Source organism: Hibiscus syriacus, unplaced genomic scaffold (genome assembly GCF_006381635.1).
Source record: "Hibiscus syriacus cultivar Baekdansim isolate YM2019G1 unplaced genomic scaffold, ASM638163v2 tig00110959_pilon, whole genome shotgun sequence".
NCBI classification, from domain to species: domain Eukaryota; kingdom Viridiplantae; phylum Streptophyta; class Magnoliopsida; order Malvales; family Malvaceae; genus Hibiscus; species Hibiscus syriacus.
In genome coordinates, this window is record NW_024062934.1 from 194,152 (window position 1) to 266,240 (window position 72,089).

The following is a 72,089-nucleotide window of genomic DNA, read 5'->3' on the forward strand; positions in this document are numbered from 1 at the left end:
TTTAAACACTTTAAAAGACATCACATGATTGGAGTCGTTATCAGTTAATTTGTGCTTAATACGTACGTGTGTGTATCGGTCTGCGTCTAAACCAAAAATCAAAATTGAGATTAGAAATTGATTATGCGTAAGAAAAATTAGAACATCCCACTATATTAGTGCCTCCTGATCATTATGTTGTCTTGAACAAAAAATATATTTTTTATGTTGCAAAAAATAAGAGAAAAAAGTGTTAACAACAACAATAATAATAATAATAATGCATGCTTTAAAAAAAACGTCACTACAGAGAAAGAAAAAATAGTTATAATATGACATAATAATAATAAATAAATGGAAAATATAAAATATAGATAAAAATGCTTGCCTCCTAAGAATGAATGATTCTACAAAAGAAATAAAAAACATATATTAATAACAACAATAATAATAATAATCAATGCAAATAATAATATCACATGCATGCTAATGGACCAATCCGCAAGCAAAATGAAAAAAAAAAGATTTAATTATGATAAAAACAGAATGGTAAGGACTATAACATAAATAGCCAAAAACATGGTGAAGGCGTCCGGAAGAATCAGGCTTGGGTCTTCATGGACGGGTCGGGTTGAGGCTGTAGTGCTGATGTTGCTGCAGTGTGAATGGCAGCTTAATTACGGTGCCGCTGGGGCATATCAGTTGGCAGATAGTGCAGTCTGAGTCAGCAGCGTCATTGTATAATGAAATCTGGTGGACACATCTGGGACTTGACCTTTCTTTTCTTGATTCAAAAGCTTGTAGAATTACCTCATTGATGACCACCATACATATGTCTTTTCACGAATTACAAGTGCTAGTCCCTGCTTTCCAGTCTTGTTCTTCCATGCATGGTTTTGTGAGTTATTTGCTCTTCTTATTGATCCCTCCTTAATTTAGATCTTCATCACAGTGAAAATCTTCCATAAAATTTTCTTGGGTGCTATATATGAATTTATACATGATCAAGACAAGCATGATCGTTGAGGCATTTGGATGGAGAACTACTCAAATTGGAAATGAAGGTTACATGTACCTTTTTATCTGCTTAATACTCCCAGGAAAAATATTGTTATCTTGTCTTTAGCACTTGTTTTCACTCTGCCTCAACTGCAGATGGAACTTGGGTTATAATAATTCATTCACATTTGTGAGGGTCCTCATTTATTGTATGTCTGTATCCGGATAGATCCATTTTCTATGTAATTGATGAGTATAAATAGGTCATTGATTCTTGTCGTCATTTGCCAACTTGTTTCTGGATTTCGATTGAAACGCTGTCCATATTGGGTGCGCAGAGTTGCATGTTAGTTCAGGTTTAAATAGGTTCAAATACGTAAACATCAAATCTGTTCTAGCAGATTAAAAACAGTAAAAATATCTTCATTCAGCCTTGATTAAACTGGGTCACCAATGGAATATCAAGCAACATTCTCAGTTTTTTTTCCTCGCAAATTTGTCAATTGAGTCATCTGTTCTCAGGGTTGCTCTTTGAAGGGTTTCCCGATGAGAAGAAAGAGAGAACTAACGGAATAGGACGACACATTGTCTAATTCTTCAAGTTATTTTCAAATAGCACTTTGATTGATTTTCTGGTTATTGTGTCGTGCTGCATGAATTAGAAAGGTAAAATGTAGGCATCAAACAAACATACAAAAGTCTTGCATGTACATATATGATTTAATTTCAGTTCCAACCACATTAGATATTTCTTGCACATTCCCAAGGTTATCAGCCCTTTAAACAGACCCCTCAATCTTATGAATCCAGGGACTCTTTGTTTGTTCCAAGCTTCCCAAAAAGGTTCCGAAATCCCCCGCGTTTTGGACTAGTTGAAGAAGACATCTTGGGAGATGAAAGCAGCCCATGCATCCTAGAGTCATGTAACTTCAGATTAAAACTTGAATTTGGGTTAAACTTTACAATGAGTCTCTACTGTTCCTTCAGAAAGTTTATTGAGGGGACACTCCTTGTGTTACCTGGAGGATGGCGAAGGCCTTCTCTGAAACGTATTTTTGTGAAAGGGTTGCACCTCTTTGTTGCAATTTGTCTGGGTGAAGACATAACCTAGCTTTCTGGTAAGCTTTTTTCACTTGTGAGCTTTCTTTAAGACTTGTTAATGGGATCATGTTCCAACCGCTACTTGGCCATAGTATCTGAATTCATTTTCATCCAATGAACAACATAAAGTTGGAATCTCGCCTGCAAATCAATGGAATCCTTGAAACTTGGGAAAGGTTAGTATCTTACTTGATCAAGTGTTGAAAGGAGCAATTGGATGTTATTTTCTTTCCCGGATGACCAAAGCTTTACATCATCATCCAAAATATCCATTTTAATCTGCAGTTCCGTCAAAGGAATAATGTACATGTTGATCAAATCTTGTTCATACTAATCCACAGAAATATTCTACAATGGCTCTATCTTACATGTTCTTCTGATCTCTCTTTTTCTCCTTTTGCTTCTGATTTCGTTTCTTCGTCTTCCTGAAAATTAAGAAGTTAAAAGGAAAACATATTAGCCAACCTTTTTGTATTTAGTCTGTGACACTGAAACAGAGCAAAAGGCTACTAATTTACCTTTGGAGATTGCATTGTTCCATGGCCATCCATTTGAAGGTCAAATGATTCAGGTGAAGCAGACCTTCCTGCAAATCATATACAGAAATTATGTTATTTTATCCATCTAATTGAAGTTTCATCATAAATATTTCAGATAAACACTAGAATATAATTCACAATCTCACCTTCTGTTTCAATTGACTGGGTTTTCTCAGAAGTAGTTTGAGTATTGTATCTTTCCTTCGCCCAAGCAATCGCTTCATCGATCGAAACTGCTTCACCACTACTCTCTCTAAGATCAGAATTGATCTCAATAACATAAGAACTCGTAACCTCATCATCATCTTCTTCTTCTTCTTCTTCTTCTCCTTCTTGATGAATTGAATCACTAGGCGCTCTGACTGGTTCATGACAAAGTGAAGAAGCGGGGGAGGAAGGGGAATTGAACTCAAAATCATCGGATGATATTTTGACACTTCTAAAAGAATGGGGATCCAAGCTTATGATTTCTGGGGAAGTTGCACGACGACTGAATCCATAATTATTTGATGAGCTTCTCATCAAGTTTTTGTATTCGTTTTCCACGTAAAGATTTTCGTTATAGGAAGAACGGCTGCTTGGAAATGATGGCATCCATTGTTGCCTTGAAGCTTTCTCATCTGCCGCCATTGTTGTTGAGTTCCATCTGCATGGAACATTAATTGGCCTGCACCTCCAAATACACATGTTTTTTTTTCAAATCTATTTCACTATTCTTTAACGTAATTTAACAAATATAATAAAACTTATTAGATTACCTGAGCTTTGAAGCAAAAGAAGAAAAGCCAACATCATCTCCTACCACCGGCCGGAGAGGGCTCAGCTCCTCCGAACTCAACACCGACGATGAGTTTGACTTCGCCTTCGAATTCGACCTTGACCTCTCCCTCCACCGCCAGTGATCATCAACCGTCCCAAAAACGTCATTGTAGAACCCTTCCTCTCTTGCAGGAATCTTAAACGCTGGTAGACTCCGGCCGTCCTTCATTGAACGAGATGAAATGAAATCCTGTTGGAGGAAAACATCTTCGTAAAAGGATGTCGACCGGGTTAAGTCGCCGGACAACTTCCGGCAAAGAACACTCCGTGGTGGGCCGCCGAAGACGTCAGAGAAGCCATCTACATCGAGATTGTGATCAGGCATCTCCATGGTGACATGGTTCATTGAGAATATGGAATTTTCCATAGATTTTCGTCGAGGAAGATGGTGGGTAGTTGACATTCCCATGCAGATTCGCCAAGATTCGTCCATTTAACTTGAGAAAGATTTTGCAAGAAGAGAAAAGAAATGAAGAGATTTTAGTTCTGGGTTTGCAAAAGATGATTACTTGTGTTTATATATATAAGGAGTGAAACTGGTAAGACTAAGAGCATGAGTTGAAGAAAATTAAAGAAAAGTAGCTTTTAAAAAAGCTAATTAATTTAGATGTACATATTTAAAGCTTTTATGAATGATGAAAGTAGAGGCACATACACGCCTTCTTTCCTGGAAAAGTTTGTTCCTTTTAATTGTGGTTTTTTAGTCCCCACCAAGAAATTATTTAACCTTTTCTCTGTCTTTTTGTTGTAAATTTGTTGCATTTGATCCAGAAATAAAGGGGGGAAAGTGAGCTTTAAATTTATAAGATTGTTCTTTGTATTGATGTGTATATAATATATTTAAAAGGGATATGTATATATTTTTTTAAATTTTTTGTTCATTTATACGGTTTTTATTTTGAAATGATGGAAACCAAATCATGATTATTGAAGTTAAAAAAATTAAAGCTGGTAAGTGGAAATGGTTGAAGGATATGGTGTTGCCTGATGTAAGCTTGAAATGAAAAAAGAAATGATGGTGAAGGATGGGCTGATATCAGAATAATCAGACAATGCATGCTCTTAAGTTGATTACTACCGAAAGCTTTTTGCCTGGAATCTTTCTACTTTCCAACACAAGCCATCATCAAAATCTTCAACCCAAAAACATGAGTCACCCCCTCACCCTGTTTGGCGTTGAACCAAAAAAGAGAAAGGTGCCAAGGTAATGAAGATGAAACAGAAAAGAAAAATTAAATGATGGATAGAGCAGAAGCTGTAGAATAATCGAATGGTTCGCTTTCAGTGTTGAGCTGTATGGTCCAAATACAATGAAAGCCAACCCTGCTGCCAAAATGTGGTGAGGGAAGGGAACATCTCTATTCCAACGTGATGAGGTGAAACCGAGATTGTATTATATTTCATGGATAAAAACAACAAATCAATCGGTTTCTTTCATCGCTGAATGATATGAGCAAAGATTAAAGGTTCAAAGCTTGTTGGTTTGAGGACCACTTGCTTCTGCAAATTTGCTAGTTTTCACCATGGTTTTACATCCATCATCATCAGAAGAGGAAATAATCAAATAAAATCCCAATATGAAAATAGTATCGATTGTTGAGATTTGATTAACAAACGACACTTCACATATTTTTCTGAATGAAATGAAAGTTGTCTTAACGTATATAACGTTTTTAAATATTACTCTATCTTTTGAAGTAAGGAAGATATTTATAAGTGAAAAAAATGCAAACTTTATTAAAAAAAACTTACAAAGCACATATAGACATGGAAATGGAGCCTTGTGTAAAGTGACTATACTTGGAACATAGTGATGGGTTTGATCATTTTGTAACCTAAAAGTTGGTGCAAAACTAGGGACGAAGAAGATGAAATGACAAAATGTACAAGCATATAGTTGCCCATTTCGAATAAGAGGGGGAAAATAAAATGATTGCTAATAGGATAAAGAATATAAGTAAAAAATAATGCTGTAAAGGACTACATTTTATGTAAATAACTTGAACATAACACGGGGTCGAATAAACTACACTCGATTCACCATTAAAAGCTTCCGTTTTCAATGTTTTTGGTTTTTGCAATCGAAGAGCCAAAAAAGCACGGCCCGGTCCTGTCACAACTCAGAAGAATGAAATCCACAAGGGATATAAAATTCCATTAAACACATGAAAAGGAGATGAATCTTTGGCAGGTGGATGGGTCGACCATGAAGCAGACATGTTAGAAGGTTTCATATGGTGCCTTTCGACATAAGATACCTCTTTATCTATACATATAAAATCCAATTGAAATTCTACAGAAAAAGTGAATGACAACTGAAAAGCCCCACCTTTCATTTCTGTACTTCTTTTGTTTATTTGGTCTTTACAGATTGTTTGAGTCCCTTACACCAGGGAGGGGACGTGCTTCAAAGTGTAATTTGCAAACAACGAAGCCTTATAGTATTTTAGTGTCATAATATAACTCACAATACATCACTGACATGTCAGAAGTGGAGTAGTGTAGTGTCGGTCTTGTGTAAATCAAATCCTCTGCAAATCTCTGAAAATATGGTTGGCTAGCTGTATATAGATAGTGGATCCCTCGTGACAAACTCGACTACTTTTCATGGTTGTGGCCATAAATATATACTGTACAGTTTGCACGAACCTCTGAAGACCCAGAGACTTCATTTGATACATGCCAAGACTGGAATAAAAATGGTGATTAGAATTTCCTTATATGAGGATCGACAGCTGAAAATATTATACCCTGATATTCTCAATTTGAAAAATTATACTTGCACATGAGCTCGCAGATAAATTATGGTAGGAGGTATCTGTTATGCTGATGATTCCCCTTTCATAATCGTACAAGTATACCAGCAGCAATGCAGAAAAATTTAACATTATAGGCCTGGCCCAAAAGATGGGTAGGCTCTGTAATATTTTTTAAAATGAGATTCTTAAAATATTCTATAATAGAAATTAATTTGTCAATTTTAAAATTACAAGTGATCTACGAAGTATTTTTACCAAAATTCATCATAGAAAATTATAAAAATAATATCAAAATATTCGTTACCAACATTATGTGTCACTTTCCTGAGAACCAAACGGAAAACTTGTTTTTCCTTTGAACGGAAATGTCTTTAGGGCATGAAGATTATACATGTAGAGATGGACGCAAAACTTTATACTACGGGGTTAAACCTCTAAAATTTTAGGAGGATGAAAACGAATTTTTCAATAAAAAATATATAGAAAAACCTAAAATATATGATAATTTTAAAATTCTAGAAGGTCATTATTCCCACCACTCCTTTTAATCTATCCCTATTTACATGACAAACTTGAAGATATTTATATGTGAAACCTCTAAATTTAGGGGTCATACAGAATAAAGATGCAATTAGACTTGCCTAAATCAATATTACTGGATAAAACTGAAAATTATTTCAAGATGGAAAAAGTTGTTTTCCATCATAAGATTATATTATAGCATCCACTTTCAAGCAGTGGCGGATCCAAAAATTTATAAATAGGAGTCCAAAATTTTAATTTTCTTTTCTTAAAAATAATGGGGTGCAAAAAAAATTTATTCCGTTTTTCTTTAACATATTATACTAAATTTCACTTTTTTTCCTAAATAATGGGATGCACTTGACCCCTAGGGGGATTAGTGCATCCACCCCTGCTTTCAAGCATCTCTGTTCGACTCCTGCATATGCTTTGGGTTGAAAACAGTTCATACAGGAACTCCGAATTATGGTATGAACAATTTTTCTTTATATAGTTTCATGTGATAATAAGATATTGATAATATACATTACACACATATTATTCGAACACGAATATTTTAAAAACTAACATTTTTTATAATCTCTCTGTCCTATGGGTTTATACGAACAACTTGAATGAGTAATACATGCATTAAGCATGGGCCACTATGCACGAACATGACAAACGCACCCTCGAGTTGGGGGCTGAAAGAGCAAAAATGGAGTTTGGTATAATTTGTCAAGCCATTGAATTACTGAAAGTCGATGTTAATCACATGGAGAAGTGGAAGGCATTAGAGGGTTAGGCGCACGATAAGATTTCTCTGGGCGTATATTAGTAGGGCTAACAATTTCAGGGTTATCCGTCGTGTCTCCGGCGCTCCTGGGCGTTCTCTATTCTCTTTCTCGGAGTTTCCTCTTCACCCAGTTTGCCTAGACTCCTTCTCCTCCTCACCCTGAGAAATCCATGGACTGGAGAAAGTTGTTTGGTGGTTCTAAAAATCACAATTTGGAATTCCACCCCCTAGGGTTTACGACGGTACCGCAACGGTTCATCCCCCTCGAGAAGTGCTTGACTCTGGAATTGAGGAGTGGAACCTCTCTCTCATTGGCCAACTTCTTGGTCATGTACCGAGCCTCACTTCATTGCAAAGAATTGTAAACTCCTTATGGAGGAAAGCTACGGCGGGAGTGTAAATCCAGGTGAGTATTGCTGGAAACAATTTATATGTTTTCTCCTTCTCATCTGCTACTGCTCATGACTAGGTCCTTGAAAATGGACTCTGGCATGTACTGAACATGCCCCTAATTCTAAGAAAATGGGAACCCAGTCTACAAAAATTAAGTTTCAATCTCTCTAGTTTGCCTATCTGGGTTCATTTCTACAATGTTCCCCTTGAATTATATTCACGTTTAGGACTCAGTTACATAGGTAGTGCAATTCGAATTCCACTTTCTATGGACACTGCCACTGCTTCAAAAACGCACCTAGAATTCGCTAAACTTTGTATCGAAGTAGGAGCAAAAGACATTATTCCTGAACAAATTGAAGTGGAACTAAAGGATAGAGTAAAGGTCACCGTTTCAGTTGAAGTTCCTTGGATGCCAGCTCGGTGTTCTTACTGTCAAATTTTTTGTCACAATGAAAAAGTATGTATGAATCCTAAAGACCATGTTGCTGCAAAAAAAATCTAATTTGGAGGAAAAAAGAGAAATCTACAAGTGTTGTCGAGACAGAGCCTTCAACTGTTGGAATTGAACTGCTACAAGAGACTTTAGTTTCTTCTTCAGAAAAATGTTCAGCTGAGGATAACTCTGCCAAAGGAAGTAATCAACAAAATGAAGATCTCCAAGTTCATACTGCCTCTACTGCAACCGAATCTCAAGTCAAAGATTTATCAAATGAAAGTATAGAGCTAAAAGAGGCTCACCAAGCCTCCTCTTTAGTGGAGCAAACCAGTTCAGACCCAACTGAATAAACTTTCAAGAACAAAAGTGATTTCTCCCCGACTATTCCTAAAAAAGGAATATGAAGGCCTGTCAAAGAGAAAAAGATGGCCATTTCAAGTTCTTTAAACGGATTCTAGATACTTAATGATACAGAGGAAATTCCTCCTGCTTCAATGGAAACTCAAAAGAAACCTCGAGCTGCGTCAAAAGGAGTAGTTGTCTTAGTAAAGGAGCTTAAACTAAAAAAGAAAGAAAAGCAAGATGGCCACAAGTGTTCTGTAGTTGGTGGGGGAGGGGATAAAATTGAAACTCCATCCCAATGAATCTCATTTTTTGGAATGTGAGAGGACTCAATTGTCCTCACAAGCAAACAAAAGTTATTAGTAGAGCTAACAAGAATAAAATTGACGTGTTCTGTCTGATGGAGACAAGAGTGAAGAAAGATAAGTCTGTTAATATCCTAGGTAACAAATTTTCTGGCTGGAACGCCGTTACTAACTATGAACATGCCTTAAATGGTATAATATGGGTTCTTTGGAGGAAGGGTCTGGACTTCTCGTTAATTCATTCTTCTGACCAGTGTTTAACTATCAGATGGAGGTTCCATAACTCTCATTTAGTCATCACAACAGTCTATGGCAGTAACAACGGAATTACAAGAAGACTTCTCTGACAGTATTTACGTGACCTCCATTCTTATGTTGGCCATACTCCCTGGATTATTGGTGGCGATTTTAACATTTTTCTCCACTCTAAAGAAGGTTCGGATTACGATCTCATAGGCCCTATATCTATTTCAAACATGAGAGACTTTCAAGATACACTCACTGATCTTGACCTCTTTGATCACCCTTTTTTTGGCCCAACGTACACATGGAGCAACAAACAGCAAAATGTCTTCCTTGCACGAAAACTCGATAGAGTTCTTATTAACCCTTAATGGGTGTCATCTTTCAAAGATTGCATACTGAATTTCAAGCTCCTGGTCCCTCCGACCACTGTTTTGCTCAGGTTTGGCTCTCTAAAGAAGCCTAAGTTGACCGCCCCAAACTGTTTAAATTCTTCAATTATTGGACTCAGCACCCGAGTTTCATGGAAGTGGTAAAACAGTCCTGGTCTAGAACTGCCAATGAAAATCCTATGCAGGTTCTTTTTTCTAAACTTAAGATATTGAATCTAGCCTTAAGAACCTCAATCACGAATGCTTTAGTAACCTTTCAGGCAGAGTAAAGCAAAAGAGAACCGAACTGAAGCAGCAACAACTCAAAACTTTAAAGGGAGAAGATGACATCGAAAAGGAGCTTACCCTTCAAAACGACTTAAAAAACTTGGAGGAATCTGAAGCTTTGTTCTTCAGACAAAAAGAAAAAATTCAATGGTTGAAGGAGGGTGACAAATGCACCAGACTGTTTCATTCTGCGGTTGCTTTGAAAAATAAAAGAGACACCATTCGCACTCTCATTGATGATCATGGTAACCGGCTAGAAACTTACGACCAAATGGCAGCTGAGGTGGTTAATTTCTTTTCCAAATTGTTAGGCGCTGTTGATCCTACAGTCAAAGAAATTTCCCCTGACCATCTAAAGAACTTAATCCAATTTTCCTTATCTGCTGACAAGGTTGAAGCTCTTGTGAAGGAAATTACTAAAGAGGAAATCAAAGACGCTTTTTTCAGCCAAGGCAATGAAAAAGCTCCTAGGCCCGATGGGTATTCTCCCCTCTTTTTTTAAATCCACATGGCATATTATTGAAAGTGATGTTGTAGCAACCATCTCCTATTTCTTCATTGATTCCTGTCTTCTTCCAGCTTTCAATGCTACAATAATTACGTTGGTCCCTAAAATCAATAACCCAAGCAAGATAAAGGACTTTAGGCCGTTTTCATATTGCTCTGTGGTGTATAAGGCAATCTCTAAGATCATTGTCAGAAGACTTACTTCTCTCATGCCTGACTTGGTTACACTCAACCAAACAACCTTTATTAAGGGTAGGAGCATCATTGAAAACACCCTTCTTTCTCAAGAAATAGTTAGAGGCTATAACAGAAAGAACTTATGTAATATCCCAAATAACGGGTTAGTGACTAAATTGTAAAAATTTAGAATTTGGTGATTAAAGTAGAATAATTAAATAGTTTAAAAATAATTGTTAGTAAATATGAAATGAATTAAAGGACAAAATGGTCATTTATAAGGAAAAATAATTAAAAATTTGGATGGGTTTATATTAACCCACGTGGAAGAGGATAGGAAGGCAAAATTTGTTCAAGAGTTCATTTTCTCTTCTTCTCCTTGTTTTCCTCTTCTTCACGTTGGCTTTGGCTACAAAGGTAAGTTTGATTTTTATGGTTAATTTCTGGAATTTTAAAGAGGGTTTTGATTCTTTGGGTGTTAATTAAGCTTAAGGAAAGCTTAATTTGTTCTAAAACAACAAGATAAATGTTTTAGAGATAGATTTGAAAAATGGGTTTTTAGATGAAATTTTGATATGGATGAGTTTTTGAAGTTTGAATAAGATTTTTTTAACTTGTCAATAAGTTAATTAAGGAATATGGAGTGTTAGAATTGGATTTAAAACATGTTGAAAATTGGGTATGATTTTTAGCTTTGAGAATTTGAATGAAGCATTGGAGATTTTAAAGTATTGGAATTGATAGAAGTTAATTAAAATGGTTGTAGTTAAGTTTGGTGGTATGAAAGGAACCTTGTCTGAGAAATTTAGTGAAGAGTTGATGATCTTCGGGTTTGAACAGTAAAATTTCAGATTATGCAGAGGAAATCGATACCCCTTGGGGGGGAATCGATTCCCCCTAAAAGAAAATGTTGAAGTTTGGTTTATTAAATTAGTTTAAGTTGTTAGTATCAAATTACAAGGGTTAGGCTTCTGATAAATATCTTGAAAATTATGTTTATGTAGATATAAAACGTAATTCTATTCCGGAACAATCGAAGAGTTAGGATTGAAACAACGAAAGCGAGGCCAAGGTGAGTGCCTATTTTAAGGGTAGTACAATGGAATAAGACTTGTGATAAGTCTAATCCTATGTTGATTTTTATAGAACAATAGTTATGAACATGCATACATGATAATTATTATGATACATGCATAAGGTATATATACTCATATGATTTGATAAATGATATATGTGAATAAATTCAAATGTATATGTGATATGATAAGTGACATGAGCACATGAACATATGAAATATAAGAATGATGTCCATAGTATATGATATGAGAGCTATAGGTATAGTTGGCATGCCAAGAGTCGAGGGTTTCATAGGTCCTTCGGGACAACTCATAGGTCTTTCGGGACAACTCATAGGTCCTTCGGGACATATTCAAAGGTCCTTCGGGACAAATTTCATATGCCACTCAGTGGGACTTATACGAGCTGTGGTGACAGCAATAGTGCACAACCTCAATGTACTCGAATACCTTGAGTTCTCAGTAATGTACATGGGCTTATAGAATGTTATCAAAGGTAATTGCATTATTATTGTTATATGTTAGATCATTGAATGGATAGATCACATGTTCATATTTATAAGGAATACATCATCATTATATTTATATGCCTCACTAAGCCTATGACTTAGCGTGTAAGTGATTTACACGTAGGTACAGAAAAGTAAGAAGATCGATCTTAAGAGCAGCAACGCAGCATACCATCATTAGGGGATCAAATCAGAAGTAAACAACAAAATATGTATTTTAGTTGTATAAAGTATGTTGGCATGTAATAAGTTGTTAGTTACGAACACTCTGATCGACTTTTCTAATGTTTTGAATGTAATTATGTAAGGGTATAGTAATGAACGGTTGAATTTTTACGAATTTTATGTACATTTTTACGGAAGTACTGTAGCAGTACTGTAGCAGGGGAACCGGTTCCCTGTAGCAGGGGAATCGATTCCCTATTTGTAAACTGGAAAATTTAACATTTCGGGTACTGTAGCAGGTTACTGTCCACGGTACTATAGCAGATTATTGTTTATACGTATTTTATTGTTCGCAAATACATTTTTTTTACCTCAAAATTTTATACTGAATATAATATAATAATATAATATCTTATTTTCCTAAAATAAGTTCAAATATTTTGTTATTTTATACTGAAAATTATTTTAAAAAGGTAATGTCACATCTCGGACTCGTACTCGGGTCGGGTACGGGTTAGGGGTGTGACATTTAATGGTATCAGAGCAAGGTTTAGTCGATTCTCGGCATAAACCGGAGTCTATAGTGTTTTATAATGTATACATGCCAACAAAATAGTGAAAACTTATGATCTGGTATGGTAATGAGTATGTTGTTTTGCTAATAGAATGATATGTTTATTTTTAATAGATGTCCGGACATGATAGTTCTCGAAGTCAAGCGGGAGATGATCAACCCGCTGAAAGTAATAATTCACCTGCCCTGGCCAGGCAAGGTGAAGAACATACATCTTCTAGAGTGCCTGTAGTTGATCAAGATATGTTCTTTAGAACGTTAGATGCAGTATTGACGCGTTTCCAACCTCCTGTTACTTCAACTCCAAAAATGAATGTTGCAAAGGAGTTGAAGGGTTTAGGAGCTCCAGAGTTTAAAGGTGAAGCCGAGGAAGGTCCTGTTGCTGCGGACCTTTGGCTTAATGATGTGAAAATTATGTTAGAAGGACTCCACTGTTCTGATGTGGAGAAGTTGGACGGGGTGGTCTCTTTGCTTCGTGGGCTAGCGAGAATTTGGTGGAAAAATGTCACTTTGAGGATGACCAGTGATCAAGTGACATGGTCTCTGTTCCTGGAAGAGTTTCGGCATAAGTATATAGGAGACCAATTCATCAAGCAAATGAAGCAAGAATTTTTAAATTTGAAACAAATGAATTACACTGTATATGAGTATGAGTGCGAATTTAATAAGTTAAGTCACTTTGCAGCAGAGTTGGTGCCTACAGAGAATGATTCCTGTGAGTGGTTTGTTGAGGGCTTGCGTCCAAGGCTAAAAGAAACGTTGATTGTATTGAATCTGTCCTCATTCCAAGAAGTAATAAATCGTGCTAAAGCTCTAGAGAGAGCGCAGAATGAACGGTTTGGGGAGCAGAGAGCTCTACCATCCAAAAGAACTAGAGCTTCATCAAGCTCTACACTACCAAAGAGAGGTAGAGATTTTGGTTTTCGATATCAAACAAGATCTGAATCAGTGGCATCCTCTGCTAGAGGATCGAATCAGGAAAGAGCTAGACGAACTCAATCTGTGGGGACTGGTGATGTGCGAGCACAACAGAGTCAAGTTGGGCAGTGTCAGATATGTAGAAGAAACCATAGTGGAATATGCATAGTTAAAACAGGAGCTTGTTTTCGATGTGGGGAAACATGACAATTATGAGAGACTGTCCTTTGAGGGTAGAAGAGTATGTTCCACAGGAGAGGTCTGCTTCAATGTCCCAGAGGGGACGGGGTAGAGGAAGAGGTAGAACTCAACATGAATCCTCTACTCAGCAAGAAGTTTGCTCTACTGCTCGGGTGTATAATCTCAAAACCAATTAAGACCGAGATGATCCAGAGATAATAACAGGTACCTTTTTACTGTTTGATAAACATGTTATGGTATTGATTGATCCGGGGTCTACATACTCATACATTAGTAGCAAGTTAGTTAGAGAACTGAACATTCCGCTAGAAGCCACTAATAATGAAGTAATAGTGACAAATCCATTAGGGCATAGTGCTAGTGTGAATTTGGTATGTCGAGGATGTCCCATACGGATTCAGGAAATTGAATTCCCTGCTAATTTGATGGAATTACCCTTCGATGAATTTGAAGTGATACTGGAATGGATTGGTTGTTTCGTTATTATGGGAATGTGGATTGTAGATTGAAAAGAGTAACGTTGAAAAGTCCGGAAGGGGTAGAAGTCGTGGTGTTTAGTGAAGGGTGGAATCCATTGGCAAATGTAATCTCCGCGATAACGACAAAAAGTTACTGCTACAGGGATGTCAAGGGTTCATTGCTAATGTGTTGGATATTAGAACCAAGGAGAAAATAATTGAAGAAATTCCTATAGTCACAGAGTTTCCCGATATATTTCCTGCAGAATTACCAGGTTTGCCTCCAAACAGAGAGGTAGAATTCCAGATTGAAATAATGCCTGGAACTGCGCCTATTACTATGGCTCCATACAGAATGGCTCCAAAAGAATTGCAAGAGTTAAAGATACAGTTAAAGGAGTTGTTAGATAAAGGATTTATAAGACCAAGTGTCTCACCGTGGGGAGCTCTGGTGTTGTTCGTCAAAAAGAAGGATGGATCAATGCGTCTTTGCATTGATTATAGACAGCTTAATAAGGTGACCATCAAGAACAAATATCCATTTCCCCGAATTGACGATCTGTTTGATCAATTAAAAGGAGCTTCAGTGTTCTCGAATATTGATTTACGTTCTGGTTATCATCAATTAAAGATTCAAGACAAAGATATCCCAAAGACGACATTTAGAACGAGATATGGTCACTATGAGTTTATTGTGATGCCGTTTGGAGTTACTAATGCACCAGCTGCTTTCATGGATCTCATGAACAGAATATTCCAACCCTATTTGGATCAATTTGTGGTGGTATTTATTGACGATATTCTCGTGTATTCAAAGTCCAAAGAAGAACATAGTTCACACTTGAATAAGGTGTTACAGATTTTGAGAGAAAAGAAGCTTTATGCCAAACTCTCCGACTTTCCTTGGACATGTGATTTCTGCAGAAGGAATTCGAGTGGATCCCCAAAAGATTAAAGCTATTTTAGAATGGGAAGTTCCAAAGAATGTGTCAGAAGTCCGGAGTTTTCTGGGGTTAGCTGGTTATTACCGAAGATTCGTTAAAAACTTTTCGATAATAGCATTACCCCTAACCAAGTTATTGAGGAAAGAGGTAAAATTTGCTTGGACTCCAGAATGTCAGGAAAGTTTTGAAAATTTAAAGAAGATTTTGACAGAAGCTCCTGTGTTGGTTTAACCTGAGTCTGGCAAGAATTTTGTGGTTTATAGTGATGCATCCCATAATGGCTTGGGATGTGTGTTGATGCAAGAAGGCAAAGTGGTGGCATATACGTCAAGACAATTGAAGTCACATGAGAAAAACTATCCAACGTATGATTTGGAGATGGCTGCAGTAGTATTTGCTCTTAAGATTTGGCGTCACTACTTGTATGGTGAAAGATGTTATTTATATACATATCACAAGAGTTTAAAGTACTTGATGACTCAGAAAGAGTTGAATTTAAGACAGAGAAGATGGGTAGAATTTCTCAAGGATTATGATGTTGTGATCGATTTCCATCCGGGAAAAGCAAATGTGGTAGCGGATGCCTTAAGTCGAAAGACATTTGCAGTTCTACGAGCTATGGATGCTAGATTATCATTAAGTGAAGATAGTGCTATTTGTGTTGAATTGACTCTCAAGCCATCATGGCTAGATAGAATTAAAGAATTACAAGCTAGGGATGAAAAGTGTTCAAAGAAGCTACAACAAATAAGGAATGGAGAGTGTACAGATTATGAGATGAAAGCTGATGGGAACCTATATTATCAAGGGAGGATAGTAATTCCAAATGATGATGAGTTAAAGAATGATGTATTAACGGAAGCTCACTATAGTCCATTAACGATGCACCCAGGAGGAAACAAAATGTATATGGACCTCAAGAGTCGATATTGGTGGCCAGGAATGAAGAAATACATTATAGAATTTGTGTCAAAATGTTTGACTTGTCAACAAGTCAAAGCTGAGCATCAGGTTCTGTCAGGATTATTACAACCAATGACGATTCCTCAGTGGAAATGGGATAACATAACGATGGATTTTGTAACGGGATTATCTGTAACTCCAAACAAAAGAGATTCAATTTGGGTGATTGTAGATAGGTTGACTAAGTCAGCCCATTTTATTCCGGTACGAACTAATTTCTCCATGGATAAGTATGCTGAGTTGTACATCCAAGAGATTATACGGTTGCATGGTGTACCTGTTTCTATAGTTTCTGATCGAGATCCTCGATTTACTTCAAGATTTTGGAAGGCATTGCATGGAGCATTGGGAACTCGATTAAATTTTAGCACATCGTTTCATCCTCAGACCGATGGACAATCCGAACGGACTATTCAAATTTTAGAGGACATGTTAAGAGCTTGTGTAATTGAATTCAAATGATCATGGGAAAAATATTTGCCACTTGCTGAATTCGCTTACAACAACAGTTATCAGTCGAGTATTAAAATGGTTCCCTACGAAGCTCTTTACGGAAGAAAGTGTCGTACGCCTTTGAACTGGTACGAGCTCAAAGATAAAGAAGTGCTTGGTCCTGAGTTGATTCAGGAAGTAGAAGAAAAGGTCCAAATAATTTAGAGTAATCTCAAAGCTGCAGTAGACAGATAGAAATCATATGCAGATCTAAAAAGGAAAGAAATTGAGTTTCAAGTTGGAGATAAAGTGTTTTTAAAAGTGTCTCCATGGAAAAAGGTGTTGGGATTTGGTCGAAAAGGAAAATTGAGTCCTCGGTTTATTGGACCATATGAGATTGTAAAGAGAGTAGGACATGTAGCATATCAGCTAGCTTTACCACCTGAGATAGAAAAGATACATGATGTCTTTCACATTTCAATGCTTCGAAGATATAGATCTGATCCCTCTCATATCGTGACACCCGGAAGATATTGAGGTTCGACCTGACTTGACTTAGGAGGAAGAACCTGTTCAAATATTAGCTCACGAAGTGAAACAACTAAGGAATAAGACTATTCCTTTGGTCAAAGTGCTATGGAGAAATCATAAAGTAAAAGAAGCAACGTAGGAACGTGAAGAAGATAAGCGACATCAATACCCCTATTTGTTCGTGCAAAGAAAATTCGAGGACGAATTTTCTTAAAGGGGAGAGATTTGTAATATCCCAAATAACGGGTTAGTGACTAAATTGTAAAAATTCAGAATTTGGTGATTAAAGTAGAATAATTAAATAGTTTAAAAATAATTGTTAGTAAATATGAAATGAATTAAAGGACAAAATGGTCATTTATAAGGAAAAATAATTAAAAATTTGGATGGGTTTATATTAACCCACGTGGAAGAGGATAGGAAGGCAAAATTTGTTCAAGAGTTCATTTTCTCTTCTTCTCCTTGTTTTCCTCTTCTTCACGTTGGCTTTGGCTACAAAGGTAAGTTTGATTTTTATGGTTAATTTCTGGAATTTTAAAGAGGGTTTTGATTCTTTGGGTGTTAATTAAGCTTAAGGAAAGCTTAATTTGTTCTAAAACAACAAGATAAATGTTTTAGAGATAGATTTGAAAAATGGGTTTTTATATGAAATTTTGATATGGATGAGTTTTTGAAGTTTGAATAAGATTTTTTAACTTGTCAATAAGTTAATTAAGGAATATGGAGTGTTAGAATTGGATTTAAAACATGTTGAAAATTGGGTATGATTTTTAGCTTTGAGAATTTGAATGAAGCATGGGAGATTTTAAAGTATTGGAATTGATAGAAGTTAATTAAAATGGTTGTAGTTAAGTTTGGTGGTATGAAAGGAACCTTGTCTGAGAAATTTAGTGAAGAGTTGATGAACTTCGGGTTTGAACAGTAAAATTTCAGATTATGCAGAGGGAATCGATACCCCTTGGGGGGAATCGATTCCCCCTAAAAGAAAATGTTGAAGTTTGGTTTATTAAATTAGTTTAAGCTGTTAGTATCAAATTACAAGGGTTAGGCTTATGATAAATATCTTGAAAATTATGTTTATGTAGATATAAAACGTAATTCTATTCCGGAACAATCGAAGAGTTAGGATTGAAACAACGAAAGCGAGGCCAAGGTGAGTGCCTATTTTAAGGGTAGTACAATGGAATAAGACTTGTGATAAGTCTAATCCTATGTTGATTTTTATAGAACAATAGTTATGAACATGCATACATGATAATTATTATGATACATGCATAAGGTATATATGCTCATATGATTTGATAAATGATATATGTGAATAAATTCAAATGTATATGTGATATGATAAGTGACATGAGCACATGAACATATGAAATATAAGAATGATGCCCATAGTATACGATATGAGAGCTATAGGTATAGTTGGCATGCCAAGAGTCGAGGGTTTCATAGGTCCTTCGGGATAACTCATAGGTCCTTCGGGACAACTCATAGGTCCTTCGGGACATATTCAAAGGTCCTTCGGGACAAATTTCATATGCCACTCAGTGGGACTTATACGAGTTGTGGTAACAGTAATAGTGCACAACCTCAATGTACTCGAATACCTTGAGTTCTCAGTAATGTACATGGGCTTATAGAATGTTATCAAAGGTAATTGCATTATTATTGTTATATGTTAGATCATTGAATGGATAGATCACATGTTCATATTTATAAGGAATACATCATCATTATATTTATATGCCTCACTAAGCCTATGACTTAGCGTGTAAGTGATTTACACGTAGGTACAGAAAAGTAAGAAGATCGATCTTAAGAGCAGCAACGCAGCATACCATCATTAGGGGATCAAATCAGAAGTAAACAACAAAGTATGTATTTTAGTTGTATAAAGTATGTTGGCATGTAATAAGTTGTTAGTTACGAACACTCTGATCGACTTTTCTAATGTTTTGAATGTAATTATGTAAGTGTATAGTAATGAACGGTTGAATTTTTACGAATTTTATGTACATTTTTACGGAAGTACTGTAGCAGTACTGTAGCAGGGGAATCGGTTCCCTGTAGCAGGGGAATCGATTCCCTATTTGTAAACTGGAAAATTTAACATTTCGGGTACTGTAGCAGGTTACTGTTCACGATACTGTAGCAGATTATTGTTTATACGTATTTTATTGTTCGCAAATACATTTTTTTACCTCAAAATTTTATACTGAATATAACTTAATAATATATTATCTTATTTTCCTAAAATAAGTTCAAATATTTTGTTATTTTATAAGGAAAATTATTTTAAAAAGGTAATGTCACATCTCGGACTCGTACTCGGGTCGGGTACGGGTTAAGGGTGTGACAACTTATCTCCCAGATGCTCGCTGAAAGTTGATCTCCACAAAGCATTTGACTCACTCAATTGAAACTTTATTTCTTCTATTTTGAAGGCAATTGGACTTCCTCAGACTTTTTTCAATTGGATTACCACTTGCTTCTCAACAGCAAGTTATTATATTTCTTTCAATGTAAGCTTGTCTGGTTACTTCAAGGGAGCAAAGGGCTTAAGGCAATGTGATCCTCTCTCTCCTTTACTATTTGTTCTCTCCATGAATATTCTTTCTCGCCTCCTCAACTTGGCTGCTTTAAGAGGAGTGTTCGGTTTCCTTCCTAAATGTAAAAGGATAGGTCTAACACATCTATCCTCTGCTGACGATCTTCTTATCTTTTGCAAAGGGAATGAGGAATCTGTTACTGGTGTCACTGCTGTCCTTGATTACTTCTGTGATCTTTCAGGCCTTAAACTAAATGCTTCCAAAAGCGAGTTTTTTGTACTAGAGTTATTGAGAACATTAAACAAACTACTAGCTTTAACCTAGGTTCTCTGCCTGTGAGATACCTAGGTATTCCTTTGCTTACTAGGAAAATCTCATAAAAGGACTGTGTGGTCCTTATTGATAGTATTAAATCTAGACTACATCATTGGTCCACAAAAAACCTTAGTTATGCAGGAAGATTGGAGTTAATCAAGTCTGTGTTGTCCAGTATCTCAAATTTTTGGTGTAGGAAACTCTTCCTGCCAAGTTCCGTCTTGAAGAAAATTGAGCAACTTTGCTTCCACTTTTTCTGGAAATGGTCCAACAAAGTTGCTTCCGGAGCAAGAGTGAGCTGGAAAAACATATGCCTTTTGAAATCTGAATGTGGGCTAGGGGTCAAGGATATGAAATCTTGGAATAAGGCTTGTATGATCACACTTATTAGAACCATTCTTGCTGGGGAGGGTTCCCTATAGGTTGCTTGGCTTAACCACTATGTTTTCAAGCAGGATGATTTCTGGTCAGTGGACATCAAATCCTCTGCTAGTTGGAGTCTCAAAAAGCTCCTCCAGCTTAGAACCGAGGCTCATCAAGTTTTTCTCCTTCTGCTAACAACGTCAGTATTATATGGGACTCACTTCGGGAAAAGAAGGAAAAAGTCCCTTGGTAGAAACTGCTATGGTTTCCCCTGCATATCCCCAAACACAGCATGATTTCTTGGATGGCTTTCCTTGACAAGCTCCCAACAAAGGACAGTATGCTGAGCTTGGGACTCATCAACGAACGCCATTGTGTTTTTTGCAATTCTGAACTGGAAACTAGGGACCATCTTTTTTTTCGATTGCACTACAGCTGCCACCATTTGGAAAGCAGTTTATTCTCTGTCTGGTTTACAGCTCCCGATCTATTCATGGGAGGTCTTCTTGGCATGGGCATACTCTATGTGGAAAGGCAAATCTTTACTCACGGTTGTCATGAAGCTTGCTCTCAATGCTGTCATCTACATAATTTGGGAAGAAAGAAACAAAAGGGTGTTTCAAAGCCGATCAAAGTCTACAGGAGCCATTATAAAGTCCATTAAAGACACTGTTAATTTGCAAAAAAGGGGGGGAAATTTCAACAGAATTGATAGTGTTAATATTTCTTTATACAATCATTGGGGTATAGAAATCACTGAATCTTTTGTAAGATAGGTTTTTGTTTTGGATCCCTGATTGTGTTTTTGTATCTGACATTGTTCCTTGGATAATATAATCTGACTTATCAAAAAAAATCAGTTTTAATCGAATTAATCGACTGAATTAACCAAATTAACCGAATTAGTTGGAAATATTAAATATTTAATATAAAATATATATTATTTAAAATTTCGTTAATTCGATTAATCGACCGATTAACCGAACTTTGTTCAATTTGGTTAATTATTTTTGAAAAAATTTGGTTCGATTAATGGTTAAGTGAAAAAATTTAGATTAATAATTTTTTTAAATTCGGTTTGGATGGTTAATTGAACCAATCGATTGAAAAGCCCTAGGACGCATTCCCTCTAGTTTAACAAACGTCAAACAACTTAAATTATATGGAGGTAGAGGCTTGCATCTTCCTGCTCACTTAACTTTCCATAAGCATGTTACGGGTGTTAGTTTTTAAGATTAGTTCTCAAAATCCTAGCCAAGCTAACAACTCGTCAGCCTCCTGGAGGTTTCTAATAACTTTAATATATACTGTTTAGCATTTTTTTTTCCTAGCAATTTCAACATTTCTGGCACACCGCACACTCTGTAAAATGATTGTCATGTCTGTTAATTTCAAGTGAACATTTGTCTCATCTAGTGGCCGCTCTTGACACGGCTACTGAATTTCCACGGCCCTTGCTAACCATCTCCTAGCTAGATTGTCACATGCCTCAAATCAGGCAGTGTTTTCTCTGATTCTTTTTATGAACGAGGACAAGTTAGTATTTCCCATCTAAGGACGGATGTGAAATTGGAAGAGATAATTTAATTTTTATAATTTTAAGAGAGACGTAATTTTTTAAATTCGAATGGGAATGAAATTTTAAAATATTATAATCTGGAATAAATTATAAATAAAAATTATTTAAAATATATGATAATTTATTTTATTTTTTTAAAATAACCGCTCATATGCTTCCCTCTCTGGTTACATTCCCGCCCACCCACATTGGCAGGTCCACATTCAATGGAATTTCAACAGTAAAATCAAGTTTTAAGAAGAGCTGTTCCTCTCTGCACGTGTTCACGTTAGGCCGAAAGTCTACGGAATGTCTGGTTGGTCTAAAGTTTCAGCAATTAGTTGAGAAATCTTGACAAGGCTTGGATACTTCTCATGAAACATACGGACAAATGTATGAAAAATGTGGACTGTCCTGCCACCCTAAATAAATTCTAATAAATATATAAATTACAGGTTATTTGACCTTTTTTTCAGCCATCTACTAATTTGTGAACCATATTTCCTCCCTCCAAAAGACTTTTTAGGGGTAAAACTATGTTTTCATTGTTATTGTCCGATTTATTTTACATACTTTATTTATTTTAATCTCATTTTGTATAATCAGTCTCACACGTCAGTTGTTTCAAAGGCACAATTAGAGGCCAATCTCAAGCCGCATTCATTGGCTTTTTGCTTACGATATGCCATTAAAGTTGGCAGATGGGCACAATCTCATATCGCCAAACGACTAACGAGTCCCCACAAGCCAAATTATACTTGGCATCTTCAAACAAAACGTTCATCACTGTTTGAACAACATTTCTTTGGAAAAACAATAGGGGACTTGCTAGAAGTTGGATTAACCACATCTGGACAAATTGTGATTGAGACTTGAATAATTATTAATTCATGGGATTCGTCACAAAAGTTTTACACCAAGATTTAACCTAAATTTAATCAAGGGGGTATGAGGCCTACCCGGGACGTCTATGACAATGTGCATGCCCTAAAATACAAAAAGAACAGGGATCAGTGGGTGTGACAAAGGGAACATTACACGTGATTAGATATCAACACCCGCTATTAATTCACGCAGCCCCACGTACACCCATTGTTTTATTATTGTATAAAGAATTTTTTGGAAAACTTACCTTTGACGTTTGAACAACTATTTATTAAAAGCTCGTAGGAAATAAAGGATCCCATATCATTAAAATTATTACAAGAGCCTTTAACTTTTCTCCTGGGGCAGTGGATTAATGGATAATGTATTCATTTCCTTTTTTAATTAGGGAATTGTTGATGAGTTTAATGCCCTTAATTCTTAAATATACACTTGCAAAAGGTACTTGGAATCATAGAAAGCAAACGATGTGGTTAGTGGTTACTTTTTTTACAGAAGGAACTAGGGTTTTTGATGCATTGAATTTTGCAACCTAAAATATTTAATAACGGAAAAAAAAGAGTCTTAATCAAGGGGTTGTGAAAATTTACTGGGCGAAGATAAATTTTTAAAATGCTCATTATCCTAAAAAAAAATTGCCCATTATGTATATTGGACGAACATGGTGATGTGAGCCATGTAGTGTAGTTTATTCATCGAAGGTGTAATACCATGTTTCAGTTGTATAAATTATAATCATAAAATTATATAAATTTAAATTGTAATTATTTAATTATCTAAATTTAAACTTTAAAATAAAATTAAAGATTTAATTACATAAGTAATCACACTAACTGTTCCCTTCCTCTTGAATTTTTTTGAACAACTTTTATTTAAAAGAGAAATAATTTTTTTTATTCTTAATAGGTATTGAATTCACAACTTAAAAGAGAACGAATGACGTCAACTAAAAATATAATTAAAATCTTTAATCATATAAATTTAATTGAAATCATAAAATATAACTATCGTCTAAACACCTTACAGAACATATACACTGAAGTCCGATCTCAATATACACTTTAAATTAAACATGAATCATAGAATATAAAAGTTATAATTTAAAAACGACTCAAATCTAAAATTGATTTAAATCAAAATAAATCCAATCTAATACTGGTCCAAATCTAAAATCAATAGCTTAAAATTAATTTAAGAAATTTATATTCATATTGACAGATTTTGAAATTAACCGGACCTGCCCTTTGACAGGTCTAATATTGTAGATCTTGAAGCTCTAGATTAAGTTAATATTTTTTTACATTTAATTTATTCAAAATTTTAATTAAGAAGGATATTGTAAGATTGAATCAGATTTTTAATTAATCATACTTAAAAATATATAACCTTTACTTGAACCTCAATTTAATTTGAGTTTAGGATAATTTTATTTGACCTAAAACTCGACAAGTCTTTTAAAATAAAATTTTAACTTGACCTAATCCGATAAAAATATGTTTATAAAAGAAATTAATTTTATTTGATAAAATAAACATTTAATTGAAAAAATAATGTAGAGATGTTATTATAATTATCATAAAATATATAAGATATAATTATATTTTTTAGTCAAATTAGATATAATATTTTTCATACCTAACTCAAATTAGACTTGACTCGAGTCCTATGTTTTTTTTAAATATGACCCAATTAAGTCAATTCATATCAAAAGTCATCATATTTCAATCTTGTGTTCACCCCTAATGTTGATGTTATAAAAAACTTTTAAATTTTTTGATATGATTGGGTAACACATAAATAATATTATAATATTACTAAGTTTGGAGCATATAGTGTAAGCTTCAAAACAGTATTATTAATAGTAGTTAAGAATGAAATTTTCCTTTTTTAAAAGTTAAAAATTATTCAAAAAAATATTATTATTAACTTTGTGGTTGAAGCATTTAAATTTGAGAAAATAACCTCAGTGACCAAAAATCCCATATAATATACGATTTTAACCAACTTTTTCTGGATTTGCCAAAATGACCAACAAAATCGCAATGCGATCGCTAATTCGCAACGCGATCTCCATTATCGCAAATCAGTTTCCAGATTCGCAACGCGATTATGACTATCGCAATGCGATTTTCCAATTTCGCGTTGCGATTTTCCCAATTCGCAATGCGAGTAAGTAAATCGCAACGCGAATTTGGAAAATCGCAATGCGATACTGACTATCGCAACGCGATAATACAAAATCGCAACGCGATACTGACTTTCGCAACGCGATACTTACTTTCGTAACGAGATGCTGACTTTCGCAACGAGATAATACATAATCGCAATGCGATTTTCAAAGCGCCATTAGTATCACAACGCGTATTTTATTTTCAAATTCCAAACACGAATATTAATATATTGGAACACTGAATCATCCACAGTATATCCCGTAATCACAACTCATAACCTAAAACCTAAAATCACAACTCAATCTCATCTCCATCTCTCACTCTCTCACGCATCTCCGACGAAATCCGTCCCCATCTCCGGTGAAATCCGTCTATCTCCATCTCTCAGAGCCACCCTCACAATCAGAAATGGAAAATCAACCAAATCAACCACCGAGGGTTAGTTTTTTTAATTATTTTCTTTTTGAAATTTTTACATTATTATTAGGTTTTTCATATTGAAATTGATGATAAGTTTACTGGTAATTTCAATAATAAATTAACCATTACACTTAGATTGCTTATTAAATCAACCGAGAATCGCAACGCGAAATGAAAATCGCAACGACAAAATCGCAACACAATTTTATTCTCTCGTTGCGATAGTCAAATTCACGTTGCGATAGTCATTTTCGTGTTGCGATTTTCATTTTCAGAAACTATTCTTCTTCTGCAAATTGAAACTTGAATGAATTGCATTACTTCAACCAAAAAACAAAGACAAATACGAAATTCACAGTGTTGCAAATTTAAGTTTGAAGAATAAACTACTACTCTTTATGTTTATTATTGTTTTTGGTATATCTTCACAGTGTAGTTTTTGGTATATCTAACTTAGTATGTTTATTGTTTTTGTAGAACTTTTATTCGGCTCAATTGACCTTAAGAAATAAGGTCAGCCTGGCCAAAACAATTGCGTCGAAGCTTTCACCTGCACAAAGAAAAATATTTGAGGATACTTGCTTCGGGCCATGGCTGAAAGTACAACATCCCGGTGGAGATGCGATGTTGACACACCTGTTTCTTCAAACCATGACTAGCGATCTACCAGATACTATACAACGTCGTGATGAAGAGATATGGTTTGATTTTCCACCGGCGTATACGTGTTTTGGGCGGGAGGAGTTTTGCTTAATCACCGGTCTACGCTTCAGAAACGATGATGTAGGTCGGTACACTAGACACATTACCCGCCCATCATGGTTATCCCGGGTTTTTCCTGAGCTGGAGAGGCCGAATCTACACGTGGAAGACCTGACGAGATTATTGAATAAGAAAGATGGTTTTACATAACGTCGATGTTGTCCGAGTATGCCTTCTAATACTTTTACATGCCGGCTTTTTAGGCAGAGAGGCCAGACAACCTATTCCGAATGATCTAATCAAAGTGGTAGAAGACCTAAATGCGTGGAACCTGTTTCTGTGGGGCTCGTATTTATGGAAAGCTACATGGAATAAGTTATCGTCTGCCATGGATGATCGAAAAAGTTTGCATGGCGATGGTTCCAAATACACTTTGACAGGCTTTATTTGGGCCTTTAAGGTAAGAATTTTTATATAATGTTTCCAAAATTATAAGTAATTATTTAACAATTACTAATGTTTGTTATTATATTGTTTGTAGATTTGGATATTTGAGGCCTTTCCCGCCATGAAGACATATGCAATAAAAACTTCAAATGATATTCCCAGAGCTATTTCCTGGAAGAGGAAACGGACCTTGCAATGGGAAGATTTACTATGGTATACGACAATAAATAATGTAAGTTAACATAAATACTACCATATGTTTATAAACAAGTTATTACTAGTACACGTTTAACTTTGTTTGAGCTTTTATATTGTTAGGAAGCCAACACTCCATTACAGAGGCTGACACCCACGGAAGCTGAGCTTGCCACTGATTGGTGGCAAGCTAGTAAGCGTTTTTTTGATGGCACGGATGATGAGCAGCCTCCACTTCGGGAGCCATCACCTCACACAGAGCCATCACCTGATCGAGACTATACACTTCCACAACGATAGGCATCACCTATTCTGTCACATCATCGAGCCTCTTCTCCACCATCACCGCAAGATAGGCGACCGGCAAAGATGCCACGACATTTATCTCCCTGTTCTCCACCTCCACGGGATGAGTTAGGGGAGTTACGTGATAAGGTCAAACCTTGCGTGAGGAGGTCGGTACTTTACGCAAAGACGATGATGCATGGCGTGTTGAGGTGTCTACTTTACGCGGTGAGGTAGCCGCTCTACGTGAGATGGTAGCATCGTTGCAGAATGAGGTTCATACTCTACGCAACGAGGTAAGTTTAAGATTTTTCATATTTAACTTGATAAATTTACTCATAATTTCACTTAGATTAACCATTTCACTTAGATTGCTTAATAAATTCATTCGGTTGCTGCCAATACTGCTAAACTGTTTTTGTTAGTATTTGTTTTTGGTTTTGTTTTTGTCTTTTGGTTGAAGTAATGCAATCCATTCAAGTTTCAATTTGCAGAAGAAGAATAGTTTACTTTCGCAACACGAAAATGACTATCGCAACGCGGAAATGGCTATCGCAATGCGAAATGAAAATCGCAACGACAAAATCGCAATACGAAATGAAAATCGCAACGCGAAATAAAAATCGCAATGCGATTTGTGTTTCGCGTTGCGATTTTGTCGTTGCGATTTTCATTTCGCATTGCGATTTTGTCGTTGAGATTTTCATTTCGCATTGCGATTTTTATTTCGCGTTGCGATAGCCATTTCCGCGTTGCGAAAGTAAGTTTCGTGTTGCGAAAGTAAACTATTCTTCTTCTGGAATGTTTATATATGTTGTCCTTTTAAATGTTTATATAAGTGCTTACTTCTGGAATGTTATCTGATGCATTTTGTGAACTATGATAGAATAATGACTTGGGTGAATACAATGCAAGTTTGAAACATATTTGTCTTTGTTTAATATCATGTCTGTTTATTTACTGATTTATGTATTAATTTTTTTTAGCGGCCCGATAAGGTGGATGCTTTACGTCGGGTTTTCCTTGCACGACGGAGTTCACGCATCAGACGGCGTGCACGTGCTATTACGTCTCCGTTCACCCCAATGGTGCGAAGACTCCGCAAGAAGAAGCCTGACTCACATGTCATCCCTCAAGAGTCCCCTCCAATCGTTCAAGAGGCCCCTATCATCCCTCAAGAGTCCCCCCTCCCACCGTTCAAGAGGCCACTGTCATCGTTGAAGAGGTCCCTCCCACCATTCTAGAGCCCGATTCACATGGGGTAATATATCGAATTATTGAGAAACCCCCACCGTTGCCGGACATGATGGATGAGAGTTGGCTCTCGTATGAGTTACCGGCTAGTACCCTTCCGCTATCTGAAGTGGAGAGGAGACAACTACCGAAAACAATTCTGGATAATACCCTTTGGGCTAAGACCGCAGTTGATTTTTATCTACATGAGAGGAGCCAAGGGTGTTACACTGACATAAGCAAACTCAACGATGAGATGTATTTGTTGCTTAATCGGTCTTGGTGGGGTGTGTTATTAGGGGTTGAAGACAGTGGCTATTTCGATGGGGAGGTAAGTCTTATATTTGTCTTATATATGATTTTGATTAATTTTTTAAAAATTAATGTAATTCACTAATATATGTCTTTTTTTGTAAAACAGCATATCGATGCGTGGGTGTCACGTCTTCTAATAATAAGGAAGCTTAGGAAAAATAAAAAAAAATCGCGATATACAATAATGCCGGCGGCTTTTCACGCAGTTCACTTGAAGAATCAACGAGATGAATCATTTTCGTTGGGCAATGGACAAGCTAAACTTTATCCTGCATGGTGGGAGGTCGATAAGGTTAGTGTTTATTTTTTAAATTTTTTAAAGGTGTTCATAAATAAGTGCGCAAATAAATGAATTATTACTTATGATTGCAGGTATTTATCCCTGTTTTGGAACGTCGTCATTGGCTTCTCGTCCAACTTCAGCTCCCATCCCTGAAGATAATAGTATATGACAGCATGATAAATTACATATCACTGTCTGATTTGAGAGATATTATCAAGGGATGGAGCTCTCATTTGGCTAAATTCTTTGATGGGTTTAATTATTGGACTCATTCTGGACACAAGAAGCCAAAGAAGTTCAATGTCACAGTTGTCAGAGACGAGACCGCGCCACAACAATCGCCGGGAGCCAGAGGGGATTGTGGTCCTCTCGTATGCATGTGCTTGGCGCGTTTGACGACGGGAAGCACAGAGTTTCTACCTCCCACCGATAGAGATAGAGCTGTAGTAAGCTTGTGGTTTCGGCATTATATGGCTAGAGCGATATATTCGAGACGCTGCCTACCTGCATCCGCCTTATGAAAGTATCCATTGTTAATTGGTAAGTCAAATGCAAGTTTTGTTAACATATATACTCCTTTTGGTTTGAAAATGTTTGGTTAAGTACCTAGAATTCAATAATTTGTTGTTTGTAGGTTTTAGATGTGTAGGAAGTCTTGTTTGAGCAAATGTTTGGTTTCTGCAGGTTAATCCTTAAGTGAGCTGCGTGAAATAGATGTACGGGTGCAAAAGTTGATTCATTGATTCAATAATTGATGAGGAAATAAGAATTATTATTATTTTTTGATTGTTTAATTGATTTGTAAAAAATGATTTGTAAATGTTGATTTGTTTAATTGATGTGTACATAATTCTTATTTGTGCTTGTTTAATTGATTGAAATATAATAGTTGATTTGTTGATTTTCAATCTGCATTATGTTGAAGGAAAAATAGACTATCGCAACACGAAACTGACTATCGCAACGAGAGAATCGCAATGCGAAATGAAAATCGCAATGCGAAATGAAAATCGCAATGCGAAATGAAAATCGCAATGCGAAATGAAAATCGCAATGCGAAATGAAAATCGCAATGCGAAATGAAAATCGCAACGAGAAAATCGCAATGCGATTTTCATTTCGCATTGCGATTTTCACGTTGCGATAGCCATTTTCGCGTTGCGATAGCCATTTTCGCGTTGCGATTTCCCCGTTGCGATAGTCAAATGAATGTCTAATAAGTGATAGCAACTGAACAGATCATAGAAATGTTCAAACTCAAGTTACTAATACATGCCTAACTGAAAATGTTAAAAGTGCACACATAAAATACACATAATACAACGTTTGCATTTAAAAATCACCTAAGTTAACAGTCCCAAAAGGTGAAGCCGGTTGTGATTGGGATTTTGAAGATGATTGCGATTTTGATTGCCTTTTACTTGACACCATATGAGCTTTGGATTTTGATGAGGATCCATATTTTGGTAGAGGAAAAGATGATTGTGATGGCATTGGTGAACCACATGTCAACCTTGTATGACCACTTTCCTTGCATCGACTACATGTCGATCTCTTCTTCTCTTCACCCTTAGACAGTATACGATCGATACTTTTTGGTCGGCCAGGTAGCCTTCTGTCCATGGCTAGTGGTAAAACTGTTTGTAAGTCATCTGATATGTCCCACTCAGAAGGATGTGGAATAGGGTAGACAATCTCGACATAAGTCTGTCGATATACTTCTATAGTGTAGCAATCCATAGCGTATGTGCTTGAATCATCTTGGTTTAGATGAAGAGCAACTTTTATAACATGGCCACACGGATAACCAGATGTTTGCCATTTCATACAACTACACGGATAACCAAAAAATTTGTGTTGCGAAACTAAAACATGTTGCGAACTTTGAAAATCACATTGCGATTCTGTATTATCTCGTTACGATAGTCAGAATCTCGTTGCGAAAGTCAGAATCGCGTTGCGAAAGTCAAAATCGCGTTGCGAAAGTCAGTATCGCGTTGCGATTTTGTATTATCGCGTTGCGATAGTCAGTATCGCATTGCGATTTTCCAAATTCGCATTGCGATTTTCCAAATTCGCATTGCGATTTACTTATTCGCATTGCGAATTGGGAAAATCGCAAAGCGAAATTGGAAAATCGCATTGCGATAGTCATAATCGCGTTGCGAATCTGGAAACTGATTTGCGATAATGGAGATCGCGTTGCGAATTAGCGATCGCATTGCGATTTTGTTGGTCATTTTGGCAAATCCAGAAAAAGTTGGTTAAAATCGTATATTATATGGGATTTTTGGTCACTGAGGTTATTTTCTCTTTAAATTTTAAGGTAAATTACACGGATTATCAATGTACTTTACTCTATTTCTTATTTCACTCATTGAACTTTATACATTTAACGTTTTTGGTCACTTGAACGTTTCCCCCACTAATGACCATTTCCCGTACTCCCACCACTTCCGTCTCCAGCCCACCTGCACGATGATAGAGCGACTGAAAGGGATCACCACCTAGGTTTCAGTTAGAACTGGGCAAGGAACTTAGTGGTGAAGGCGGTGAGGTGCAACGATGATGTAATCGGTCGAAAAATCGCAAAAAACAGCAAAGACTTTGTTATGTTTTTTTGACGAAACTTCGATCAGTCCTCGATGGCAAACAACGACAGTTCAAGAAGCGGGGTCGGTAGGGGTTTTATCGGAGCACGAAGACGCTTCGGATGCCATAGGCGGTGACACTCACCAACAAACAGTGATTGACGACCGAAGATGATGGATCGAAAGGGTGAGTTTCTGGAAATGGCTGTTAGTGGGGGAAACGGCCGAGTGACCAAATTTGTCAATTATATTAAGTTCAGTGATGAAATCGATCAATTTTAAAATACAGCGAGTAAAATAGAAAATTGAGTAAAATACAGTGATGATCCGTATAATTTACCATAAGTTTTATATAGAGAGAGAAGTGTTTGGATTGTGAATTTACAGAAAACAAAGAGACGGTGAAAAGGTTGATATGTAGGAAGTAGATTTGGTAGAAGGTCATGTCAATGACACACACTGTAAGCACCATTCACCGGGATTGTCTCAGGAAAGGCGGGTTAATACACGGCTAATATACGGCAGTACCGGATACATTAAAATGTATTTAATAAATTCGGTTTAGCGGTACCTATTATGTTGACAACTAATAATGTTTTAGGTAGAAAATATGAAAAACTATTAAAAAATTTGGTAACCGGTAAACTTTGGTTATCGGTAAGTATCTATCATTTTTATAAAAGTGTCCATACTTTTAACATATCAAGTAAATTTTACCGGTTTTATCATAATGAATCTGGTTTTGTCATATTTTTACTTGTTATATTGTAAAGTATCTATCCTTTTTATAAAAGTGTCCATACTTATTTCACTGTGAAAATATATTTATTATTATCTTTGGTTAATATTGTTAAATTTAAATTCTAAATAATATTTTATAAAATATCAAAACAATCAAATAATTTTGTGTGTAAATAAAATTATTAAATTAATATTGTAGGTGGAAAACATAAAACACTATTAAAAAAAATTGAAACATAAATTACATAACTTTAAAAAAAGTATATATCATTTTTATAAAAGTGTCTATACTTATTTCACTGTGGAAAACATATTTATTATTATCTTTGGTTAATATTGTTAAATTTAAATTCTAAATATATTTTATAAAATATCAAATAATCAAATAATTTTTTGTAAATGAAATTATTAAATTAATATTGTAGGTGGAAAACATGAAACACTATTAAAAAAATTGAAACATAAATTACATAACTTTAAAAAAAGTATATATCATTTTTATAAAAGTGTCCATACTTATTTCACTGTGGAAAACATATTTATTATTATCTTTGGTTAATATTGTTAAATTTAAATTCTAAATAATATTTTATAAAATATCAAATAATCAAATAATTTTTTGTGTAAATGAAATTATTAAATTAATATTGTAGGTGGAAAACATGAAACACTATCTTAAAAAAATTGAAACACTATTAATTTTTTGTGTCTATCCTTTTTATAAAAGTGTCCATACTTTTTTCATTGTGGAAAACATTAATTTAAGGTTATCGTTTGAGTGAATTTTAAGATATTAATTTAGTAATTATAGGCGTCTAATGATTTATTTTTTACGTTACGATATATATTATTATTAAATTAAAAATAATAAACATATATATTACATATTTATTATTATCTTTGGTTAATATTGTTAAATTTAAATTCTAAATATTATTTTATAAAATATCAAAACAATCAAATAATTTTTTGTGTAAATGAAATTATTAAATTAATATTGTAGGTGGAAAACATAAAACACTATTAAAAAAAATTGAAACATAAATTACATAACTTTAAAAAAAGTGTCGATCCTTTTTATAAAAAGTATGGACACTTTCAATATAATAGGTAAAAATATGATGTAATAGGTAGCGCTTATATAATGTAATAGGTATCGTTTATATAATGTAATAGGTAGTTGTAAAGTGTCTATCCTTTTTATAAAAGTGTCCATACTTTTTTCATTGTGGAAAACATTAATTTAAGGTTATCGTTTGAGTGAATTTTAAGATATTAATTTAGTAATTATAGGCGTCTAATGATTTATTTTTTACGTTACGGTATATATTATTATTAAATTAAAAACAATAAAAATATATTACATATTTATTATTATCTTTGGTTAATATTGTTAAATTTAAATACTAAATAATATTTTATAAAATATCAAAACAATCAAATATTTTTTTTGTGTAAATGAAATTATTAAATTAATATTGTAGGTGGAAAACATGAAACACTGTTAAAAAAAGTTGGAACATAAATTACATAACTTTTAAAAAAAGTATCGATCCTTTTTATAAAAGTATGGACACTTTCAATATAATAGGTAAAAATATGATGTAATAGGTAGCGCTTATATAATGTAATAGGTATCGTTTATATAATGTAATAGGTAGTTGTAAAGTATCTATCCTTTTTATAAAAGTGTCCATACTTTTTTCATTGTGGAAAACATTAATTTAAGGTTATCGTTTGAGTGAATTTTAAGATATTAATTTAGTAATTATAGGCGTCTAATGATTTATTTTTTACGTTACAATATATATTATTATTATATTAAAAACAATAAACATATATTACATATTTATTATTATCTTTGGTTAATATTGTTAAATTTAAATTCTAAATATTATTTTATAAAATATCAAAACAATCAAATAATTTTTTGTGTAAATGAAATTATTAAATTAATATTGTAGGTGGAAAACATGAAACACTATTAAAAAAATTGAAACATAAATTACATAACTTTAAAAAAAGTGTCGATCCTTTTTATAAAAAGTATGGACACTTTCAATATAATAGGTAAAAATATGATGTAATAGGTAGCGCTTATATAATGTAATAGGTATCATTTATATAATGTAATAGGTAGTTGTAAAGTATCTATCCTTTTTATAAAAGTGTCCATACTTTTTTCACTGTGGAAAACATTAATTTAAGGTTATCTTTTGTGTGAGTTTTAAGATATTAATTTAGTAATTATAGGCGTCTAATGATTTATTTTTTACGTTACGGTATATATTATTATTAAATTAAAAACAATAAAAATATATATTACATATTTATTATTATCTTTGGTTAATATTGTTAAATTTAAATACTAAATAATATTTTATAAAATATCAAAATAATCAAATATTTTTTTTGTGTAAATGAAATTATTAAATTAATATTGTAGGTGGAAAACATGAAACACTGTTAAAAAAAGTTGGAACATAAATTACATAACTTTTAAAAAAAGTATCGATCCTTTTTATAAAAAGTATGGACACTTTCAATATAATAGGTAAAAATATGATGTAATAGGTAGCGCTTATATAATGTAATAGGTATCGTTTATATAATGTAATAGGTAGTTGTAAAGTATCTATCCTTTTTATAAAAGTGTCCATACTTTTTTCATTGTGGAAAACATTAATTTAAGGTTATCGTTTGAGTGAATTTTAAGATATTAATTTAGTAATTATAGGCGTCTAATGATTTATTTTTTACGTTACAATATATATTATTATTATATTAAAAACAATAAACATATATATTACATATTTATTATTATCTTTGGTTAATATTGTTAAATTTAAATTCTAAATATTATTTTATAAAATATCAAAACAATCAAATAATTTTTTGTGTAAATGAAATTATTAAATTAATATTGTAGGTGGAAAACATGAAACACTATTAAAAAAATTGAAACATAAATTACATAACTTTAAAAAAAGTGTCGATCCTTTTTATAAAAAGTATGGACACTTTCAATATAATAGGTAAAAATATGATGTAATAGGTAGCGCTTATATAATGTAATAGGTATCGTTTATATAATGTAATAGGTAGTTGTAAAGTGTCTATCCTTTTTATAAAAGTGTCCATACTTTTTTCATTGTGGAAAACATTAATTTAAGGTTATCGTTTGAGTGAATTTTAAGATATTAATTTAGTAATTATAGGCGTCTAATGATTTATTTTTTACGTTACGATATATATTATTATTAAATTAAAAATAATAAACATATATTACATATTTATTATTATCTTTGGTTAATATTGTTAAATTTAAATTCTAAATATTATTTATAAATATCAAAACAATCAAATAATTTTTTGTGTAAATGAAATTATTAAATTAATATTGTAGGTGGAAAACATAAAACAATATTAAAAAAAATTGAAACATAAATTACATAACTTTAAAAAAAGTGTCGATCCTTTTTATAAAAAGTATGGACACTTTCAATATAATAGGTAAAAATATGATGTAATAGGTAACGCTTATATAATGTAATAGGTATCGTTTATATAATGTAATAGGTAGTTGTAAAGTATCTATCCTTTTTATAAAAGTGTCCATACTTTTTTTCACTGTGGAAAATATTAATTTAAGGTTATCTTTTGAGTGAGTTTTAAGATATTAATTTAGTAATTATAGGCGTCTAATGATTTATTTTTACGTTACGATATATATTATTAAATTAAAAACAATAAACATATATATTACATATTTATTATTATCTTTGGTTAATATTGTTAAATTTAAATTCTAAATATTATTTTATAAAATATCAAAACAATCAAATAATTTTTTGTGCAAATGAAATTATTAAATTAATATTGTAGGTGAAAAACATGAAACACTATTAAAAAAAATTGAAACATAAATTACATAACTTTAAAAAAATTATCGATCCTTTTTATAAAAAGTATGGACACTTTCAACATATTATAATGTAATAGGTAAATTTGCAATGCTATCGGTATAAATATACCGGTTTACTTATAAAATAGGTAAATATAAGCCTACCTATTACATTATATAAGCGCTACCTAGTATGTTATTGTACTTTATAATATTTTCGGTTAAATAATATAACATAACCGGTCTAAATTTTAACCGGTCACTTGTTTTACCGGTCACGCCGTATATTAGCCGTTTTTTAGATGCGGCACCGCAGAACTACCCACCATTCACCATTCACGCACAAATACATTCTTTATTTGCCCTCTAGATTTCCTCACTTTCCACTTTTCTGCCCTTGTCTTGTCATTCCTCAAAGTATCCCTGTCATCAAAAGTTCAATCAATCAGATTTTCTGATAATTATGAATTTATATTACAAATTATATTTTCAAATACGACTCCATAAAATGCATACGTGTCGGGAAAATTAATGTTGTCCACGTTGGTCAAACATTGGAAAAGTGAGGACCACCCATAAAGGTAATCAGTCAAAATTTCCAGCTCCATGCTGCTTAAAAAATGATCTTTAAATTTAATGATTAGACTCTATTGATATGCTCCACAATCTGTCATTATTAATCATTCTACCTATGATTTAATTACTGTCGTCCTCGTTATGCTTAATCCTCTAATTTCCTTTAAATTTTGTTTAGTTTATCATCAACACCCTTATACGGCCACGTCATCTGGGCCCATCGAGGTGATGATGTGGCGCGAGATCAAAACCTGAATGTATAGAGAATCTTGCAAGTGTAACGAGGGTCATGATTTGAACATTGGAAGGGTAGTATTTAGAGCCCGACTAGTGTTGACAGCAACAGACAGAGAGATCTAATGGAGTACGAAAGAATAGACAAACCACAGGTAAGCCTTCTTCCTTTAAGCTTTTTTATGTTACTAATGGCTTTTAGGTGGTGAATGGGTTTTTTTTTTCTTCATCTGATCTGGGTTTTAAACAAAGTTGTAAAATTTAATGCTTTTGCTCATATTTTCATACTTCAGAGTGGCATCTCACCGAGTAAATTAAGGATGAAGCTGATGGGGCCTCATCACCATCGAAAGAATAATGGATCGAACAACAATTCTTCAAGAACATCTCCTACTAGGATAAATGATGCTGAGTTTGTCAACAGTCTATTAGCCTCAAAGAATGAAGATTTCGATGAGGAAGGTTTGTTTCTTTTTCTCCCTTTTTTCTCATTTTTATAACGACGATGAAGGACTTCTCTGCTTGTTGCTTGGCCTGGTTTAGGCCCGGGGCTGATGAATATAGCCAAGTGTTTTATAAAATTTGCATGCTGATTTAGAACTTATTTGATTGATATACAGTTCCCAGATTAGATGTTGCACCAGTTAAAAAGTCCTATGAGATAGTGTTGGATTCCAGCCTAAATGATCAGATTTCTAGCCAAGCAAAGGAGTCCCTGACAGAGGAGAACGTGGAATCGAGCTGTGCTAAATTGCAGCAATGCTCAAAGAATGATAATGGTAATTCCAGCGCCATTCATCCAATAAGGACGCTTGAAGATGAAAACCTTGATTATGATAGTAATGCTAGTTCATCAAGCTTTGAGTTCCATAAAGGGGAGAGAGCAGCAGCACACAATTGCCCGACGAGGTCATACTCGAGACCTATGTCATCCAAGTGGAACGATGCAGAGAAATGGATAATGAAGAGGCAAGACGTGGTAGCTAATTGTGCTAAGAATAATGCATTCCACGACCAAGTTAATCGATATCCTCTTATGCATATAGTGAGAGTTGCTCCAGAGTCGGCGAATTATGATTACAGGCTGGTTGCTAATGGCCTAGCCGACAGTAAGAGAGTAGATTTCTATCAGCACGCTGTGCAGATACCATTTAACAAATTCTCTTTTATTCCTTCTGGAGCTCATCCTGTTTCAGCACAATCATGTGGAGGAAACCTACTATGTAATCAGCTTTCTCAGAGTAAGGATTTGAAGGAAGTGGCTCAGTTATCTTGTACAAAAAGTTCTGAAGAAGATACAACCGGTGCATTTTCATATAGAGCCTTTTTAATAGTTTCTGTATGGAATTATATATAAATTTGTAGACTGTGCATGTAGGCGATGTTCTGTGCATCCAGGTTGATTATCATGTGATCACCAAAATAAGCACTTGCATTTTAATGTGATTAAGAACATTGAAATGAGGGTTAGGCCATTATAATTACATATGAATATGCTGAATTCTTATATGAGTCTTGAAACCATAATGTGGGGAGTATAAATAAGGGGTCTACTCCATATTCAGATCGTTTTCCCATTCTGCTGTGTGGATACATTGATCATAGTTTGTTTTATCTATTCTTTATCCCATACCATACGATTTGGCCTTGCAGCTATTCCTGCAATGCGATCAGTTTGTATGAGAGACATGGGAACAGAAATGACCCCTGTTGCAAGTCAAGAGCCTTCTAGGACTGCTACACCTGTAGGGGCAACAACCCCTTTCCGAAGCCCAACATCTTCAATTCCATCTACTCCTTGTAGAGGGGCACCGACATCGACATCTTTGAACCGCAATATAGGCGATGAGTCACAATGTTGCCCTGAAAATGGCAGGAACGCATTGTCTGAGAAAGAAACCAAACTCAAGACAAGAAGAGAGATTGTAGCTCTTGGTGTCCAACTTGGCAAGATGAATATTGCTGCTTGGGCAAGCAAAGACGAGAAGGAAGACAATACATCTTCAGTTGATACCACCCGTATGGAGGAGCTTGTGCGGATCGAATATGAAAAACGAGCAGCAGCATGGGAGGAAGCTGAAAAGTCCAAGCATGCAGCAAGGTCCTGATATGTACCAATACTTTGCAAATTTATGCAGTTCTAATACTTGTTAAACAATTTCCCATTGATTTATTGGTCTGAATGCGTATCTCAATTTCTCAGGTATAAGCGTGAAGAGATCAAAATTCAATCATGGGAGAGTCGGCAGAGAGCAAAACTAGAAGAAGAAATGCGGAGAATAGAGGTATCTGAAATCCTTTTTTTCATCACGTACTCGGAATTAGTTGCAATCGTAACTATTTAAAGATGACTGATCTTTTTTTTATGTAAAATGATAGTATTAAAGAAGATGCTATTTTTAGGTTAAGATCATGCAGTTGAGTTCATTGTCATTACAAATTAATAAAAAATATTTTGAGTCGGGAAAGACTGCAATTATGACAGAGGCTCATTTATGTGGCCGGATGCGGAGCAACAAGTATTGGTAATATAACTATACATGTCTTCCACTTTTCAGGACGAAGTAGATCAAATGAGAATCCAAGCTCAAGCAAAGATGGTGAAGAAGATTGATATGGCTACGCAAAGATCAGAAGAAAAACGAGCAGCAGCCGAAGCTAGAAAGAATAGAGATGCAGAAAAAACAGCTGCTCGAGCAGAATACATTCGAAAAATCGGAAGAATGCCGTCGTCTCATTACATGTGTTGTGGTTGGTTGTCATAATAATAGAGTAAACAATCAATAAAACCAAAGCTTGCTCATACACTTGTTGAGCCAAGTAACATCTTGTAACCTTGTTTTGAGCAGCATTGGTGATGGGGAAGAGGTGTTGTATTTATAGAATGGCCTGAATTATTTTGTGTTGTTTAATTGGGAAGATGAAATGATTAATGCAATTGGTGAAATTAATGTTAATTCCAACACAATTTCAAAAATGTATGATTTTAATAAGAATTAACCTTGACCCTTTCTTATCTTCTTCTCGTTATTATTCCTTATCAATGAAACATATTTTTTCTGAACGAGAAGTGTTAAATTTATGCAAATTGTAACAAGAAATAATTTAAAATAATAAATCTAACATCCTATTGCTTCCAATTTGTAACAACACTTCAAAAACTAAAATTTGAATTCGGAAAAGAAAAAACCTCTGCATATCTCTTAACTTATTACATTCTATGTTTGGATCAACATGTTTCCTTGAAGATACCAGTAGTTGGGGTGTAGACTAATTTGGACTCCTGGACGAATCCATATGGCTTGAAAATTTCCTTGGTGAAGGATAGGCCTATGGTCCATAGTAATGCATGAACATCAGTAATTGTCTCGTTTGGCTTCGGCTTCGGTGAACATATTGAGCTTGTTCAAGTCTCTTTTCCCACTTTCGGGCCACATGTAAAGGGTTAGATCTATCCATCAATATCTGCTTTCTAATCTGGTTGGTTTCCATACTATTTTCAGTAGTCTTTTGAGGGTTTCAAGTTCGTGTGTCCAACTAGTCCTACCCAAACACTGCAATTGTTTTCTGTTTCACGCCATTAGAAACCGGGACCTGACCAATTGCCAAGCAATTTTCTGATCCATGGCCTTGGTTTGGACCAAGCATAAGCTTTTAGGATCAGTGGCTTTAAGTTGGATGCCTTTTGGTTTTTGTATTTGTTCCATGCATTTCGTTTCATGAATGTTGCTGAAAGTAATCAAACGGCCTGTGTACATACAAAGATCTAATACACAAGATTTCTGCTTGTCAAAACAATATCTTCAATCTTCCCCACATTCATGGAGATGTAATGAAGGAGCGATTAACTGTCCTTCAAAACACTGACAAAATCACTCTCCTTCACCAATCACCATTGCCAAATCTCTCACACCTAAATGAATTCTTCCAGTACTTTGGCAACAACAAGATGAGAACACACCAAGCTGCCCATATTATTACTTTTTTTTTTGGCAGAGAACATGGGGGTCTCTCAAGCAAAAGCCATTGATGCGGTGCGAGTTAAAAGGCAAAAAATACATCCTTCTTCAGTCATCCTTCACTTATAAACATAAAGGGGTACGAGAGGATGTTGATGGAAACCCTCCTTTCATTTTGAAATGGGACTATTATTGTTGATGGGTGCCCTACCCTTTTTGTCACCATTTCCACCCCCAAGCACTTGAGTGCTATCCATCTATTGTGAAATGCTATGCCCCCACAACATGTAGTCACAAAAGCACAAAACTAACCCTTAATTTCCATCTTTACATAGTGGCCATCCAGTCCCACCTCCCCTAGAAAAGAGGCCTCAACTAATATCGTAACTTTTTAATTTTATCCCATCTTTTTGGTACAAAGTGATGTAGTTTAGGGATAGAGAGACTGTACAATCTTTTGATTCGATCCTTTAAGTTCGTTGAACACCGATCCCTTAAAAATGTCTGCATATTGGAATTGTGCTAAACTTTAAAAATTCTCTTTCAAATTTATTCAACTCTATCCTCGAATGGAAATGAGGATGTGGCATAAATTCCCATGAAAATTGAATGAGGAAATATGGCTCACATGTCAGGTCGACCGACATCGACCCTGTCCCATCAGTTAGGCCGAGGAATTATTGCAAACCTTCCATTTCATCAGATGCATGTGACTGCCTCCTGTGGTTTTATTTTTGTCAAAAATCTCAGGTGAAAGAGAGATGAGAATAAATGACTCGGAACGTTTCACTATAACCTGCAAGAGTTCAGTCGCTATTTGACGAGACAGTGTTGTTCTTATCAGCTGCCTTTTAACAAGTGCACGAGGACATAAAACATGTCGATACGATGTTTTAAATCCAGGGGAGATTATTTATGTTTGTCTCGTTGGCTTTCAGAATCTTTTCAATTTGATTTAGAACACCATTTCAAAGATAGATATGAAATAATCATTGTGTCGTCGAGATGAAAGGCAATGGAATCATCAAACGTTTTACCAGCCAAAGCAGCATCATTTATTAGCCATTCAAACAAACCCCCCGACACAGACCTTTTTAACTTGCAGGATATGTTCGAAAGACTACCAGTCTCTCACTTTCATCAAATAGGTTGGATTTTGACAACCCCTCAGATAAGTCGATGAGCCAGAGCCAGCCGGTGATGCTAGTGAAAGTAGGGTTATTGTTCACTTTCCAAAAGTTGGAATAAATGAGCAACACTGGGCCATGTTCACACTAAAGCTACGCAGAAATGGTTGATTTTCGAGACCTGATTTCTATAGGGACCCATTTTTATACCAGATAAAAATAGTTTCAGAGACTTGGTAAGCTTCAAGCTTCTTGTAATTTGTGCTGTAATTTTCACCGCATATAATAAGTTGACTGTTCAAAAATCTGTAAGGGAAAAAGCTAAAGCTTGCTTCGTTAATATTGAGGATGACGTGCTAATAAATATGAATTGTACATATTTCCACATAGACGACGTGCTAATAAATAGTTCAAGCTAGTGTTAGGCAGTTATTTTAACCTATAAAAGGGTAGCAAGAGGCACTAACATTACAGGAGAATTGCTTCGTTAATATTGAGGATGACGTGCTAATAAATATGAATTGTACATATTTCCACATAGACGACGTGCTAATAAATAGTTCAAGCTAGTGTTAGGCAGTTATTTTAACCTATAAAAGGGTAGCAAGAGGCACTAACATTACAGGAGAATTGCTTCGTTAATATTGAGGATGACGTGCTAATAAATATGAATTGTACATATTTCCACATAGACGACGTGCTAATAAATAGTTCAAGCTAGTGTTAGGCAGTTCTTTTAACCTATAAAAGGGTAGCAAGAGGCACTAACATTACAGGAGAATAACAGCATCTTAACAGGTAAATTCGTTCAGTAGTCCAAGGACCCCACGGAAACAATACCGGAGTTCAAATTTCTTGAGTTCTGCTGGCTCACAAAGTCATCACAACTGCCATTAGAGAGCCTCTGAACTGGAATAGAGTTCAGAAGATCCGGGCCTCGCTTGCCCATTTGCTTAACTTCTTGCGGTGAAAGTATCTTGATGCACCACACACTGTTCACAAACTCCCTGAGGGAAAGGAAATGGAAAGTAAAGTTTGGAATTAGCAAACATAGCATGTGGAGAATCCAAAATAGATTTAAACGCATGCATCCAAAGGGTTCCATTTTTTTTGGGTTCATAAAAAGGCTTCAATTTACCCCCACCAAGTTTTCACAGATGTGCTACCATGATGTGCATTAATGTTTAAAAGTATTTTAATGCAACAATCTCTTGAGCAAATGGTACAAAGTAACTCACATGCATCCTATAGCTTGATACACAACTATATGCATGCAATAGGAGAATAGAAACTTACGGCCAGGGGTCATCACCAAGGAGAAGAACGTCATTCTCCCGATCGACAAATAAAAGCTGCCAGCCTGATCTCAAAGGGTCCTCCAACTGGCCTTCAAGGCCAAACATGTGTGCGAGTTCACTACGCAGCTCTTTGTAGCTGCTAAATTTGGAGATATCCAATGACCTCCCGAAGGAACCTGATTTATAAACCTGTTCCGCCGCAGAAGTATTCACATCAGTCACAAAGTATCAAAATAATTTAGTATGAAAAACAAAAGGTCAAACTTGCAACCGTAAAAGAACCAAAATTCACAGGCCAAATGGAACTCATAACACCAGCAAATTAATTAATCTAGAACAGAAGGCAACTGACCTTAACAAAGGTTTTACTTTGTGGTTTCTCTTGGCCCACATTATCTGAAGACTGCAAGAATCCCAATTCATTAATGCAACTGGAAGGTGTCATTGCTGGATTAACTGAAAAATCAGTGCCTCCAGTACTCGTATAATTAGAACAGAAGGGTATAGTAGTCAAGTCACTATCGCTGCCAACTCCCCTAAGGCTTGACATCCCATTTTGCATCAGAAGTGATGAAGACTCTATATTAACGCCAAATAAGAGATGGCTCTGTGGATCGGTACCCCCTTCTTGGTCTATCAAGCACTCCCTGCCAGGAAATGGTGGCAACGAAATAGGATTATGAGAAATGTTGGCCTTGATAGGCCCCAACTGTTCCACCTGGGGCAGAACACAGTGTGGAGATCCAGATGAGAGAACTTCAACAGCAGCACGCTTAGATGGCCATGCAGCAGAAGTTATTACAGGGTTGGATCGAGGCAAGTTGAGCAAATTGGACGACTCATCCTGGGGAAAGGAACTCAAAAGACTACGCAAAGGAGAAATAACAGGGCTGGTCACAGCGTACCCATTTGAATCAGAAAAACTCTGTTGATGGCATAGTGAAGGTATGGACTGGAAAGATGATGACTGGGACTGAGAGGCCGAAACATACTGTGACATGGAAAACAGTGCAGTAGAAATAAGCTGTTGCTCGACAAGTTGCTGTTGTTGCTGCGACAGTGGATGCTGCAATTGCTGTTGGTGTTGAGGGTTATTAAATGAATTCTGCTGCTGCAGTTGTTGCTGAACAAGATGTGGCTGTGTTTGAGCCTCGGTCTGAGATTGAGACTGATGTTGGTGGTCTTCAACACCCTGAAGAAAGCCCTTTGGCTGAGATTGCTGCAACATCTGGGGCTGCATTAAAGCAGCAGGCCTGCAGGATAGATTTTGGGGTTGCTGGAATTGCAGAAGGGTAGGGGTTGCTGGTTTGGAAGGATCCACAGCTCTCATGTCTTGCAGCGCAGAAGTAGCCATAGCTTGGTGCATGTCAGTCTGCAAACCCAGCAAGGAAGAAGCATCCAGCCTTGGCTGCATCCATGGTGTAACTCCAATCCCCTGAAAGTTCAGAGACTGCATTCCTCGACCTGCATCTCCTTGTAGCCACATAAGTGGAGAATTCATGCCTAAACTATCATCATTGAAACCTAAGAGCAAGAGAGCCGAATTTAAAAAAAAAATCTTAAAATTTCAAAAAGTATTACATAGGAATAAAAGATAAAAGCTTATTAAAAGTCAGATTCAACAAAAGAGAGGGTAAGAGAAATAAAACAAGTAGCTGAAGCTGAACAGCCATAGTATTAGCAGCAGACTAGCATACCATAAGGTAATCCTGGAGGCCATGGTCGCTTAAGCCTTAAAGGAAATGGAGATGGATACATAGGGAATGTTGTCAACGGTTCAATCTCCCACAAGGAGGCTCTTGGCTGCCTTTCCCCAGCTGTTGATTCATCCCAGCCAAGCTGCATGAAAAGGTTCAAGTCCAAAAAATCTCATCATTGTAGATAGAAAATCCAAAACAAGAAATGAGCAAGATTCTCAATGAGAAAAGGTAAAGGTAAAACATTCTCAACATGCCTCGACTGATCGCCAATGTGAGTTTGGCCAACGAACAGGATCTAAGTCACTTATGCCAGTTACTGTACCCATGTATCTGGTAAATGCAAAGCCCATGATGTTCAAAAGTAAACAATATAATAATCTGATCCTTTTTAAAGGAAAGTTACTTTAAACATTTTGATTGAAATTTCAAAAAGCAAAAAGGTTTAACTTACCGACGAACACTTGATTCTTCAGTTTCAAACAGCATTCTAAAGCGCATACCAACAGAAACTCGAGTATGATAGACAGCTTTGATATACTTTGTCAAAGGTATGACAAATTCTGATGGACTAGCCCTAAATTGAAGGGGCACACGTTTTAAAGGGTAGAGTAATCACTAGACAGAATACCTAAAATGGTCAGATGCATTGCAATTGCACCATACCTTGGGTTATAAAATATAGTGAAGCGGCTATTTGTTGCAGCTGCATGAGCAGCAGCAGTAAGAAGCCCCAAGTGCATGCTATCACTTGATAAAACCAATGAAGGCATTACAGTTTGAGGCCGATTAGCTCGTCGAATACCAAGAAGTAATTGATTTCTTTCATTCCTGCCAAGATAACCTAATATGTTGGTTTGAGCATCAAAATACCAATGACACAAGCAGAAGTAAGATGAGATACAAGACAAGCCAGCTACTTACCAGATAAAAAGCACTGAATCACCTGCAACTAGTCTTTTAGCACTTACAAATATGCTCCATCCTGTTGTCAGGAGGTGCCTTTTGGGCTGACCTGCAAGGCAGAAGAAGTCAATGACTGTTAGTACAACTGTACTAATCAAATCACCCTGTGGCATACAGTGGCCAAAGTTATAATTAAGGAAATGCTATCTGTCTATGTGACAATTTCTATAACTTCTTCAGCACACATGATGAATTAGAGAGGGAAAAAACCATTCTCTACAACTTTATAAGGGAACATGTAGCAGGAAATAGCATTTCTAGGTTAAAAAAGTTGCATATTTGAAGAGGGAAAAGAGGACTTGTAATAAATTCACCCCTAAATATATGCCTAAATTTCCATTCATTATCATGCAAGTCCCGTGCAATCAACTCTTGACAAGGAGGCTGCTGTGAGAAGTCCTGTTGGCAATCAATAGCATAAATTTAGAAATAAATCATTTCAATTAAAAGCATAAGAGGACATCAATGCCTAAGGTGGCACAGTTTACCAGCGGAGGGAACACTTTTTCAGCTGCTCGGCGAGGAACAGAGAATCCTCCATGAGTGCTTGTGTCACTAGCTGTTAATGTTTTACAGAAATAATTTGTTGGCTGTCTGCTGGGAGTGCCCAATTCTGCAGGAAGGTAAGCCTCCTTTTGTTCTTGCTGTAGAACAGGTAAGCTTCAATATTTTTAAGCAATGAATAAGACTTACAACATCACGATGAGAACCCATACAAAAATCACAAACCGGATTCAGTGGCTGCAAGGTCATTTGAGCATATACTTCATCCGTCTCAACATCTGCCTGAACTTGACAAGCTTTGAGGCTTTAGAGACAAGTCTATAGGTTCATATACCATCAGAAAATAAAATTAAACAAGCCTTACATGCATGGTGACATTATGGAGTTGACATATAAGCTGTGGAGGTAAGCTTGAGTAATTAGGTACGTGGGCATCGACTTCCTTGTTGGTTGATGCAGCTACCTATAAAAAAAGACATTTAATGATCTACAGCAAGAAGGTATTTAGTGATAACAACAAAGACATTTAATTATGAACTTTACGTTATTTACATTCCTTCAATTAATACGAAAAGGACAGTAATGATGATATGCTTCAAAATAACTGTCACTTTTCCCTAGAAAAAAAATGATAGTGAAACATTCATTATTCATAATTTACTCTGGACGAAGCAAACTCAAGTTGATACATAATTACATAGTGCATACCATACCGGCTGCAACACAAAACCTGGTTCAAAAATCAAATGATCATAGCAAGATAAAGCTAGATTTAAGCATACCAACCTGTTCGCTATGACCCTGAGGGAAGTAAACAACCCTACTTCCGACTGGAGGTAAACACACAAGAGGACCCGCGCATGCATGCCAAAGTTCAGAGTTCAGAACTCTCTTCTCTCCTGCAAACTCCATTTCGCATTAGTTTAAAAATACTTATATCAAAATTAAAAAAGAAAGAAAAGAAAGAAATCGAGTTAATATTGTTTACAAACACCTCCCGATGAGTAAATTAAACATGGAATCTAAAGGGTCAATGGATGTCAAAAAGATAGAAGATACAAACTTCCAACAAACATTGGTAAAATAAAGCTTGTGCAGAGCACACAAAAAAAACCTGTGTAAGACACAAAACCATATTAAACCTCCGCTTGAAATGACGAAAACGATTAATAAAATCAAAGCAGAATCTATAATCCTTAGGGGGGGAAATATTAAAGAAGCATACCTTCTTGAGGTTGTGGATTGAAACCAGCTGAAGAGAGCCTCATTCTTTTTCTAAATAGTTCAGCAAAAAATTTAAATCCTAAGTTTATACGCTTAAGAAAAGATTCCCCCAGCAAAACTACTGCTTTTGGCAACACCGATTAAGCACCAAAACCCTCCAAACAAGGACACCCGCACTTGAAAACATTTATTTCTACCCCGTGTCTCCACAAATTAAAAACCACTACGCCTAACAAGAATAGGTTTAACAAAAAGCTGACAATTTACCCATCGAAGAAGACTTTAACGACAAGGAAAAACACAAAGCCTCAAGGCTTGAGGTCTTCTTCTGTTTGTTTTTTCAACCGAAACCGGTTTTAGTACAAAAGACGACCGCTTTCAGCTTCACCGCCTCCAATCAATCTTCCTCTCCACCCAAATACCCCAAGTGTTGTTCTTTTGAACCAAAACTTAACGCTAAAACAAAAACATATAGTCTGCTCTTACTTACGTTCCAACACTTTAGCCCCACACGTCACCTCTCAAAAACAAAGCCTTTTGAAGTTTTGATCCTTAAAGTGTGAACAAAACACCAGTATTTTATTCGAGTCCCTCGAAGCTTGTACCCAACAACACCAGCAAGCAAATAACACCCAATAGATCTTAACTAGAAAGACAACAATTTTTCCCAGTCTCTCGCCAACAGGGAGTGAGGAGTTAACAAAGAAAAAGTTCAGATCTTTGTTCTGACTCACAAACCAAAGATAAAATGATGCAAAGGGAAGAAGTTAAAAGAAACAAATAGTAGTGTAATTATCACTACGTGCATTTGGGTTTTCTTCTCTCAAAACTCTCTCTATCCTTTGCAGAATCCAACGGTTTCAAAAGAGGTAGTGAATATTTATAGGACTATTGCCTGCAGAGGAATACATGTTTTTATATCTATATTTGAGAACTTTAAAAATATAGAAAACTTTCCAGGTTTTTGAGGAGTCTGTTTTTTGTTTGGAGCGATGGAAATACAGGTGGTGATCAAAGAGGGAGAAAGCAAGGGAAAGAGAGACAGTGCCCCGCTGCTTATTACCAGTAAAAGGATAAAGAAAATTATTGGCGCCGAGCCGTTAAGCTATCGAGCGAAGCCCGAGCCCTTGCCAGGGCAGCTGGTGGGTAATTGGGGTCACATCAAGGGAGGGACGACCAAATCTAGAGAGAGAAAAATGGATGGACCCCACAAACCTGTTTGACGTTTTTTTTCGAAAAATCATCTTTAATTCTCTATATTTTCCGTTCAAGAAAACGTGTTTTTTGTATCGCACTTTACGTCAGTGATCGAAGGTGTGCCCTTGCACAGTGTGTTATGTAAAAAATTTGAGTGTTAATTTTATAAATATTTTTAAAATAATATCAAATTTATAATTAATATCTATTATAATGATATTTGTGTAAAAACATAAGCATTATTTATCCTTAGTTTTGAATTGTGCAAAACCACCCACACCTAGCCACGTGTGCCATTTGTAAGTTTTTTTTAATCTTTTTTTCAACCTCAAACTCCTATTCATATTATTTATATCACACTATCCGAATATTTTATAAATAATTAAATCTTGTGAAGTTATTTTCCTACCTTAAAATTTGATTTAAATAAAATCTAATTAAAATGAAATTTCAATAATTTAAAGGGTAAATTTTAAAATTTGTGGAGGATAATAACTTATAAAATTTTAGGAGACGAAAATAGTTTATCAATTAAAAATATAAAAAAATATATAAAATATTAGTTCAGGGATATGAAGCCCCACTAATAAAAGAATGTTCTAGAATTAGTTTAGGGTCAAAATTTTTAAACTTTGACTCATTATTATTAAAAATTTATTATTGATAAAAACATAAAAATATATTTCAAAAACCTTTAATCAATGTAATTTTGAAATATATATTTTATACAATTTACTTTTTAATTTTTTTTAATATAATCATTGTCAAAGTTTAATTTATTTTACTTTTAAAAAGTCAATAATAAACATATTTAGTGGAACGTATGTCATATTACTTAAAATTTTATTTAATTTGAATTGTTGAAATCAAAACTAAAGTAAATAGATCATTGAAACTAAATAAAGTGAAATAAAAAAGAATAGATTTAAACATGTACGCCTTATTTAGTTAATTATTTTTTTATTTATTCATCCCTAATAGAAGTAAAGTATCAATGTATGTCAAATTAAAAAATGACTAAATATAAATCGAACATAGTAGAGTGACCAAAACCAATATTTGATCTATTATATTATATATCCAAAGCCTAAGCATTGGAAATGGCACACGTGGCGAGGTGGGGGCGGCACAATTCAAAACCAATATAAATAATGCTGACGTTTTTACATAATTATTATCATAATAGATATTAATTATAAATTTGGCACCCTTTAAAATTATTTATAAAACTAACACTCGAATTTTTTACACATTGAGTAAGGCACAGTGTAGAAGACGCGCCACGTGGCGTAAAGCAAGATGTAGAAGTACACTTTCTTGTAAAGAGTGTTAGATCAAAACATATAGTCTAAACAATGTCTGATCAAAAATATTAAATGAAAAAGATGAGTTTTTTTTAGAAAATCGCCTATGCTTTGCTTTTTTTACATGATTATTATAATTTCCTTAATAAAATATATATAATTAAGATTTTTTAATTCATATTTTTAATCTGTATATATTGAAATTCGAGTAGGTTGCTGCTACTCACTGAATCCAACCTCTAGATTCATTCTCCGTGTTCGAAAAATGTGAGATTTTATATAATTTATATTTTCATGTTTGGTTGGCCAAGATTATTATTCTTGGTAATGTTTTATTATTAATAGTGGATTTTTAGGTATATTATCGGGAATGTCATTATCTCCCTTTCCTTAAGTATTATTGGATTACCGACGTTTTAGACTAAAATACCGTTAATTTTTTTAAAAAAATATCATTCTTCTGTCATTGAATAATAAAAATTCTACGAATGTTAAATTATAAATTTATCCTTAAATTATTTTAGATTTATAAAAAAGTATATAATTAAAATTTTATATGAAGTTCAAGGATTAAAATAAAATTTTACCCTTTCATTAAACCTTTTTATATTTTTAATTTTGTAAAAAAATTATATAAATTTTATGAATTTAAATTTTTTTAAAAAATATATAAATATTTTCCAACTTGTTAAAAAAACAAATATATAATAAATACAATTTAGTCAAATATACATTCCAATAATATTTTATTACTTTAACCAAACACGGTAATCTTGCATTCCTGCTAAACCAACCAAACACAAAATACAACATTCCCAGTAATTCTATTCTCTGGTAATCTTTTATTCCCACTGGTAATCTTTTATTCCCACTGATAATCTTACATTCTGTGAACCAAACGCACCCTTAATATACTAAATTTATTAACTTCATTTCTATTATATTTTCACATTAATTTTATCTTTAAAATTATTTAATTATATCAATTTATATTTTTAATCGTATTAATTAATAGAACCCTTAATTTCTATTGATGTAAACACTAACTATTTTCACCTAAGATAATTGTATTGACGTGTCAATATGATAACATGATAATAAATAAAAAATATTTTTTAAGTAAACAATTACCTTAAATCGGCGTAAGTCGATTACCAAAGCTCATTGTCGGAAACGCCATCGGAATTATGTGAAACGACCCATTTAGAGCACTCCAACAATCTTCATAAGCGATGGGGAGAGGGTGTTCGGGGGCTCAAGCGGTTCATGCACTTGGTGTTGATCCTTAATCCCTTAATCTCGAGAGTAAACAAAGAAAGCAAACAAATTCCCAAAATCAAACCTCTACCCAAAAATCAATATTGAATACACCCCAAAATCAAACCCATAATTTTAAATTCAATTCAAAACCAGTCAGACAATTGCAGAAACAAACAATATGAGAATTGTAGATACTTACATTGGAGAGTTGGTGCCTTTTCTTTATTGAAGTGTAAAGTGTAGCAGTGGCGGATGCACTAATCCTACGGGCAAAGTATATCCTATTATTTTAAAAAAATTATTAAATTAAATTTAATGTGTTAGAGAAAAAATTATAATTTTTACATACCTATTAATTTAAAAAAATTAAAATTTCAGACCCTTGTTAAATTTTTGGATCCTCTACTCAAGCGTAGGGAAAACTAGATGAGTACGATAACAATAGGCATATAAGCTAACAGCAGTGGGAATTCCATCCCAGTTCAATGAAATCTCAATCTTTGGATCAGTAATTCCGCTTACACAACTTTTCATCTCTGATGGAATCCTCATCCCCCAACAGAATTTCCACCAACGCCTTTCACTTCACCGGCATCACCGTCCTCGCTGATATTTCCATTCTGGAGAGTGGAGAGTATATCGCGAAATATTTCGAATAAAAAGCCATCAATTGTCATCTATCGGCAAAGAACCCGATTGAATCGTCTTTAACAGCTGAAAAATCCACCACTTCAATCGATGAATCATCCTCCAAAACACTGTCATTGTTGGGTTTTACGATAGCTGGAAAATCCTCCAAACTGACTTTGTTCCTTGCGAAATTGAATGAAAGGAAAAAGGGTAAAATTTGGACCTGTTTTTGGAGACATGTGATGTTTGTTTAAGTATTTGTTTGAGGAGATTAAAAGGGAGCTTTTGGTCAAGTATCTGTTTTGGAAGGTAGATTCTGGTTGAGATTGGTGGGTTTTTAGAGGCGATAATGTCTTTTGAGGAGACGCCGGTTTCGGGGTCGGAGGTAGATGGTTGGACCAAAGGAAAGCCGGACAGTCGTTGAACTGGAAAAAAAAATTTACTATATAAGACTCTAACAAAATTATTTTTTGAACTGGGGTGTTTTCTACAGTGACTTCATTGGTCGTCATGTGTCCCATAGGTCGCCAAGTGCTCTTTGCGACAAAGCCTCAAATGTTGCAGCAACTCTTCTCTCTTCTCTCGCTGTTGCAGCTCCATAGGTCTTCATGTGTAAATAATTGTTCGACTGCACTATATGAAGATTTTTTTCCATTGCATTATTCAACCACTTTTACCTCTGATTCATGATATATTTTCAGTGAAATATAATATCAATCTATTTTTTTACTTGAAAAATATTTTTTCTTTATTGTCACACGTCATCAAAATTATCTTAAGTAGATACAGTTGGCGTCCACATTAATAGAACTAACGTTTCTGTTAGTCAATACGATTAAAGGTATAAATTGATATAATTAAATAACTTCGAAGGTAAAATTAATGCAAAAATACGATATAAATGAAATTGATAAATTTATTCTACTACTGAGTTGTCACTTGGTGGTAGTATGAACGAACATGATCGGATCAAATTTTTACTTCATAAAACTTGGCTTGAAAATAAATCTTTCCATATATACTTGGTTCTAGATTTATGAGGGTTTTATTTGACCACTTAATCTAATTTAAATATGCATAATATATTTTTATTATATCAAATATTTAATTAAAAATAGTATTATAATTATCTTTAAATATAAGAAATAATTATAATATTATATTAAAATTCTCATTTTATTTTAAATGTAAATGTATAACCCATAAATAGGATTTATTAAGAGTATATATTGTTTTTAAAACCACCTATAAAAATAGGTTTTCACAATTATTTATTAAAATATCATTTACTTTTACCATCAGTAAAATTGTATTCTAGTTAGGGATAGGTATAGGATCCGAACCTAATCGGGTCGGATTTTTTATAAAAATTTTGGGTCGGATTCGGCTAAAAAGTATCCGACCCAACTCGACCCGAAAAAATATATAATTTTACCTTAAATATTTAAGAATAATTACAATAATACCCCTATATATATTTTTTCAATTAAGTCACTATTTTTATTGAATAAAAATATTTTTTATTATTTTGAGTCGGATTTTTAAGTTATATATTGGGTCGGGTTCGGATCGGGTGAAAACTTATTTTGATCAGATCGGATCTCAGTGGAGGACTCCTTATTCTCGAGTCAGGTCTGTTGGATCAAAAACCTGACTCATACACGTCCCTAATTCTAGTGGTCATATTTTTTTCAGTTACAGACGAGAAAAGTAAGATTTTTAAAAAGCGTATTTTATGAGTTACATTTTTATTTTATAATGATATTCAATAAATACGTCAGAAACATATTCGATAAATTGTACCTTTCAAAAACTTAAGATTTTATATATTTAAGTGAAACGATGCATTAATAAAATGAAAAAAAGAAAAGTGAAACGATGTATTTTAAAAGTAAATTATATTGTTGTTTGAACTATAAGTACATTTTAAAATTTTAAAGTATGTATTAAGTAATTTTAGTGGTTAAGTGATTTATTATTATTTTATGAGATTTTAGGATCGAATATCGCATACATCTAAAATACAAACGTTCATTATTAAATAATTTAAAAAACTAAACAAAGAATGTTTTATTACGCTCCAAAATTTTCAAGAAAAACTTTATAATATCCTAATTTTATATTTGAATGTTTGGTTGAGATGATTTTCTTAATTAACGTAACTTTTTGTGTTCTATATGTTGGAATCAAAGGAGTCTGTCTTGAATCCATCTTCGTCTTGAACATATTATTCAAAACTTCATTTTAAAATTTTCAAGTTCTTATCGATAAATTTTAACATGTTAAACTTACAAATTTGCTTTATTTGTATGTAAATATATAGAGGCAGAGTTCTCTTCAGGCCCAAAGAGGCCTCGACACTCTATAAGAAAAAGTTGTGTTAGATTTTGATCAAATAATATTTTAATTCATGTAAAGATAATGTAAAGATAAGTATTTAAATTAAAAATTACAATAATTTATTAAATGTTTAATCAAATAGGGGCTGAAATAAAGAATGATGATCCAATGTTCTCAATTTTTTGGTCTAATAATAATTTAGATCATTATAAGTTTAAATATTAGACAAATTAGACATTGTCTTGTGAATTATAAGGGCAAAATCCACGAGATAATGTGTTGGGAAATAAAAATTCACGAGATAATGTGTTGGTGAGTTTAATTGCTAAGATAGGGTGAATTCTACAGTACGTGTGCATGTCGCCATGTGCTTCAAGCGTCGTGCAGGTCCCCACGTAGGTCGCCAAGTACTCTGGGCGACGAAGGAGGTCACCAGGGCATCCCTGCGAGCTGTGGTGAGATGTTGAAGCGTTGCATGCGCCATGCACGTCGGGGTAGGTCGCCATGCACGCCCAGTGACCTGTAGGTCGCTATGCAAGCCCCGCGACATGCTAGGTCGCCATGCACGCTCGGCGACCAAGCCTTCACGCCTGCTCCCATTGTCCCCTGCCGCTGCATGCCTCACTTATTGTTGCATGCAACGTGAATTCAGCTGCTGCATTATTGCAACACTTATTCGCTGCATTATTGCAACACTTATTCGCTGCATTATTGCAACACTTATTGTTGCATTATTGCAACCTTCAATGCAGCCTCGTGATTATCAGTTTAGGGTGATATAATTGAAGCAGTCGAGTGGGTGGGTGGGTGGGTGAGTGAGTTATATATTAGATGGGGTTAATGCGTGAATCATAAAAGAAAGAAAGGGAGAAGAGAGAAAGGAAATGAAAGGAAGAAGAAGAAAGGGAGATAAGGCTCAACATTGAGGTAATTTTTTATTATTTAAATTAGTTTATTATTTTAAATTATTAGTTTGTTAGTTTAGGGTTTAGGATAAAACAATAATTTAGTTAATTAGTTTGTTAGTTTAAGTTATATTATTGTTAGTTTAAGTTATATCATACATAAATATAAAATTATTTAATTAGTTTGTTTGATAGTTATATATTAAAAAAATAATTAATTAGTTTGTTTGTTAGTTAGTTATATATAAAAAATATTTAATTAGTTTGTGTTTTTAAGTAATATTTGTTTGTTGAATTTATATTATATAAAAAATTTAGTTAATTAGTTAATTAGTTTAAGTTATATTATAATTAAAAAGTAATTTATTAGTTTAAGTTATATAAAAGAATAATTTATTAGTTGTTTAAGGGCAAAATTCACGTTTAAGTTATATTTTAAAAAGTTTAGTTTGTTAGTTTATTAGTTTATTATATTATAAGTTATTATATAAATTTTTTTGTTGTGTTGTAAATTAGTTAGTTAGTTTATATTAGATTATATTAAATGATTTTTTAAAAATTGTTGTTTAATTTTTTTATAGATTCATTCGAATGGTTGACTAAATTCCACTGCTAAGACTTGACAATGAACATATTTCTACTCATTTGGGAATAATGGTGTTATTTTTATTTAGTAAAATAAAATATTTGTTTAATGAATTATTATTATTAAATATTTGAATATTATTTTATGATTGTGATAAATTTTTTGAATTGTTTAATTGCATGAGGACGAGCAGCGAGTCCTTCATCATCGGCTAAATATTCCGCCCAAGCCACACCGATTGATAAAAGAAAACTTGCAATAGGCTGGATTTTACTATGTAACATTTCTGCGAGAATACAAGTTGGTCCCATGTTTGATCAGTGCGTTGATTGAACGTTGGAGACCAGAAACGCACACATTTCATTTTTCGTGTGGAGAATGTACGATTACTCTGGAGAATATGGCAATGCAACTCGGGGTCCAAACAAATGGGATGTCGGTGGTAATGAAAAATGAGTACAATAATGTGGAACAACTTTGCAGTGCGTTTCTTGGGAAAACGCCGATAACACTAGAGTGTAAAGGGTTGCGTGTAAAGTTGTCATGGTTGAAGAATTAATTTCAGCTCCAATCAAATAGTACGGAGCAATAAATTATATATGCAACATGAGCATATATATTGCAGTTGATTGGGGAGATTTTGATGTCGGATAAATCCAGTAATTATGTTCAAACTCAAAATCTTATATTTTTAAGAAATTTTGTGAATAATAGGTAATATAGCTAGGGCTAGGAGATATTGGCGTTCTTGTATCGTGATATGTGGAAGGCGTCATTAGTCGTGAATGATAATAATACAGCACAAATCGGTGGATGTCTGATACTGCTACAATCATGGGCTTGGCATAGACTTCCGTTTTTGACACCGATTAGTCGAACTGCAGTTAACTTTCCACTTGTCGGAAGGTAATATGAATTCTCTATTTTAATATAAAATATTAATTATAAGTTATTTATTTTGATTAAAAATATTGAACAAAATGGTCATATGTCCGTATCGCTGACCTTCATCGTATGATTGTGATCATTTTCCCGCAGTATTTTTGAAGCACACTTCCAAACACACTGATCATCATAAAATACCTTCAAATTCTCCAATCTCTTATCAAAATTTGGTCGGCATAGTTCGTATCCTGCTTCATAATATATTATGTTAAACCGTAATTAAAAAACCACATAAAAAATGCACAAATATTGAAAATAAAACTTACTCATGCTGACTATCTCGCTACGAATGTGTGCGTTATGAAATTGGTCGATACTATTCTTACCGATATGACAGATACAAAATGTCAGATATGTATGCGGAGGTATCCAACGACTTCCTGGTCGTTCAATTGCTGCCAAAATACCCGTTCTTTTATCGGATATCAAACAAACTACATCATCACGAATGACATATTAACGTAGACTGGTCAAAAATAAATCTCAAGCCTCTGTTGTCTCCCCCTCAACAATGGCAAATGCAATTGGAAAGATATTTCGTTCACCATCTTGCGCAACTACCATCAAGAGTACATGTCTATATTGATCATACAGCCACGTACCATCTACTTGGATCATACGTTTGCAAAATGAAAATCCTTCAATACATGCCTTGAATGCCCAAAGAAGTCTATGAAATATTTTCTTCCCTGGCACAAGTTGACATTCTTCGTCATATGCGGGCATGGTTTGAGACTTCACTATGGTTCATGGGATAAATCGCTTTATTGCTTGTAGCAAATGTGGTAGCTCATTGTACGATGTATCTCAATCTCCATACGTTAGCTTCATTGCCTTCATCTTCACATTTCACACCTTGCCATATTTTACTTGATATCCAAATTGGCTTCGAATAGATGTAGCTAACACTGAACAAGAGATCCTTGGATCATTTTCAACCATCGCCTTCACGTATTCGCATATTACATCAGAGTCCAATAGTCGGTGGTCTTGTTCGATGGAGTTTCACAAACATGTGTGAATACCATTGTACATTGTGATGACTCAAGCATCGTGCCTTTGAATTTTCAACACTCTGATCTTCTACTTTCACTCTGGGCCATATTTAACACACTTCGCGTATAGGGTTTTCTAGTTGGACTCTGCAATATGGCATTTGATGCAGTACTCTTTAATCGCTAGCGTAGCTTCATTTTTTCCTCTGAATTGCACCCCAACTAAAATTCACCAGAATTTTCGAATGATTCAGCCATTTGGTACGGAGGTAAATGTGGCATGTCTGGGAATTCAGGTGCCCTCATCGCATCATAATCTATCTCGTACATGTGAGCAGTAGCTTCATACGGTGTCGAAACTTCATCAATTGCACCTCCACCGAAAAAATTATCATCGTCGCCCAAAACGGGTTCTTCAGTTTCTTCATCTTCGCTTGAATCATCATGGATTTCTCTCCATCGATTTTCAGCATCAATATCAATAGTCAATTCCGAATGGTGTATGTTTCCCGTCTCATACTCTGCTACTGCGGATGTCCCTCTGACTTCATTTCCACTATCCAATAGTGCCATAAAACTATTTGGGAACCTGTATGTCGGGTCCTCAAACTCACTATCGAAAGTCATTTTAGATGGATTTCGAGCCACATATCTTGATGACCTAGGAACATCACACATGTTACGCACATAAACAAATAACTCAATAATTGCTATATTGGTTGACTCATGTAATCCAATCATGGTTCCAATATCTTCTTCTTCTTCAAGTGGTACTGCAGCATATCTGATTGAGTTGGGACATATCATAAACATGTACATTAAACCATCAACTGCAACTCAAATTTTTCTTTCTATCTTCTGCTTCATTTCTATAAATGTGATGTAACACCCCAACCCGTACCCGACCCGAATACAAGTCCAAGATGTCACATTAACTTTTTAAAACAAAATTCATAACAAAATACAGAACATTTGGACTTATATTAAGAAAATACAATAATATAACGTTGAATTATGTTCGTTATAACCAATTTAGGAAAATATATGTTTTATGAATAGTACTATATGGTATGAATAGTACCATGAACAGTAATGAACAGTGTCGTGAACAGTAATAAACAATACTGTTAACAGTACCAAATGCTAAATTTTTTCTAGATTACTGCTATGGTATCGATACCATGCTACAGGGTACCGATACCCTGCTACAGTACTTCCGTAAAACATACATAAACTCTTAAAATTTAACATTTCATCGCTATACATTTATCGTTTACATAAATACGTTTAAAACATTTCAAAAATTGATCAGAGCACACATATTTAATTTAACGACTTTATTTACATGCTAACTTATTTATTTATAATAATACATACTGTTTAAGTTTCTTCTGATCTTATCTTCAAATGGAGATATGTTGTTTTGTTGTTTAGCTTTGATCCTCTCGCTTTTCAGTACCTACGTGTAAATAACTTACACGCTAAGTCATAGACTTAGTGAGGCAAAACATATAATAATAATAATAATGCATTTCATATACATATGAAAATATCATCTACTTATTCAATCATGTCATGTATAATTCCATGTAAATAACAACATGATAACATGTAATAACACAAACACTTTTTATACCTTTTGTAAGCCCATATACATTACTGAGAACTCAAGGTATTCGAGTACATTGAGGTTGTGCACTATTGATATCACTACCACTAGGGGCATGTGAAATTTGTCCCGAATGACCTATGTATTTGTTCCGAATGACCTCTGTATACGTCCCGAAGGACCGCATAGACCCTCGACTCTTGGCATGCCAACTATACCTATAGCTCTCGTATCATATACCATGGGCATTATTTTTATGTTTCATATATTCACGTACTCATTGTCATTTCTCCTGTGATCACATATACCATTTCTTATGTCATATACCACATGTATGTGTAAACATCTATGTCATTTCATATAACTTGTAATACATATTGCATATTCATGTAAGCATGTATATAATGTCACATATAATATTCTATACCCATTTTCATGTATTCAGGCACATATAAAAATCACAAATCAAATAACATTTTAGGAGTCACTTCTTACCATAGTAACTCCATCACTGGCTCATCGCAAGCTAATGTTCGTTCAATAACATAAGTACAATTAAAATTTTACTCACCTTAGCCTTGCTTGCTTTGAATAAATCCTAATCCTTTGATTGTTCCGGAATTCGTTTAGGCTTTGTATCTACATAAATATAATTTTCAAGATGATTATCAAATGCCTAAACCTTATAATTTGATACTAATAACTTAAACTAAATGAATGAGCTAAAATTCCTATTTTCCTTTAGGAGTGTACCGATGCACTATGGATGCATCTGTACCCAAAATAACTTCAAAATTTCCATGCATAGATGCACCCCTTAGCGTATCGATGCACCTTCAAAATTGATCTTAGTGCATCGGTACCCATTCATAGTGTATCGATGCATCTGTCTAACATAGGCTATTTTCACCCGAAATTCATCAATACTTCAACCAAATTTTCATGTATAAAATCCTTATTATGCTACCAAACTCATCTATAACAACTTTAACTAATTTCTATCATTCCAACACTTTATAATCTCCCATATCTCACTCAAATTCTTAAAACTAAGAATCATACCAAAATTTCCATGTAATCCAAACTTATTTCTAACACTTATAACTTATTATTCTCACCTATGACAAGTCAAATTCAACTTCTAAATCCATTTATACAAGCTTATTCAAAATTTCACTTATCCACTTCCCATCTTTAATCCTTCATAACTTACAAATCTTTGAATTTTTATGACCTTTTTCATCTCCATGATCTTTCCTAAAGCTTCATGAATCAAACCCATGCTTGAATTTGAAGGATTAACCAAAAGAAATCAAACTCACCTTAAGCTTGTGGTTTCACGTTGGAGAAGAGAAGAAGATGAAGAAGATGAGAAATATCTGGAAACATTATTTCCCAACATGCTCCACATGAGTATTATAATACCCACTAATTATTATTTAATTATTTCATTTGTTCAATGACCTTTTTGCCCCTTCTCCTTCTCCTTCATTTGTTAAATCATCCTACACTATACATTTCAATTAATTCCTTCACTTTTCAATTTATCTAATTTGGTCATTTAATTTTAAAATCTTACACTTTAATCACTAATCCGGTATTGAGGATGTTATATGTGATGTCTTTTTTTAACATCATATTTATTGGTTTTTTAGACTGAAAAACAACTCCGACCTCATTTTCCATAATTTGTCCATTATAATGGACAATCGTGAAAAAGTTATTGCTCATTTTCTCTACAAATAAATATATATATATATATTTAGATTAAAAAAATTAGATAAGATAATTTCATAAATCATTAAATAAATAAATATAATAATATAATATAATATAATATTAACGATAAAATAAAATTTGTTATTTAAGTTGATTAATTGATTACTAATATTACTAATAATGATTTAATAATTATTATTAATCTAATTATTTGATATTTAATGATTTAATAATAATATGATTTAGTAATGATTATTAATAATTATTTATTATAAATATTTAATGATTTAGATTTGATACTAATCATTTAGTAATGATTACTAATAAAAATGATTAGTTTGATAATATTTTTTATTTTTTTAAATATCAAAAAAATTTGTTAATTAATTGTTATAAATTTTAAGATTATATTCCATTCAATTTTTACTCGTTACTAATTTACACATAATCTAATATAAATTAAACAAAATATTTTTTTAAACAACATAAATATTTTTAAACATAATATTTTTTTTAAACGGGAATAAATTAAACAAATTAAATTTATATAATCTAAATATAAACTAACTAACTAACTAACTAATTTACACATACACAACACAAAAAATGGACAATAAAAATTAATAAATTACCGAGTATTTATGCCTTCTTTCTTTTCTTTCTTTTCCTTTCTTCGAATCAATATGTACGTGGGCAAAAGTTGTGGAATAATGCCATGTACGTGTAAACAAAATATTTCTTTAAACAACAATAATTTAAACAAATTAATTTTATATAATCTAATATATTATAATATAACTTAAACTAATAAACTATTTCTTTATTATAATATAACTTATTAAAATAAAAAACTAATTAAACACTAATTAACTTTTTTTTTTATAATATAACTTCAACTTCAACAAACAACCTAATATACGTTTAAACACACTAACAAATTAATTAAATAATTTTTTTACATATAATAACTTAAACTAATAAACTAATTAACTAATTTTTTATATAATATAATATATAACTTAAACTAACAAACTAATAATTTATACTAACAAACTAATTAACTAAATTTTAGTTTTACCCTAAACCCTAAACTAAAAACTAATAATTTCATATAATAAACTAATTTAAATAATAAAAAATTACCTCACGAACGATGTTTGAGCTTTTATCTCCCTTTCTTTTCTTCCTTTCCTTTCTTTCGAAAAAATTTATTTCTTTCGACAAAATTTCTTTCTTTCTTATGCTTCTACCCTAAACCCCCCATATCCAATATATAACTCACTTTGAGCGTTGAAGGCTACAATAAATTTGAGCGTTGAAGGCTGTAATTATTTGAGCGTTGAACGCTGTAATAATGCAGCAATAATTGCTGCATGCAGCAGCTGAATTAACGCTACAATAATGCAGCTATGATAGCTGCATGGGAGGAGCAGAGACATGCAGCGGTAGGGGAATCACACATGCATGAGGGAGCAGCAACAGTAGTCGCTGGGCATGCAGAGACGAGCAGGAGCATGCGTGAATGTTAGTCGCCATGATTGCATGGCGACCTATAGGTCGCTGGGTGTGCATGGCGACCTATAGGTCGATGGGCGTGCATGGAGACCTACCCCATCTCACCACAGCTCGCAGGGATGGCATGGCGACCTATACCGGGATTGTAGAATTCACCCTATCTCAACAATTAATCTGGCCAGTGCATTATCTAGTGAAATATTTTTTTTAAATGCATTATGTCATGAGTTTTGCCGAATTTTAAGTTTAAAATATCTAATAAATCATTGTATTTTTCTTAAAAGTTTAATACTTCGACTCTGTCAATATCTAATCATCGCTCCGTCCCTGTAAATATATAATTATTTATAAAGGTTTGATATATACATTAATGAGAAGTAGAGAGAATAGGTGATTACACAGGAAATGCATATCTCTTATTATCAACATGAGCAGCAATTTATAAGTGTACAATGGCTCAATAACGGCTCAACAAACTCTCTCTAACTGCTTAACAGCCTTAGCTAACTTTTAACAAACTAACCACCTGTTTAAAGCACATACACGTGAATGCATAGCACATGCATAGACCAGAACCATACGCATATCAACAGTCTAACATTCCCCCTACTGTTTCCTTATTCTCTTTCTGCAACTAGACTAAAGACACCACACACACACGCTTTTGCGAAATTCTTCGAAGGCAGTCTTAGACAAAGCTTTGGTGAACCCGTCTGCAACCTGATGTGCGGCTGGAACGTAGTTTACTTTCAGCAGGCCAGCAGCAACTTTTTCCCGAACGAAATGGACATCCATGTCGATGTGTTTGGACTGAGCGTGATAAACAGGGTTTGCACTCATTGCTACTGCCCCTGTGTTATCACACCATATTACTGGTTCTTGTCGCTGTGGAAGACCAAGTTTAACAAGTAGAGCATTTATCCAAGTCACTTCTGCTGCAGTGTCTGCTATGCATTTGTACTCAGCCTCCATGGTTGATCTTGACACAGTTTTTTTGCTTTTTAGAACACCAGGTAACCAGACATTTGCCTGCAAACACTCCAAAACCAGATATGGACCTTCGATCATCAACATTCGCGCCCCAATCTGCGTCAGCAAATGCGGTAATCATCAAAGAGTCATCCACTGGTCGAAACAACAACCCATAGTTAATAGTACCAGCCAAGTATCTCAATATTCGTTTGATTGCAATCATGTGCGCTTCACGTGGCGCCTGCATGTATTGAGCTACTTTTCTAACACTATAAGCTAGGTCAAGTCGTGTATGGCATGCATACAACAACGAGCCTACTATACTGCGATACTCTGTAGCATCCGTCAATAACTCTCCCTCGTTTGCTGACAACTTCGAAGCCAAGATCATCGGCGTGCCACAACCATCAGCTCCCTTCATTCCTGCATTCTCTAGAAGTTCAAGTATAAATTTTTTTTGACTTAGCATAACAGTGCCATTTGAACGATGTACTTCTATTCCCAAGAAGTAACTAAGCATTCCTAAATCTTTGAGAGAGAACCGTTCTCTAAGCAAGTGCACTACCTCTTGAATTTTGCATGGTGACTGCCCAGTAATAACGATGTCATCAACATACACTAATATATAAATGTCACTGCCATGCCCCTTGCTGATGAACAATGAAGGATCTTCTCGGGATGCAGTAAATCCCATTTCAACAAGGTTGTCTCTAAGTTTGGTATGCCAGTTCCTGGGCGCTTGGTGAAGACCATAGAGGGCCTTGTGCAGCTTGCAGACAAGAGGAGTTCCATCCTCAGCCATTTGCTCAAACCCCGGTGGTTGTTTCATGAAAACATCTTCCTCTAAGTCCCCATTAAGAAACGCATTATTGATGTCCACATGTCTCAATTCCCACCCATTTGTTACAGCTAGAGCTAGCACAATATTGAAGGTGGAAAACTTCACAACCGGGCTAAAGGTATCAGTGAAGTCATAACCAGGCACTTGTGAAAAGCCCTTCGCAACTAACCGTGCTTTATACCTATGAAAAGATCCATCAGGGTTTCGCTTGATTTTGAATAACCACTTGCAGCCCACTGGAACTCGCCCTGCTGGAAGTTTTACAACTGACCATGTATTATTTTTTATAAGAGCATCCAGTTCAGCTTGAACTGCTGCTCTCCAGTTATCTGATTGCAATGCATCATGAACTGAGGCGGGAATTTCATCTTCAAAGTAGGTGGCGTACGACTTGGGTTTGAATACCCCACGCTTGCTGCGAGTCACCATGGGGTGACAGTTTTGCCTTAGCAAGCCTACAACATTGTTTCCAGACTCACTGGGCAGATTATCACACGCATTTATTTCAGTGCCAGTATGTTCATCAGCATCAGTCATATTAATATCGGAACTGGTAGTCGTGGTAATTTCTAAAACCGGCACAACCTCTTCAATGGTGTCTAAGACAGGTACGATTTCAGCCACAACTTCAGGCGGCGCTTGTTGTTAAACTTGATCTGCAGTAGTTACAACTGTATGTTGCTGCATTTGATCTGCAGCAGTTTCAACTGTGTGTTGTTGCATTTGATTTGCAGCAGTTTCAACCTCCTCCTCATTCACACTATCTTCAGCATCGACTGGAACAGCTACTTGATGCCATCTTTTGATATTAGAAACAACTGGAATTTTTGGAGCCTGCCACGTTGGTGTCCTGTGAAGCACCTTTCCAGTGTCTTTACCTGCAAATGGAAACACTAACTCATTAAATATGACATGGCGTGATATATAAACCCGTCCATTTCTTGCAAGGCACTGATAACCCTTATGCTTAGGGCTGAAGCCAAGACATGTGCAAGCCTGCGAACGAAACTCCAACTTATGATTTTGAAATGGCCTTAAGTGAGGGAAACATTGACACCCAAACACTTTCAGCTGAGAATAATCAGGTTTCTTGTTGTATAACTTCTCAAAAGGTGACATTCCATCAAGAACCTTAGTAGGCAATCAGTTAATAAGGTGGGCAGAAGCTACCATGGCATATGACCAATACTGAACAGGCAAAGACGCCTGAGCTAGCAGAACCAATCCGAGTTCCACTATGTGACGATGCTTACGCTCGACGACACCGTTCTGTTCTGATGTATGGGGACAGGACAAGCGATGTACTATACCAGCTTGGGCTAACAATGAAGAGAACGATCGATATTCTCCCCCCAATCAGTTTGAATAGCTTTAATTGACACTCCAAACTGATTTAGAACAAGCTTGTGAAAAAGTTGAAAGGCTGGTAGAGCTTGAGCCTTGTCTTTTAAGAAATAAACCCATGTAAACCGAGTGCATGCGTCTACGAACGATATATAATATCGAAAACCATTAGAAGCCACATGTGGAGGACCCTATAAATCTAAAAAAACTAACTCAAAAGGAACTTTATACTGAGTAACAGAATGTGCAAAGGGAAGCTTGTGACTTTTCCCCATGTGACAAGCTACACACGTTTTATTACTTTCAGAATCAAGTTTTACATTGATTTCCTTAGCTATTTTGTCTAATGCATACTGATTATGATACCCTAAACGCCGGTGCCAAAGCTCGGACTGGGCTTGAGAAACGTCTGTTGCTACGAGATGTGCAACAGCACGTGGTTCTTCTTTAAGTGCACAACCAAAGGCAAATGTATATAGTCCACCCTTTTCTTCTCCCCGTAGTAGAACCTATCCAGTAGATTCATCGCGCACAAAGCAATTTGCAGCATGAAACTCAAAGTAAACTGCATTGTCCCTAGCAAGCTTGGAGACCGAAAGTAAATTTATTGTTATACGAGGTACATGCAACAAATCATTCAAAATTAAGGTTCTTGAAGAATCCAAAACTGATTTACCAATACTGCTAATGTTAAGGGGAACTCCATCTCCCACAGTGAGTTTACCTGGGCCTCTAAATTCAGTAGAATTTGTAACGTTGGAGGCATCGGGAGTAACATGGTGCGTTGCACCCAAATCGACTACCCATAGATCTGCCGATTTGGAGACCAGATTGGCTTGCGACGACCCTGCTGCCGACTGAGAGCGTTCCTTACAACACTCACAACCCGAGCTGGGGGATTCAGCAACTGAGTAATGACTGTTAGCAGACTGATTCTTATGAGCACGAGAGTCAGAAGTCACGCACATGAAGTCTTCATCGAATCGGTGCCAACAACGATCAACGAGATGACCTAGTTTGCCACATAGCTAGCACTGGATTCGGGTCCGTCCTCGACCACGACCAGCCGACCGGTTTACTGAAGACGATCGTGAGGATCTGGAGTCACGCCGGCCATTGTCAGAAAAGTCGGCCTCATGCTGAGCTATATTAGCACTCATAGGTAGCAAATCCACCGATTCATCGAAGCCTGCTAGTTGAGCTTCAGCATCCAGAAGCACGGTGTAAAGATCCTCCAAAGACAAAGTTTCTTTCATCATCGTGATAACCGCCATAAACGGCTGGTACTCTCTGGGCAATCCTTTCAAGACGCTGGCTATGTGGCCAACATGTGAAACAGCGCTTCCACAGGAAGCAAGGGCATCACATACTTCCTTTACACGGGTAAGATAGACTCTCATGCTGTCATTCCCTTTCTTCAGTGATTGCAGCTTGCAATGTAAGCCCATGGCTGCAGTCGTGGACCTACTGGAGAACAACTGCTGTACTATACTCCACACCGTAGCAGCCGAGTCTGCTCCAACAAACTGCGGTAAGAGATGGGGGCTGATAGTAGAAAGGAGCCAGGACGCTAATGCGCTATCCTGAGCGACGAACTCTTCGAAGGCATCGTTGACAGTTATCGCACCATTATCACCAAGAATCATCTCTGGTGGTGGCCTCAGATCTCCGGTCAGTAACCGTTCAAGCCGGTGACTTCGCACGGTGAGCAAGATCTGTTTGTTTCCATAGTAGAAAGTTCATTTCATCTAGAACAACATTCACTTTCTTGTGCGCAAAGCTCTTGGAGGACTCCATGACCAACCAACAAAGACTGAGCAGCGAAAGCTTTAGAGATGAGTTCCAGAATTTCCGGTGAAAGATACCATAATGAGAAGTAGAGAGAATAGGTGATTACACAGGAAATGTATATCTCTTATTATCAACATAAGCAGCAATTTATAAGTGTACAATGGCTCAATAACGGCTCAACAAACTCTCTCTAACTGCTTAACAACCTTAGCTAACTTTTAACAAACTAACCACCTGTTTAAAGCACATACACGTGAATGCATAGCACATGCATAGACCAGAACCATACGCATATCAACAGTCTAACATACATTGATGGACCTAGTTGGGTAGTCGCCCTTCTTAAAATATAAAATTATCATATATTTTAGATTTTTTTATATATTTTCTATTAAAAATATATTTTCGTTCCGTAAAATTTTATAAATTCAAGTTCACTCTCTGAAAATTTGTAAGTTCAAATTCGTCCCTAACATAAAATCATATGTGTCTCTCGACATATATAATTTCAAAACTTCTGAAATTTTAATTTTGTTTCATATGATTTTATTTTTTATTTAGTCTCTATGATGGGTAAAAATTTACGATCATGGTATGGGAAAAAATACTTGAATAATGGTGAACCAAAATTATTTGTTCGAATAATGAATTTGCTACAGAACGACGATGTGACGCAAGGATTTTGGTGCGTCTTCGAATGAAATGTGTGGAGACGTCAGGATTGCAATGTGTTTCCCTAGTGTACTTCAGTTTTTTCTTTTAAATTTTATTATTAGGTTTTTCATAATTAATCTTTATCTACATGTTTTTAAGAATATTCTTTCCAGATTTTTTATTTAGTCCATGATAGGCAAATTTTTTACGATAATTGTCTGGAAAAAAATTACTAGAATAATGGTGAACCATAATTATTTACTCGAATAATACATTTACTACATAATCAAGGTGTGACATAAGGATTTCAGTGCGTCTTCGATTGAAATGTGGGCAGACTCCATGACTACAATGCGTCTCCCCTAGTGTACTTTGATTTTTTCATAAAATTTATTATTATGTTTTTCAAAATTAATCTTTATCTAATTTATGTTTTTAAGAACATTCTTTTTAAATTTAGGCGTAAAAATAATAAAATTAGAGTGAGGTTGAATTGATTTGATTTTTTATTTTGATTAAATTAATTAGAAAGATAAGAATTATACATGGAGGCTAAATAAAAAAATTCGACATGACGAGTTTCAATAATACTATAAAAATTATCATAGACCCTAAAATATAAATCTATACACCCTAATGAACTAAATAAAAAACTCGTTGGTAAAATTAAAATTTGCCCTCTAATCTTTGACTTAGAATAGTGAGATGACTTACTTTTTGACTTTACCACAATCTTATTTAACATGAACGTGTAGGCACGGGGAAAAGTAAAGCGTCATTCTCTTGGAATCTTAATCAAAATTTTCCACAAACAAAATAAATAAAAAGGTTAAATTTAAAAAAAAAATATGAACATAGTGATAAAGTAACTTATATCGCTTAAGTAAGATCTCAAATTTAAAATTTTGTGTAAGTAAAAAATATCCATTGAGTACTAAAGTCAAGTGTGTGACACAAATCAATTCAAATTAATCAAAATGAAACCTTAAAATCAAAAAGGTAACTAAATAAATAAATAAAAAGGCTAAATTTAAAAAATAAGAAAGATGACCAGTGGCTTACACACATTTATATATCCCTGAAAAGGTTTAAAAGGAATACAGCTGAAGAAACAAATTTTTTTTTGTTATTAACATTTTTTAAGAAAAATGATAACAAATATTTCTAAGATATGTAAAAAAATATTATTTTAAATGAAATATGAAACATTGGTTTTTCCTTGTAATTTCAAAATATAATGGGTTACTGTATAAAATATAAATTCTTTAATAAATATATTTTTAAAGCATAAAGAATTCGATGATTAAGAAAATGATTAGGGGTACATTTGTGGACTTTTCGCTTTAACTAATTTCCACATGCAAATCATAGTCCATAGTCCGTGAGGACTCACAGTTAAGCTTGTAGAGGTGAGTCAGAATAATCAATTTTGGCGGTGCAAAGCGTGGGATTTAATTATGATTATTCTATGGCGGTCCAAGATTCATTCTAAATTAAACACTACCTAACAATTCTTTTAAAAAAAATTAAAAGAGAATCAAGTTTTATTCTAATGAAGGAACATATAAGAAATCTCGTAGCCTAGGTTCAAAGTGTACGCCTCGACATTACAAGTTAAGTCGTCTATATATATATTTTAAAGGTTTTGATCCATCACATAATTAGAAAATCTTTAAGACAAACTCAACAACGAAATGACAATAATGGAGACTATATCAGATCAACGTCGATATAATATGATAGAACATATTGCTAACGTGGAGCCCATTGGGTTTAATGGTGACTACTTGACGTTGAATGGGTCACTAATAATGATTAATGATCATAAAAAAGGGTTTAGCTAGATTTTTAACAGTAGGGGATGACCCTATTCAAACAACAACTTGGGCATACACTGCAAGGGAAACCACATGTTTCATGTTTATATCTAAAACCCCTTGTTTTATTTCTTAATTAAAGATGTGTGTTATTGCATAAAGATTATATAAGATTTTATGTTAGAAGAATAAATTTATCAAATTTTAAGATGAAAATATATTATTAAAACTAAATTTAGATTTATTTATAAATCTTTTACCCAAAAAAAAAACTGAAGTTGAATTTTTGAAGATAGGTAGAGATTCTGATGTTTAATTTGAAGTAGAATATTTGGAAGTCTTAACTAAGAATCTATGAGTGCATTATTATGATGCAAAGGGACCACTTCTGGAATTCTTACATCAACTAAGGTACACAATATATGGGTCAGCTTAAAATAATAATTTGAAGGTGCAGATTTCCTTTCTTACAGATTTGTTATTTAAATCGAGAACAATGAGGCATTAAATTATAAAAAATAATGAACTCGGAATACTTTGATTTCTATATGGGGACATGGTATATATACATGTGCATTGAGAAAATTAAAGGAGAAATAATGCGAAGCACTTTTAAGATCTTGCAAAGGCATCAAAATAGATGGTGTGGGACAGAGTGGAATAAATTAAGGTAGATGGCTAGATGGAGACGGCCTCTCTGCATAATTACTTATACATATATGATATTTTCTTGTGCATAATTAATATTTTAAGGCATCGGCGGCTCAAATAGCCCTTTTGGCATTCAACCAGCTCTCAGAAGCAGCAACAGACAACAGTAGATGGCTACGATCTCAGCAACATGGTGTGTGAAAAGAATTTATCAAATAATTTTATTTTAGCTTCAATCATAGCATATATGTACAATATACCTTCCAAATTCGAGTGGAGGGTTGCAAAATTCAACCATTAATGAAATGGGATGAATGGTTAATGGTTCATAACCTAAACCATGTGAAAGAAACAACGCATGGGCTGCCTCACCTGGAAAGAAAAGTCTTTCTCTCTAAGTTTTGGGTGGAAGGAATTGTAGGAGAGCTACCTTCTTTTGTCATATTTTTGCTAGATTATTGGTTTTTCTTGTACCAGCAACTAAATCATTCTTGGATTTTTGCATTCTCTTGTGCAGTCCTTTTATAATGGAGTGTTTGAAGGAATTTTATTTGGCGTATGATGATACCCAATTGAGAGGGAATGGGGCTGATCTTCTATCGAGAGTTGCAAAAAGGTTTTTAAACAAAAAGAACGATGTATCCATCAAACAGCCAGAGTTGAATGTGCAACCTTCCTCTGTTGTCTTCCCTATTAGTTATCGGCATATTACAAGGTACTCTTTTCATACATATCCCTACTCTTGAAAATGATCTCTTAAATGCATGTGTGTCTCTCTTACAAATCCAACTCACTTTGGGCAATAAACATGTATGCTATGCACAAATAAATGTATCAAACCCTGTTCATACAAGATGCATAGCTCTTATCGTTGCAAAATCTGACTATTGAAGCATCTCCATGCTCCCCAATTCCAACTTTATATTTTTTCTCCATGGTGATTGACTTAGTTCGCAGTAGTTTGACTGATTGATTTTCTTTTGTAATTATATTTATTTTGGGCATCTGTCTTCCAGCTAAACGTACTATCATGCATTGTTTTGGCTAGAACTACATTTTAAATAAGTAAGCCTTGGATTTCACAGGGTAGATTTCTTTATTGTTAGGATGAACATTGAGCCATTCAACCATTTCCATTATCTT

The 72,089-nt window shown here is 34.6% G+C and overlaps 4 protein-coding genes across 5 annotated transcripts in view; 2 read left to right on the forward strand and 2 right to left on the reverse strand.

Annotated features, from left to right (window-relative positions):
* Positions 1-1,620: 1,620 nt before the first annotated feature.
* LOC120148460 lies at positions 1,621-3,940 on the reverse strand. Its single transcript, XM_039161574.1, has 7 exons — positions 3,377-3,940; positions 2,765-3,285; positions 2,598-2,665; positions 2,448-2,504; positions 2,269-2,358; positions 1,998-2,174; positions 1,621-1,891 (listed from the first exon to the last, which is right to left on the reverse strand). The coding sequence occupies exons 1-7, from the start codon at positions 3,868-3,870 to the stop codon at positions 1,847-1,849; spliced, it is 1,452 nt and encodes a 483-aa protein (XP_039017505.1). The 5' UTR covers positions 3,871-3,940; the 3' UTR covers positions 1,621-1,846.
* A 33,218-nt stretch (positions 3,941-37,158) lies between these two features.
* LOC120148470 lies at positions 37,159-40,026 on the forward strand. Of its 2 annotated transcripts, XM_039161582.1 has the most exons (6): positions 37,159-37,251; positions 37,390-37,558; positions 37,717-38,400; positions 38,750-39,197; positions 39,300-39,381; positions 39,655-40,026. In XM_039161582.1, the coding sequence occupies exons 1-6, from the start codon at positions 37,222-37,224 to the stop codon at positions 39,859-39,861; spliced, it is 1,620 nt and encodes a 539-aa protein (XP_039017513.1). In that variant the 5' UTR covers positions 37,159-37,221; the 3' UTR covers positions 39,862-40,026. The 2 variants fall into 2 exon arrangements, with proteins under 2 accessions (XP_039017513.1, XP_039017512.1); XM_039161581.1 differs by lacking the exon at positions 37,159-37,251 and having other exon boundaries at positions 37,272-37,558.
* A 2,818-nt stretch (positions 40,027-42,844) lies between these two features.
* LOC120148468 (auxin response factor 6-like) lies at positions 42,845-48,882 on the reverse strand. The gene is made up of 15 exons (XM_039161580.1): positions 48,043-48,882; positions 47,873-47,922; positions 47,434-47,546; positions 47,012-47,110; positions 46,873-46,929; positions 46,632-46,787; positions 46,458-46,542; positions 46,102-46,192; positions 45,844-46,008; positions 45,632-45,754; positions 45,435-45,510; positions 45,178-45,319; positions 43,833-45,004; positions 43,479-43,669; positions 42,845-43,189 (listed from the first exon to the last, which is right to left on the reverse strand). The coding sequence occupies exons 2-15, from the start codon at positions 47,913-47,915 to the stop codon at positions 42,991-42,993; spliced, it is 2,712 nt and encodes a 903-aa protein (XP_039017511.1). The 5' UTR covers positions 47,916-47,922; positions 48,043-48,882; the 3' UTR covers positions 42,845-42,990.
* A 22,498-nt stretch (positions 48,883-71,380) lies between these two features.
* The window catches only part of LOC120148466 (uncharacterized protein At4g19900-like), a 1,410-nt gene continuing 701 nt past the window's right edge, over positions 71,381-72,089 (forward strand). The window contains exon 1 of the mRNA XM_039161579.1: positions 71,381-71,661. Coding sequence (XP_039017510.1) covers positions 71,474-71,661 — 188 coding nt within the window. The 5' untranslated portion in view covers positions 71,381-71,473. The remainder of the gene's footprint in view (positions 71,662-72,089) is intronic.

Coding starts and splice junctions, on each gene's coding strand:
- LOC120148460 (XM_039161574.1), bottom strand. CDS start 3,870: ATGGACGAATCTTGGCGAATCTGCATGGGAATGTCAACTACCCACCAT. Junction 3,286..3,376: donor TCTTTTGCTTCAAAGCTCAG/GTAATCTAATAA, acceptor TTGGAGGTGCAG/GCCAATTAATGTTCCATGCA. Junction 1,892..1,997: donor AGGCCTTCGCCATCCTCCAG/GTAACACAAGGA, acceptor ACATGACTCTAG/GATGCATGGGCTGCTTTCAT.
- LOC120148470 (XM_039161581.1), top strand. CDS start 37,306: ATGGGTTTTTTTTTTCTTCATCTGATCTGGGTTTTAAACAAAGTTGTA. Junction 39,198..39,299: donor AAGTCCAAGCATGCAGCAAG/GTCCTGATATGT, acceptor TCAATTTCTCAG/GTATAAGCGTGAAGAGATCA. Junction 39,382..39,654: donor AAGAAATGCGGAGAATAGAG/GTATCTGAAATC, acceptor TCCACTTTTCAG/GACGAAGTAGATCAAATGAG.
- LOC120148468 (XM_039161580.1), bottom strand. CDS start 47,915: ATGAGGCTCTCTTCAGCTGGTTTCAATCCACAACCTCAAGAAG. Junction 47,547..47,872: donor CAATCCACAACCTCAAGAAG/GTATGCTTCTTT, acceptor TGGAGTTTGCAG/GAGAGAAGAGAGTTCTGAAC. Junction 45,005..45,177: donor GCCTCCAGGATTACCTTATG/GTATGCTAGTCT, acceptor TCTTGCTCTTAG/GTTTCAATGATGATAGTTTA.